Source organism: Nicotiana attenuata, unplaced genomic scaffold (assembly GCF_001879085.1).
Source record: "Nicotiana attenuata strain UT unplaced genomic scaffold, NIATTr2, whole genome shotgun sequence".
Classification (NCBI taxonomy): Eukaryota; Viridiplantae; Streptophyta; class Magnoliopsida; order Solanales; family Solanaceae; genus Nicotiana; species Nicotiana attenuata.
The window spans coordinates 175,760-247,848 of NW_017671712.1; the positions used below are offsets into that span (position 1 = coordinate 175,760).

At 36.6% G+C, this 72,089-nt stretch overlaps 4 protein-coding genes and 1 long non-coding RNA gene across 13 annotated transcripts; 3 read left to right on the forward strand and 2 right to left on the reverse strand.

The window, feature by feature from the left end:
• Nucleotides 1-10,820: 10,820 nt before the first annotated feature.
• Nucleotides 10,821-12,073, reverse strand: LOC109209806. Its single transcript, XM_019373143.1, has 3 exons — nt 12,048-12,073; nt 11,701-11,839; nt 10,821-11,444 (listed from the first exon to the last, which is right to left on the reverse strand). The coding sequence occupies exons 1-3, from the start codon at nt 12,071-12,073 to the stop codon at nt 10,821-10,823; spliced, it is 789 nt and encodes a 262-aa protein (XP_019228688.1).
• Nucleotides 12,074-12,252: 179 nt separating this feature from the next.
• Nucleotides 12,253-31,271, forward strand: LOC109209803 (putative CCA tRNA nucleotidyltransferase 2). 9 transcript variants are annotated; one of them, XR_002065430.1, is made up of 17 exons: nt 12,253-12,620; nt 15,107-15,237; nt 19,273-19,390; nt 20,475-20,527; nt 22,221-22,270; nt 22,374-22,472; nt 25,961-26,070; nt 26,222-26,349; nt 28,224-28,290; nt 28,686-28,769; nt 29,055-29,117; nt 29,242-29,386; nt 29,473-29,640; nt 29,974-30,071; nt 30,150-30,291; nt 30,563-30,635; nt 30,703-31,271. XR_002065430.1 is itself a non-coding variant. In XM_019373140.1 (16 exons), exons 1-15 carry the CDS (start codon nt 12,255-12,257, stop codon nt 30,252-30,254), a joined length of 1,785 nt encoding a protein of 594 aa, XP_019228685.1. In that variant the 5' UTR covers nt 12,253-12,254; the 3' UTR covers nt 30,255-30,291; nt 30,563-31,271. The 9 variants fall into 9 exon arrangements, 2 of the variants coding, with proteins under 2 accessions (XP_019228685.1, XP_019228684.1); XR_002065431.1 differs by having other exon boundaries at nt 30,563-30,598; XR_002065432.1 differs by having other exon boundaries at nt 30,563-30,598; nt 30,707-31,271.
• A 1,398-nt stretch (nt 31,272-32,669) lies between these two features.
• Nucleotides 32,670-33,843, reverse strand: LOC109209808. Its single transcript, XM_019373145.1, has 3 exons — nt 33,597-33,843; nt 33,330-33,478; nt 32,670-33,217 (listed from the first exon to the last, which is right to left on the reverse strand). Exons 1-3 carry the CDS (start codon nt 33,711-33,713, stop codon nt 33,172-33,174), a joined length of 312 nt encoding a protein of 103 aa, XP_019228690.1. The 5' UTR covers nt 33,714-33,843; the 3' UTR covers nt 32,670-33,171.
• A 5,943-nt stretch (nt 33,844-39,786) lies between these two features.
• Nucleotides 39,787-42,079, forward strand: LOC109209804. The gene is made up of 2 exons (XR_002065433.1): nt 39,787-41,481; nt 41,605-42,079. It is a non-coding gene; the product is annotated as an uncharacterized LOC109209804 (long non-coding RNA).
• A 17,345-nt stretch (nt 42,080-59,424) lies between these two features.
• Nucleotides 59,425-61,423, forward strand: LOC109209805 (pentatricopeptide repeat-containing protein At4g25270, chloroplastic). The gene has a single exon (XM_019373142.1). The coding sequence runs from the start codon at nt 59,586-59,588 to the stop codon at nt 61,221-61,223; it is 1,638 nt and encodes a 545-aa protein (XP_019228687.1). The 5' UTR covers nt 59,425-59,585; the 3' UTR covers nt 61,224-61,423.
• The last annotated feature ends 10,666 nt before the right edge of the window (nt 61,424-72,089 follow it).

Below are 72,089 nucleotides of genomic sequence, written 5' to 3' on the forward strand. Positions count from 1 at the left end.
TATATATTGGTTAACTAAACCCATTTGAAATAAATTGAAGCGATGGAGCAGTGGCAAGCGGGTTCACTGTAATGCTTGAGGTTGCAAGTTCGAAACTTGCTAAAGTGATGAACTAATTATGGCCGTTTTGCTAAACATATTATTTTGCTTATTGTTAGACCTTGTTTTTTCCTATTTTGTCTTTTTTTTCCTACTTCTCTTTGTGATTTTTTTCTTTATTTAAATCCAATAAAAGCTATTCTCATTAAACTCTTCCATTTCAATTCAAAGAAAGTTAATCCTTTCAACAAAGTGAATTTTGGTTCTTTTCTTCATAATTTTTGCTAAAAAATGAAAGTATCGAAATTACTTGTAATCTTTTAATTTAGTTTAGTTTAGTTTATATTGAAATTGTTAATTTGTGTTATTCTAATAACTTTTATAAATTAGTTTAGTTTATCACTCTTTTTTTCCGTGTTTTTTGTTTGTAACAACTTTATAATTAAATTTCTTAGAGTTATATTACGATTTTTAAGTTGGTTAAATACTTTTTTGTTAAAAATTGCTAAATTTGCTGCAAAATATTTGTTAATTTATTAGATAAATTTTTAAAAATTAAAGGACCAATTTTTTTTTGTCATTTTTAAAAAAAATTCCCCGACCATTTTTCTTAAATAAATGATTTCATTTTGAAGTCATCTGGACTTCTGATGAACAAAAAAAGAACAGTGTACAATTTTTATTTATCGATGTGCTTATACAATCGATTATTCCAATCTTTGACTGAACCCGCTTGTATAAAATTCTGGGTTTACTACTGAGCTCAGCCTGTGTGTTGGTAGTGTGTTGAATGGATCCCATATAGCCCAGCACCTAGTTTCTGCGTTACACTTATTAGTATGCATAGATTTGCACCTGACTAGCTAGAGATGGTAGTAGTCTAGGAAATAGAGGTGTTTGCAGCTGGTCTTGATGAACCGAGGTTGGGCCACACTGTTTATTTACTTGGTATACATTTTTTCAACAACAACAACAACGACCCAATATAGTCTCACAAATGGGGTCTGGGGAGGGTAGTGTGTATGCAGACCTTACCTTTACCCCGATGGTGTAGAGAGGCTGTTTCCAATAGACTCTCGGCTCAAGAAGGCGTAAAGACAAAAGGAGAAAATATATGAGTACCATCATGGAAATAATAACACAACATAAGAACCAGTGAATAGATGAAAAGCAGAAATAATGACCAGTAAATAATGCACGACACTATGCAAACGGAAGAGTAGTGTAAACACAGCCCTAACCACTAGCAGTCTAAGATTAAATCCTATCAGCCTAACCTCACACTGGAAGACTAAATATGCTCAAGTACCACCTAACCCACAACCTTAATGCTCGAACTCCATAGCTTCCTATCGAATGCCATGTCCTCGGAGAAAGGGAATTAAGAGAAGGCACGTTTTGTGTTTGAGTTACCGAAGGATCTAGCAGTGGATTTGGAACCTGAAAAGTAGGAATTTGAGGAGAAGAAAAATTTAAAGAATTAGTTTGACATCCATATTTTGTGAGAGGAGATATCTTTTGTTGTAATCTAGAAGAGAAAGAAGGTGGTAAAGGAGAAGTCCTAGGTGAAGTAGTAAACGTAATTGGTTGAGAAATAGATAAGGGAGAAGTTGAAAAATTCAAAAGAGATAGAGAAGTAGTTACTGGAGATGAAATACTATGAAATTAATCTAAATTTGAATTATGTCTAGCTGTAACAACATGATTATGTTGACGTAAAAGAGTCCAAAAATTATGTGAAGAAAGATTAGGAACTAGCCTAGAAGGTGTAGAAGCTCTAGAAGACTCGTTAGGAGGAGCCACACCTAAAAGAGAAGATTGAGTCCTAGATGGAGAAGAACTAAAAGCTGGCAGCAGTGATGTTACGTTAGGATAAGTACTTGGAGTTGGAGCTAGAGTAGGAGAAATATTTGGAGTTATAGTAGGACAAATATTTGGAGATATATCAGAAGACGTTAGAATGGGCAAAGATAAGGATGATGGGGATTTAAAGGAAGAGAAACAATTATTTGGAGATATATACTTGGAAATGAGGGAAGGATAAGGAAATGAGTCTTCTTGAAAAATGACATGACGAGATATATACACCTTATTTTCTGAAGGATTAATAATCGCGGGGCAGTTATGTACCTTATTGACGCAGTGGAAACTGTTGAACTCACCACCAAAGGAATTGGCCCAAAACTAATTCTGAATCTCCAGGAAACAGAGTTTTTGTTCACAAACTAGATGCCCAAGTTTACTGTGTTCTTCGTTTTCTTTTTCTTGCCCAGTGAGAATCTCTGAAGAGAAATATATATAGAGAAAAGGGATAGGGAGAACTGCCCATAACTTCTGTTTTCACGTTTCCACTTTTAACATGTGGCACTTCTCCTATTCTTATGGGAGTTAATTAACTCCCTGATAATATTAACTTCCATCAACCCTATCTCTAATAATTGGGCCGGGTCTATCCACATGGGCGACCCGTAAATTAAACCCAATAGCCTACATCTCCCACTTCGCACATGGTGGACTAGATCCAAGCTAGTACCTAATAACACACGTAATTCATACTAGCAAATAGTTCGTGCGACCTACGAGCATTAAGAGCTATAATATTCTTAAACCTTTTAAGGTTTCTTGACAGCTCCATGTAGAAATCCGATCACGTACGGAAAGGATTCACTACTAACATGAGGATCTTATTACTCGTTATACCCCAGACATTACCCACTACTCCAGTAGCAAGTTATCCGATCCCTCATCCTCGAAAGAGGTGAACTCGAGTTCATGTTTAACTTTGCATTCATAATTACATTTGATACCCTCATGGTAAGTGTAATGGTCGACATATGAATACAAGTTAAATTGCAAAAAAAATTATTTATTTGTCTTCCCTTTCTACTCGAATCTTTTCATTCCAAATCAACTGCTTTCCTAGACATGCACTACATTGCCGAATCACTCATGGCTATTAGTAACATGCTAAAGTAGCAACACTGATTGGCGCTTCAAGAAACAGTAAAAGGTCAAAGGATATTCCAATAAAAGTTAATGTAACTTCTTTGGGATCTCACACAATGAAGAAGCAGGGATTCATTCTTCCATTATCCCATTGGTCGATAGCACACGTGGTATGAAACACATATTACGGTGTTCTCACCTTATATTGGCGCGTGTGTCTTATTATTTTAATCATCCAACACCGTACAGATCTTGGTCTAGACACCTTCAAGTGTCTAACCCGAGTTTCTCACTTCAATAATCCTCAAACCATCTGCTTTGAGAAACTCGTATCTGGCTTACAAAACAAGTTATAATCGAATAGTGAAATTCGTAAGTTATCAAGAACGACCTCTACAAGTAAATACAATCCCGCATTATCCAAGGTTCTATAAGGTCTCATCTCTTCACGATTCTTAACGTAAGAAGCGATTGCTCGTGTGAGAGAGCCAATCTCGCGACTTGTTCGACACACTTTATCAACAAAATATTAATCACATGCATACGAGATATAAGCACAAATTCAAGAGTTAAATATTGATGAGCATAATATAATACTAAAGTCATATTACAATACTAAATATGTTCATATCCTTCGCAAACCTAGAGCCATAACATGTTTCTCAAACAGGTCTCTAGATATCGCCTTTGTAAAAGGATCAGCTATCATGCTTTGCGTAAGAATGTACTGTAAATTTATCTCTCCACTTGCTATCATGTCTCTTATAAAGTTATACTTGATGTCAATGTGTTTGGTCTTGCTGTGATACTTAGGATCTTTTGTATATGCAATAGCCGCTTGACTATCACAATATAGAGTCATGGGACCCTGAGAGTTCTTTGTAATATTCAAATGCTCAAAGAATCTCTTCAACCAAATAGCTTCTTGTACTGCAGACGCACAAGCCACGAACTCAGCTTCCATTGTTGAAAGGGTTGTGAAGGTTTGTTTCTTGCTTTTCCATGATATAGCACCACCATTAAGTAAGAAGGCATAACCGGATGTTGATTTTCTATCATTCCGATCACCAGCCCAATCAGCATCTGTACATCCTCTCAAGTATAAATCATTTCCACTATAACATAGTGAATAATCTGCAGTTCCCTTCAGGTATCTGAAAATTCTCTTCACATCTTTCCAATGATCTCTTCCATGATTGGATTGATACCTGCTAACCAGACCTACGGCATAACAAATGTGGGCGAGTACACATCATAGCGTACATCAGGCTCCCGACAGCACTTGAATATGGAACTCGAGACATGTCTTCCTTTTCATTTTCAGTCTTGGGACACATTTCAAGGCTTAAAGTTTCACCTCTCACTATAGGAGTATCCATGGATTTGCAACCATTCATGCGAAAACGCTCCAAGATTTTCTTTATATAAGTTTCTTGAGATAGACTCAATAACTTTTTGGAACGGTCTCTTTGGATCTTAACTCCAAGGATATAGTCTGCCTCGCACATATCTTTCATCTCAAAAGACTTTGAAAGCCATGACTTGACAGTTTTCAAATACTCCAAATTGTTTCCGGCCAATAAAATATCGTCCACATAAAGAGAAAGAATTACAAACATCCCATTGGACTTCTTTACATAAATGCAATGGTCTTCATCGATCATGGTGAAATCATATGAGATCACCTCTTTGTGAAATCTCAAATACCATTGCCTTGAAGATTGCTTCAGGCCATAAATAGATCTTTTCAATTTACAGATTGTTTCAGGCCATAAATAGATCTTTTCAATTTACAGACCTTCTTTTCTTGGCCTTTAACGATGAAGCCTACAGGTTGTTCCATGTAGATTTCTTCGTTTAGTTCTCCATTGAGAAAAGTTGTCTTCACGTCCATTTGATGTAATTCCAAATCCAAACGTGCAACAATGGCCAAAAGTAAGCGAATTGAGGTAAACTTCACAACTGGTGAAAATGTTTCCTCATAATCTATTCCGGCTTCTTGAGTAAAGCCTTTTGCCACCAATCGTGCCTTGTATCTTTCTATTGACCCATCCGCTTTGTGTTTAACTTTGAGAACCCATTTGTTCCCAATGGCTCTACGCCCAGGTGGAAGATCAATTATATCCCAGACTTTGTTGGTTTTCATGGACTCTAATTCTTCTTTCATTGCTTTCATCCACTCATCTTTTCCAGGGCTCGATAAAGCCTCAGTTACAGACTTTGGCTCATCCGTTTCTGTGGGAGATACCAGGAAAATATAATCTTCAATTTCATAAGTACGTTTGGGTATATTTTTTCTGGCACTCTTTCGTAGTTGAAATTCAGGTTCGTCAGAAGGATTTTGGGATTGGGAGTTCCCACTCCCACTCCCACTCGGATCAAGAATAATATCTTGATCAATTTGGATATCAACTGTGTCAGAAGACACTTGCTGACTATCTGAGTTCAACATTTCATAAAGAGGCTCACTATTCTTTACCTCGCCCTTTTTTGGAAAATCATTTTCCAGAAATGTGACATCTCGTGATTCAATCTCACTAACACTTCCATCCTCTAATTCACCAATGAACACATACCCTTTGGAGTGTTCTGAATATCTTATAAAGATACATTTCTTGCCTTTTGGACCTAATTTACCAAACTTGCTAAAAGAATCTTTTACATATGCAGCACAACCCCAAGGTCGTAAATCCTTTAAGTTTGGTTTATGGCCAGTCCATAGCTCATAAGGAGTGGAAGAAACTGATTTAGAAGGCACTTTGTTCAATATGTAAGTTGCAGTCAATAACGCATCTCCCCAAAAGGAGATAGGTAAATTTGCCTGCGCCATCATGGACCTTATCATGTCCAGTAGTGTTCTATTCCTCCTTTCTGCTACACCATTTTGTTGAGGTGTGTACGGAATAGTTAACTGTCTGGTGATTCTCTTTTCATTGCACAATTCTTCAAATTCTTTTGATAGATATTCACGCCCTCTATCGGTTCTTAGGGTCTTAATCCTTTTTCCTAATTGATTCTCAACTTCATTCAAATATTTCTTAAAGCATTCAAGTGCTTCAGATTTATGAGAAATCAAATAGACATAACCAAAGCGCGTGAAATCATCAATAAACGTAATGAAATATAAAGCACCAGACCTAGCCCTCACATTCATTGGACCACAGATGTCAGAATGAATTAATTGCAATGGAAAATCGGCTCTCTTAGCCTTTCCAAATGGTTTACGTGTAATCTTTTCGGCAAGACAATTTTCACAAGTTGGCATTTCAATTTTAGAGAAAGAATCCAAATGTCCTTCCTTAGCCAATCTATTCATTCGATCCTGCCCTATGTGACCTAATCTTGCATGCCATGTGATAACATCAACTTCATTGTTACTAGAATAACATGCCATAACACAACGGTCAACATAATAGTTATACGTAGAAGGATTACAATCTAACACAATAAAACCATCAAAACGATGTCCAAAACCATTAAAAAACATTGTCTTGAGTAATCCTAAGACCATTGCGACTAAAGTTCAAATTGAAATCTAAATCTAGAAGAACAGACACAGAGACTAAGTTTCGTCGAATCTCTGGAACATAAAGGACATCATGCAACATCAAAGATCGGCCACCACGCATGTCCATTCTGCAAGTGCCTATCCCTTTGACTTCAAGCTTTGCATTATTTCCCACAAATACATGCTTTGATCCAGGTAAAACTCGACGAAACTCTATGAATGCTTCTCTATCATGGCTCACATGGTCGGTGGCCCCTAAGTCTACAATCCACACAGGATAAGATTCAGTTAGTAAAACAGTGCTAGAAACATATATAGCACTAAGAGATGCATTTTTAAATGCTACCTTTTTCGGCTCAGTGCACTCACGAGCAAAATGCCCTAGGACTTGGCAATTGTAGCATTTCATCTTGTTCTTGTCTTTCTTCTTATAGAACCTTTTTCCTTTCTTGAAATGTGGCTTGTTTCTTTTCTTGGAGGATCCTTCTCCGGTCTCCTTACCCTTTCCATCATTTTTCCAGTTTCTCTTGCGCTTGAAGCTTGATCTCTTTGTACCACTTGATTCTGCCACAAAGGCATTAGGTACAGCTTTAGCACCACCAAGCCGCTCGTCTTCAAGCTCCACATGACGGGCAACATCAACAAAAGTTTTGATGCTATCATTGTGGGTCAAGTTAACCTTCAGATGCTCCCAATTATTGGGAAGAGACCGAATCACTGCCTGAACCTGCTGCTCGTCAGAAAGATGGCCAGCACCTTTGAGTTGAGCAATCATATCCGACATCACTCTTAGATGTTGTTTGACACTGTGGTCATTACGCTTTTTGTAAGTGTCAAATTTGATAGTCAGCTGTCTAAGGCGGGTTGCAGTAGTACCCCCATATGTTTCTCTCAAATGCGCCCACATGGCATTAGCAGTAGGGAATTGTTCACATTCATGAATGAAATCATCTACAACTGAGCTTACAATGATTCCACGAGCAGTGGCATCTTTCTTTTTCCAAGAATTGTAAGCCTCAAGATCTCTCCTATGTTGGGCAGTGTTACCCTCCTCTGGGCAAACCATGACATAGTTAATGGCTTCAAGAGCATCTTTCTCTTCCAGCACATACCATATCTTACGGCTCCAAATATCATAATTTTCACCGTTCAGTTTGTCACCCTTGTTTAAGTCAGCAATGATAGTTTTTGATGCCATAGTCTGTTAAATGAAACAATAATGCAAGTGTATTTATTACTCATCATTCTCGCATGTGATATACACACTTAGGCAAATCAATTAAATAAAATATTAATTTTACACTTAGTATAGAATCGAAAGGTTACTACGTTTCCATTCATCATCTACAACTAAATGTTCAACTAATATTTTATAAAATCATTTCTCATAGTGTGTATCTTGTCAAGATTTTCAATATCATGTCATACTTGTTTTAATTGCCACACATTAAAAACAAACAAATAAAATGACATGTAATCTTGCAAACAAATATCGAAGTTTCATTAATTAAACAAATTACAAGTAGTTGTAGAGACGGTTCTCCCACTCAGCTTCAAATTTAAGAACATAAACCCAAAAAGGTTTACTTGGCCAAACCTCGTGATAAACTTCAGTTAAAATACTACCTAAAGGTTCTCCAAGTGAATCTACTAAGCTAAGGCTTCCCAATCAGATAGTTCAATTTCGTCAATAGCATCAATTAGTGCATCTCGGGTAAACTGATAATTTCCAATATGTTCAGCTAGTGAAGCCCTAAGCTCTCTAAATTTCTTTTCCCTTTCCCTTCGTATAGCCCTTGCATCCCTTAGCACATTTTGCATCGCCCTGGAAACATCATTCCTTATGACTTCACGTCCTCGGGAATATGCCATACGGCGGCGTATTCTTCTACGTTGTCCTCTTGCTCGATTTTCAACACCACTCCTTCTTGGAGCAAGTCGAGCTTGTCCCTGTTCAGCCATGTCTGAAATAGGACGGCTACAACCACTCAATGTGACAACATATGTCACAATAACTCGTAGAAGTATATTAATGTAAGGGATATGGCTAAACAATTTTTCTTTTTTATTAAGGAGACAAGGAGATCTAATAAGGCCATAATTCCTTGTAATCAAAATCACAGAGAAATTGATAGCTTCAGTTTATATTTCTGCAAATAGTGTTCTTTAAATTGAAAGCTAAAGCACAAAATGTATTACCAACTATGTCTCATTGGGTCTTAATTGACCAAAGAATTTCAAGAAAACTTTATTATAGAATATTCATCTCTGCCTTTAGCTTTGTTTAACAACATTTCTTTTTATTAAACACATGAAGCCATAATACTATGCAGTGGAGCAAATCCCCTAAGTTTATAGTGGGATGATATAAAAAATATTACTATATATCTGCAAACATTAGCAGACATGAAAGTTAAAAACCAAAACATGACTAAATTAACGATCTTATTCACGGAACCAATTCCTTTGACGCAAACTGTCAACGAAATTTTGCGGCACCGTAAAAAAAACTATAATTCTTATTTAATTTATTCCATGAATAAAGAAACATGAAACAACAGTGGCTCCGATACCAATGAAGGATTAATAATCGCGGGGCGAGAACAACTAGTTATGTACCTTATTGACGCAATGGAAACCGTTGAACTCACCACCAAAGGAATTGCCCCAAATCTAATTCTGAATCTCCAGGAAAAAGAGTTTTTGTTCACAAACTAAATGCCCAAGTTTACTGTGTTCTTCGTTTTCTTTTTCTTGCCCAGTGAGAATCTCTGAAGAGAAATATATATATAGAGAAAAGGGATAGGGAGAACTGCCCATAACTTCTGTTTTCACGTTTCCACTTTTAACGTGTGGCACTTCTCCTATTCTTACGGGAGTTAATTAACTCCCTCATAATATTAACTTCCATCAGCCCTATCTCTAATAATTGGGCCGGGTCTATCCACATGGGCGACCCGTAAATTAAACCCAATAGCCTACATTTTCTAAAGGATCAAAGCACTTAAAACCTTTATAATTAGAAGGATAACCAAGAAAAATACAATGTCTAGACATAGGACTTAACTTATGTGGTGCATATTCACGAAGATTAGGAAAACAAGAACAACCAAATACATGTAAATGATTATACATATATGGCCTACCAAAAAGAAGTTCATACGGAGTTTTAAAGTTAAGCTTAGAAAAGGCAAAATATTTAAGAGATGGACTGCGGTATTCAGTGCTTCAACCCAAAATTGAGATGGAAGAGAAGATTGAAAAAGTGAAGATCGAACCATATTTAAAATAGTGCGGTGCATTCGTTCCACTTTGCCATTTTGTTGGTGAGTATGTGGACACGATACGCAAAGACAAACACCATTTGAATTTAAAAATTCACGAAAGAAAGTAAGTTTAACATATTCTGCAGCTCCATCACATTGGAGTGATTTAATTTTAACAGAAAATTGAGTTAAAACATAAGAATAAAAGTTTTTGAATGTAAGAAATGCTTCTGATTTGCGTCGAAGTGGAAACACCCATGAAAATTTAGTAAAATCTTCATGAAATAAAATATAGTAACGAAGACCTGTAAAAGAGGCAATTAGGGAGGTCCAAATATCAGTATGAATCAATTCAAATGAAGAGGTAGAAGAAGATGTAGAATCCTTAAATGGTAATTTGGTGTGCTTGCCAAGTTGGCAAGCATTATAAAGAAAATCCAATCGCTTTACAAAAGAACATTGTAAATTATAGCTTCTAACTAAATTAGAAAGAACAGCTAAACTAGGATGGCCTAGACGACGATGCCACAGAGTTGGAGAAGCATATGAGACAGCAAAGGCTTGATGAGCAGCAATTCCAGGAGTTGATGGAGAGAATGAATAAAGAGGACCCAAACTATAGCACTGAGAAGAATTCTCTTCGTCTTGTAGTCCTTAATAGAAAATCCAAAGGCATCAAAGTCAATCGAACAATTATTATCAGAAGTGAATTTACGAACACTTAATAAATTGCAAGAAAGAGTAGAAGCAACTAAAATATTTTTGAGAGAAAATGTGGAAGAATGCGTAGAGATATTACCATTACCGGTATAAGAGATTGGGAGCTGATTATCATTACCCACCATAACACTATCATTACCATTTTAAGGTTGAATGGAAGAGAGATTTGAAGTAGTAGATGTCATGTGTGAAGAGGCTCCAGTGTCAACATACCATTGAGGATTACTTGGAGGAGTATAGGAATGCGCAGAGGATGGAGATTGAAGATCGGAAAAAAGTGCTTTGGAACCAAGAGATGGACAATCTCGTGCAGTATGCATGGGTTGAAAACATAACTGACATTAAAAGGAAGAAGGAAATGGATAAGTAGGATAAACGGAAGAAATAGTAGAGTGTGGCGCTGGACCTAAAATGGAAGGAGCCCTTTGGCGTGGAGCAAACTGGGGAGGAGCAGTGGAATAACTTCTTTGGTAGCCATTGTTGTTGCGTCCTCTACCACGCCCACCATAGGCATATCTACCACCATTAGAATTTCTTCCACGTCCACGTCCTTGAGAAGAGGAATTTTGTTTAGCTACTAAAGCAGTGGAAGAATCTGATGCGGTAGAAGAAAAGCCAGTCAATTGAGTTTCATGAAGGAACATAAGAGATCTAGTCTCAAGAAAAGTAGAAAGTGGAACCCTAGTAGAGATTGAAGTGCTAATAGAGAGATATTCAGAAGGTAGGCCAGAAAGAATTTGGAGAATAAGATCAGAATCAGAAATAGGATTACCAATTGATGTCAAGGCATCCGAAATGGATTTGAGGCGATGCACATAATCAGCAATAGAAAGGGAACCTTTCTTAAGGTTATGAAATTGAACTTTAAGTTGGAGCGTTCGGGAACTAACATGATCATGGAAAAGACGTTCAATTTGTAGCCACGCCTCGCGAGCAGTAAGACTTTGGTTAGGACGGATAATTGCCTGAAGTATTTCTTGTGAAATAGTGGCTTGTATCCATGATAAAACAATAGAGTCAAGTTAGACCCATTGTTGAAAAGCTGGATTAGTAACAGAAGTTCCATTGTCCATGGTAAGAGTTGACTCCGGACATGGATAACTTCCATCAATGAAGCCATAGACACCATGTCCTTTAAACACTAGAAGAAATAATTCTCTCCAAAGCATATAGTTTTTATAATCAAGAGTGGTAGGATTCAAATTTTTTGATATTGGAAACAGAGACAGCAGAATGCGTAACGGAAGGTGTAACTGGAAGATTAGCCATGGAAGAAGAGGAAGGAGAAGAGGTTTGAGAACTGGATGTAGATGAAACCATGATGATACGGAGAAGAAGACTTGGAGAATATCCTGGATATCTGATACCATGAAACAGTAATTATCTTGAATGATTTACATTGACAATTACAAATGGTATTTATAACATGTAAAAATAATATAAAGACTAAATTATCCTTCTAGCTATACAAAATATATCTATCAATATCCCGCCTGATCACCTCTCTCCAATACTTCTTAGGCCGCCCTCTACCTCTTCTCGTATCCACCAACGCCAACCACTCGCACCTCTTTACCGGGGCATCCAACCGCATCTTGGTATACATTTTTTCATTGGTAATAATGTACTTTACTTACCAATTTTTTTTTAGAAATATTTTCTTTAGCTATTGGGCTGGTCACGTGACTAGCACAAGCAGATGCTTCATTGGGCTGACCCGCACCATTTAGCATGCTTAAAAGCGGGTCATCACTAGGCCGTTAGAAAGGAGAAAGATGAAGGCTTTGAGTATAGCCGTAGCCGTTTCAACATTTAACGCCACTCGCCCTCCTCGTCTCTTCACTTTCCGAAACCCTCCTACTTCTTCTCCCCTTCGTTCGTCCCTCCGCCTTCTTCCAGCCTTCAAACTCAAGAGATTCTCCATCTTCTCCGCTCAAAAACCGCCGCCGGCGCTAGGGTTTTACGCCGGAGTTACAACAATGGTGGAGAAGCCAGCATCTCCGCCGTCGTCAGTCCAAGTGAAGGACCATATTGATTTGACGGAACATGAGGAGAAGATATTCAACTGTCTTCTTCAAGTTGTCGAGCAATTTAATCTCAAAACACAGCTTCGTGTTGCTGGTGGTTGGGTTCGCGATAAGGTTTTGGTTCTAATCCTAGTCATTCTTTGTTTGTCTCCTGTTATCAACTGTCCTAATTTAACAGTCAAAATTATGAAATTTTACAATCAAATTATGTTAGTGCACTTAGTCTCAAGGAGCTATTACTTAAACTGTTTGATACTCCCAGCAATTGAGTCTATCTCAATTTATATGACACTCCCCGTTTTGGACGTCCCCACATGTTTGATGCCATTCTTTTTTGATATACGTTTGACCTATTTTCATACAACTTAAGTTCATAGTTATTAAACTATTCAGGTTATAACATGTTTTTTCCTTCTATCAATCTAACTTTTCAACCGGTTGCATTTTGAAATTCGAGCTAAGAACACTAGCTAAACTGAGGAAGAAAGCTACTACTGCTAAGCTAAGCTAAGGAAACTAGGGATAATCTCATTGATAGCCTTCCAAACGTTAACAACCGATGAATATAAGAAAAAGCCTAGCTAACTTACAAGGGTCTAAAAGAAACTGTTGCAATACTAATTTAGATGATATAATTTCTTTTGATAACCAAGGCTCGAACAGATGGGAAAAAATCACCTAGTATTTTTCGAGGTCTTCAAGTCATCAATAGATTGAAAACAGAATCAGGTTTGATTCATTTTGGTTTTTAAATTGCCGAGAACAGATATAAGTACAAATGCAGTGTTAATTGCTCAATACAAGGAGAAGTAATCAACATTTGATGCACCTTTATTTTCAAGATCATCTTTCCTGACTTTATTTTAATGGTGGAGGGATAATGTTGTTTATCCAGATGTGACAGTGTATACTCTTAACCAAATGAGCTTTTTATCAATTGAATTTTTTTAGTTTCAATTTAAACTATGGAATGCTGTGTATGTGAGCAAAAAATAGCTGGTATCAGGCCAGAATGAAGGAGGAAGCTTGCGGTAGGTTAACCACCATGGAAATAATTCTTGTGCACAAAAACTTGATTTCTGGACTGACGGTGTTCATTTTTTAAGAGAATCCCTATAAAACGTTAATTGAAGAGTATAGAAATGGTAACTAAATAGGGTAGACTAAACCTAGATATTGATTTATGCATATTTATTGTACACTTTGATAATGGAGTGTTTAGTTTAACATTAATAGTGTTTTCCCCCAAACTATTGACCCAAAGAAGAAAAACACATATATTCTCATCATTTTCTGATGGAATGCAATCTAAATATTTTAATTTTTTTCCCACAGTCCGCACAGGGACATATTCTATAGATGTAGGTATGCATATGTCTCACACGCTACAGCTAAAGACATCATCTTTTATTCTCTACCCAACTATATAAGCCTTGTATCCTTTTCTAATATCTTGAAGATTGATATACTCCCTCCGTTTCAATTTATATGTCTTACTTTCCTTTTTAGTCTATTTAAAAAATAATGCTTCCTTTTATATTTAGCAACTCTTTAACTCCAACAATCCACATGACATATTTAAGACCACAAGATTGAAGGACTTTTGGTACGTTATACACATGTCATTGGGTGTGTACAATCATCTCTAGATTCTTTTTCTCTTCTTTCTTGTTATCCGCAACATTCGAAACTATGTCACCTTTGCTTATCAACCTAAACTACTTCATTTTTTTGCTTCAATTAACTGCTAGTATCTTTCTTTCTTGTGGAATTTTTTTGGAATTGTTTTCTAGTTTCTACATGTAGGGGTGAGTATAGTTTGGGCAAACCCGAAATCCAAACCGAAATTCGAATTTTTTGAATTTTTGGTTTGGATTTTTGGATCGGATTGGATTTAATTTTTAAATTTTTTTGATTTCTGATTTGATATTGGATTTGGTACATCGGATTTTTTGATATCCGAAAATTCAAATTTTTTATACTTTATATTTAGTCTATTATCCATATGTCAATAATAATAAGTTCAATACCCTACTCATTATATATTATCTCATATATTCAATAAAAATTACTAAGTAACTGTCAGAATACTTTCTAGTTGGACATGGTTTTACTATTGTTACTTCTTATCAGCCGTATTAATGCCTCTGTAGCATTTCCTTGGTAATAATTTCATTACTTGAATACTTTATTTGGATGATTGCAGTGAGAATGAGGAACTTTTCAGGCAATTTAACATGAGTACTTCATTTGGATATTCATTTTTGTAAAAAGAAGACATCAAACATCTCAACTTATAAGCTCAAAACCGAAAATCCAAAATATCCAAACCGAACTTAAAAAATCTGATCCGATCCGAGCTTATTTGGATTGGATTTGGATTGTCATTTCTTCAATCCGAAAATCGAAAATCCAAACCAAAATTTTCATATCCAATCCGAACTGCCCGAACACCCACCTCTATCTACATGTATTTTTGTGATTATTAATGTGGCCAAAGTATTTATTAGTTGCAAAATTAGGTTTTGCTGTTTAATCTAAGTTATTTTTCTTTCTGTACCTGTTTATTCTTTGGCTAATACGGAGTTCTATTACTGTAGCTGCTAGGTGATGAATGCTATGATATTGATATTGCTCTAGACAACATGTATGGACGAGAATTCTGTGAGAAAGTGAATGAGTACTTATCAGCATCAGGTGAGGAAACCCAAGGAGTTGGTGTAATCCAGTGGTATGTTCCCGCATTCTTTGGTCAGGAGATGTTTTTTCCCAATTTTTTTTTGGCAGTTTTCCCCCTATTACATTAGAGAAGGGGAAGAGGAGGGGAAGGGGGACAATGAGAATTGAATCCACATCTATTGTGTGGAAAGCTCCCACCGTGTACCATTAAAGTCTTGATTTTGGCAGATGTTCTTTATTTATTGTTAAAGGTAGTATATTGATATCAGCATCAATTAGGTGCTTTGAAGTAATTACAAGTGGTAGCTCCATTACGTGTTATGTCATGAGCTCAAAAGTCAACCATGGCCTCACTGTCATTTGCAATAGCCATGTTACAACAAAAAAGGAGTAAAGAAATATATCTGTATTTAATGCTAGTTACATGTTCCAATTTGCTTCCAAAAACTCTTGCAATCCTTTCCTTCCAAATAGTGCACCAGATCACTGAAGGGATGGTTTTGGCAGATGTTACGCAACCAAAATAAGCGTAAAGTTGGTTTATTATTTTAATAGAGGATGGATAAATCTGGTGAATAGTAATTGGCACGGATGACAAAACCATGAACAAGCATATTAGTTAAATTTTGTCTCACTAAAATGGGGAGTCAAGTTATGTTGTCTCTCATTTAATGTAGGTAACATTTTTAATGCTATGCTCTTTAAGATCTATGAGCCAGAAAAAATAGTTATTGGCACAGATGACTAGGGGCGGATTTACCTTAGCCCAAGCGGTGTCGGATAATTTTTACTAAATACACATATAAATAATATGCAAATGCTGTTATATAAAATAAAATGCAAATACTGAACAAATAGAACGTCTTAGTTCATTGGCTGAGCGCTTCTTCTCCCTAGTTTGGGTGGGGAGTTCGAGTCCCAATTTCGACATGTAATTTAATATTTTTTCGGATTTCAGTTATTTTTTAAAAAGTAATGCTCGGAAGGGATCGAACCCCTGACCTATAGTAAGAACGAAACCACTGAGCATGTACTGCTTTTTGTGCCTTCCATCGACGGAAGTTACCTAAAAGTAGGCTATTTTAAATATATTTCAAAAAATGTAAATTTGTTGAGGCGAGTTGTAGTAATATATTTGGATTATGTTTTACTAATATGATCTGGATTATTTTTAAATATACAATATAATTAAAATAATTTGTTCACATGTTTACTATTTCAATATCAACACCGCTTACGTAAAATCTTGCGTACGTCCCTGCAGATGACAGGATCATGAACTATCATACTCCCTTTGTTTCAATTTATGTAAAACTATTTCCTGTTTAGTCCGTGCTAAAAAGAATGACCTCTTTACATATTTGGAAGCAATTTACCTTTATGCAATGGTTTATAGCAACACAAAATATGTGTGCCTTATTTTACATCACAGTTCAAAAGTCTTCTCTTTTTTCTTAAACTCCGTGCTCAGTGAAATAGGTTTACATAAATTGAAACAGAGGGAGTATTGGTTAAATATTTGTTTCTTTGAAATAGGGAGTGAAGTTGTGTTGTCCCTCATTTAATGTAGGCCTACTTATTTAATATGCACTATACGATTTTTAAGTTTGGAAGAATAGTATTATAGTGAGGGTTCAAACACTATTAGAGATACAAAACACTAGGCGATTTCTTCCCATATTGCCTAACCCTTGGTGGACAGAGTTATTCAATACCTGCACTGATGGAGATGTAGGTATCCGGTGGACTAGTCTGAGGTACACACAAAGTGGCCCGAGCACCACTGATATTAAAAAATAGTGTTGTAGTGAGGACATGCATTCTTCTTACCATTCTCCCAATAAAAAAGTGTTGGACATGCATTGTGTTATTGAGAATGGTTGCCAAGTTCTGTCCGGGAGGAAAAAGTGGTTGAACTTGATAAGGTATCAATTAATTAAACCTTGACTTGAAAATAAGTTGATAGATATGACTCTAGTGCAGCTGGTTGCTTTTTGTAGTCCTCCTTTATGTTCAGTGAAAGAGTCTTGTAATAAAGATCCAGCTAAAATTATCTGGGAGGCCAAATGCAATCAAGCATCTTGGATAATGCCGAAAATTTTGAAAGCACACAAATATGTCACACAGGCTGGAATGAGTATGGATGAGATGATTAGCATGGATCAATTCTCAATCAACAACATCTACTGCAAGCTGAGGGGTAATGTGCCAAAGGTGGCTTGGAGAAGATTGACTTGCAACAATCAGAGTGCCCCTAAATGGAACTTCATACTTCTGTATGGCTCATGGTAGATTATATACAAGGGACAGACTAAAGAGATGGGGAGTGATACACGATGCAACATGTCCTATGTGTGGAGCGGCTGAGGAAAGTATATCCCATTTGTTCTATGTATGTATACTATCTACTGAAGTGTGGCAAAAACTGTTATAGTGGCAAGGTATATATAGGCAAAAACTGCTATATTACAGCATAATGGAAAGAGTGCATCTGCTGAAATTTACAGGATGGCTATTGCTGGCAGTGTATATCGACTATGGCATGAAAGGAATCTCAGAGTATTTCAGCACAGACAAAGATCGGCGGGGAGATAGTTAGATTTATTATACAAGAGATAATCTATAGAGGAAGCATGAAGCCGCGACTGATGAAGAAGCTGCACAGTCTAAATTTCTACCCATGAGACTACATAGAATAGTTAGTACAAAAATGTATGGATCTTGGGTAGCTAGTTGGCAAGTCACTGAAGGTTGGAACTATGTCTAGCCCAGTCGACAAGTGGTATTTTGTTTTTCTTTCCTTGAGCTGTGCTACTCCCTCAGGGTAGGGGTAAGGTGTGCGTACACATTACCCTTTCCAGACCCCATTAGTGAGATTTTACTGGATCGTTGTTGTTGTTGTTGTTGTTTCCTTGAGCTGTACATATGCTTTTGGTAAATAAAGTTTATAGTTACCAAAAAAAAAAAGATACAGCTAAAAATTATAGGGGTGTGCATTCGATTTATCGATTCGATTTTGACATCGATAATTACTTATCGATTATCGATTTGTACATATGCTTATCGTTATCGTTTCAATAAGGTTTCGGTTTTTTCGATTTCGATTTATCGATTTTGGGGGCTTATCGATTCGGTTATCGATTACACCAATAAGAAAATTTGCGGGATTCCACGGAAAGTATATCGCTATAAACGCGCCTAACTGATATGGACAAAAAGAAGCTAAAATAAGACGAACACCATTTATAATATAAAATTGTGTCAACAAGCACATGCAACAAAACTAAAGTAAGGGATCAAATGTATGCCACCAACACTCCAACGGTATAAAAAAAACAAAACACATCATCACGGCTTTCTGTTTTCCATTAATTTGAACTTCATTCCCTTGATCTTTAAATATGATCATTCCTTAAATGTGGTAGAGGAAATAATAGGGTAAGGGACTTAGGGTAAAGGAAAGGGTATAAATTAGGGAAAATAATATTGTATAGCCGCTTTCAAAATAGTAGCGGAATATATCACATTCTGTATGTTATATTAATCTACACAAATAGGTAATTACTCATTTAACAAGTGTCTACAGTCTAGGGGTGTGCATTCGATTTATCGATTCGATTTTGACCCTTATCGATAATTACTTATCGATTATCGATTTGTACATATGCTTATCGTTATCGTTTCAATAAGGTTTCGATTTTTTCGATTTCGATAACAAATAATCGATTCGATTTATCGATAAACCGATTCAAATGCACACCCCTAAAATATTATCTGGGTAATGGATTAAAGTAAAGCTCTTTTTGTAGGTCTGCGCCCTCTGAGTGAAGTTTGGGAGGGGTAATAATTTTTGTTTTTCCTACATATTTTTAAAAAAGAAGCAAGTTTTTAGTTTATATGCCAAAAAGGAAGATAATTCTAATCTTCTGTTCTATAAGTGTTCTAGGATCTTTTATCCTACTAAGAGTAATCTAAGATTTGTTCTTACTACTATTAACTTATCTTGACGTGGCACGTCACTTTCTCAATGTTGTTGGCTTGTAGAGCAATTTTTCACTAATTAAATACTATTTTATAATCTTTATAGCAATCCCGAACAGTCAAAGCACTTGGAAACAGCAAGGATGCGCCTTTATGACGTATGGATTGATTTTGTCAACTTAAGAGCAGAAGACTACAGTGAGAACAGTCGTATTCCAACAATGGTATGTAATTGTTGGATTGGTAATAAAATGTATATCTTCTCTTTGTTGTTTAAATTTGTTTTCTTTTTTGTTTTATTGTAAATGCGAGGGATGAAAGGCTTAGTAGATTCTACCAAACCTAGCTATGAAAGATAACAAAAGGGAGTAAGTGAAGAGTAAGTCAAGCGAAGGCCTTTGCATGAGTGTACTTCATTGCATCCGGTATCAAGGGCCTCAGTTAAGAGAGTACAAGGCTTAGTGTCATCCTTTAAATTAATAATGACCTAGTCTTTAAAGAAAATGAGGTTGCTAAGCGGGATCAATGGGATGGTCATTTAGTGAATGAGAATACTGAATCAACATGTTACCAGTTCCAGTCCGCTCCTTGCTCAAGATTAATGAAAGTTTCCGATATGATATGTTAGAATAGTTCAGTTTAATATCTGAACTTATTTATGTTTCTTTTATCTTATTCTTTTGGTATGACCTTTTTATGAACCTAATCAACCATCGTTGCAATAATAGGAAACCTTCATTATATTTAACCATTGATGTCTGTTGTGATTATCTCCTTTCAATTATTTAATGCTGAAGTCCTAATAGTTACGCAGTGTTATCAAAGGCGCACTTAAAGCGCGCTTAAGCCCTAAAGCGAGGCTCAAAATATGTTGAGCGCTTTGCCTCACTTAGCGGGCACTTTAGTGTTGTCATCAAAGCTCTATGGCATACTTTTCCTTGCCAATGAGTGTAATCCTGAAGAGGCAACACCAAACAATTGATATTTCACTTTATCGTAAATTTTCTTTAATTTTTGTCTGTATATTTGGTATTTATGCTTACAGATATTAGTCTTGGACTATACATACATATATGTAGTTTTTCTCCATTTGCGTCTTTCTTCATTGAAGCCCATGCTTTATTTGCGCTTTGCGCTTAAAGCCCCAATAGACCTTAGAGTTTTTTTGCGTTTTTCGCCTTTGATAACATTGCAGTTACGTCAAATAATTAAATGTCAAAATTTTAGCTGTCATGTGCGTATGTTCGGGGTGCCACGGATGCTAGTTTCCTTGTTAAAAGATTGTCTTTCTCATCTGCTGTTTCTTAGAAATTTGGCACTGCAAAAGAGGATGCAGATCGCAGGGATTTGACCATTAATAGGTACTTTCTTATATCTTTACTTTTCATTAACCTCTTTAAAATAGTTGCCACACCTTTACACTTGTCGGCAGCAACTTGGTTTAGTTGATCTATTTTCCCTTCAACCCAGCCCAAACAACCCAAAAGAGTAAATGAGGAAAAAGAAAAGCATCTTGGGCATGTCAATGTAAGAGCACAAACTCCAGGGAAAGCTTCTCAGTTTCTTTTTCATCTTCTTCTAAGTTTGTATATTTATTTGGTTTCTTTGCATCTTTTTGATTTGTTTATTTTCTCTTGGGACAGGAGGATGTTTTCATATCATTTCATTTTGTTTTGGAGAATCTTGCCTTTGTATGCATTAATGTATTTGTCCAACTATGTTTTAAGTTAGCTTTTTGTTTCCACATGATAAAAACGAGTTGCCTTGTTTAATCAGCTAATTATTTGCTAAAAATTATGTTTTTTTTGAGAAGGTAACAAGTTTTATAAATTAAGTAGACTAAACCCTTAGTATAAAGATTATGCCAAGGGTAAAAGACTACAAGACCCCCCAAAAAGAGCAAAACGAAAACCCAGACATGTGGTAGTTACAAGGACCCAATAATACAACCACTATAGACTCTACATCCTCTACAAATCTTCTTTACACCAAAAGTTAAACAAAAATATACAATTCGTCTTGATCTTCTGTTCATTGTTAGCTCTATCTTCAAAGCACCTTGAATTTCTCTCCAACTATATTGACCACCAAATACATGCTGCTGGGATCAACCTCCACCATTGCTTCTGCCTCAGTAGAATACTTGGGTCATTCCAGCAAGCTAACATTTCTGCAGTTGTCCTAGGTTTTGCCCCCATTTCACACCTTTCATACTGATGAATAGTTACCACAGCCTGCTTGTTACTTTGCAATGTAAAAAGAGGTGACTGTGTCAATCTTTTTTCCACACAAGAAACAATTGGAAAACATAGGCATTCCTCTGCTCATTAAACAGTCATGAGTTAGGACAACCTCTTTGACGACAAGCCAACAAAAGCAAGCCACTTTTAAAGGGATTGTCACCTTCCAGATGTGCTTCCAGTGCCATGTCCCATTGTTCATGTGACCAGAGCTATTGAAGATTCCATATGCCGACTTTACTGTATATACTCCTCCGCTGTTTCTTTTCCATATAAGTCTGCCCTCTTCTTCTGTGATGCCCTTAAAACCATCCAACAATTTGTAGAATTCAATCACTCTGGTAACCTCTCAGTCATTGAGGAACCTTCTGAAAGTAACATTCCACCCCTGCATACTCCACACCTCAGCCACGGTAGCTTGGGGTTGCTGCACTAAAGTGAACAACAATAACAACAACAACATACCCATTATAATCCCACAAGTGGGGTCTGGGGAAATCTGGAAAACCCTCTTTAAGAGGTCCATTTCCAATCCAATCATCATTCCAGAAAGAAGTTTTATTGCCATTGCCGGCTTTGATACTGACATTGCTGATAAATCCTGGCCATAAATTTCTAATTGACTTCCATGCACTTACACCATAGGATCCAGAAGCTCCTGCTGTACACCACCTCCCATCTGCCCCATATTTTTCACTGATAACCTTCCTCCATAAAGCTTGATCCTCTAGAGAAAATCTCCATAGCCACTTCATAAGTAAACTCTTGTTATGTTGTCTCAAATTTCTGATTCTCGAAAATTATTTTTTTGCAGCTTGTTTTACAACATAAACACCAAGTCAGTCGAAGATTTTACAGAAAGAGGTATGCACGAGCTCTATTTCTCTTGACCAGATTCAGTTACATGTAGCTTTAAAGATAGGTCATTACATGTGTCTAACTAATTAATTAATTTCGTGTTTTTCAGGCATTGCTGATCTGAAGTCTGGAAAAATTGTCACCCCACTACCTCCAAAGCAGACCTTTTTGGATGATCCCCTAAGAGTCCTTCGAGCTGTTCGTTTTGGTAATGCATTAGATGTCGACTATTACTGTTGACATTATGATATTGGATGATTGGCAGCATGTGAATGTTTCTTCGAAGTCTTAAGCAAACTGAATATTTTTCAAATCTAAAGTAGGATTAGTTTTTTTCTAGGCAATTATATCCGTACCCTACAAGATTACTTATATAGAAGTAAAGCATAAGATATATAATTTCTCGGAGTGAGAAAATTGCATTGTGTTGAGGCAGGCTAGGACTATAGGGCAGGGGTATATTTACAATATGTTATACAAGTGTACAATAAGCAGAGAGCCTACACCAATATACCTTTTTCCGATAGAGAAATAAATTTTATTAAAAGAAGGGCAAAGACATGGCCATATACAAGAAGTATACCACAAGATAGAAAAACCTTAAAAAATATGATTGTCTATGAAAGACACCAAATTATCTATATATATAGGAACTGCGCGGCTTCAGGGATTAGATGCTATTCTTTAAGTATGAAAAATCTTTCTCTACTCCATCAAAGGCTCTCTTATTCCTCTCTCCATAAAGTCCACATAAGTGCTAGAGGAGCAATATCCCATGCCATGCGTCTTCGCTTCTGTCTTCTAAACGTTTAGCTAAACATTATTTCGTTATGTGTCTGACGTCACCTACTCAAGTCCAAACCATCCGATAGTGTAAAAGGAGGTGATTTAAATCTTCTCCTAAGCCTTTACACATGAAGTACCAACTGACACAAGCAATCTTCCCCTTCCTCAAGTTTTCTACAGTGAAGACCCCTTCTGCGCAGCTAGCAACAACAACAACAACAACCCAGTATAATCCCACCGGTGGGGTCTGGGGAGGGTAGTGTGTACGCAGACCTTACCCCTATCCTGGGATAGAGAGGCTGTTTCCGATAGGCCCCCGGCATCCCTCCCTCCAAAAACTCCCTCACCTTGCTCTTGGGGTGACTCGAACTCACAACCTCTTGGTTGACAGAGGAGGTTGCTCACACTCGAGTTCTTATTGAGATGTGGGGAAAAGCTGGCTCCTCCCTAATTAGGAGCTTCTCATGGTATGACTTGGCAGAAAAGTCGCTTGTTTCCCCTAACCTCCATCTTCATACATCTTGGCTATCATGTAAAATTCATTTTTTGTGGAGCAACTCAATCAAATTTGAAACTCTTCAACCTACGTGTCTTTCAAGTTCCTCAAATAACAAAGCACCTTTCCCCCTTGTAGACTTCACAACCGTTGGACTGGTATCTCATTTTGGCATGAAATTCTATATGTTTTTGGAAATGTGATTCTCAAAATGTTCCCTTACCTCCTATGTCCCCAAAAACTCACCCTGTTCCCATCACCTACCTCAATAAAGTATTCCCATTAAACTTTTAGTCTCTTACCATCCCTTTACCTTTTAAAAAAAGAACTCTTACCACTCTTTTATGAAATTCCTCCATAGTCGTACCCATATGTGGAAGTGAGATATTTTTAGTCCTCGATCCCCTTCCAGAACCTTATACTTCCCATCTGGCACAAATCTCCATAACCGTTTTCTCAGTAATGCCTTATTAAAAGCTCTTACATCTTTAATTTCAATTTTACCCCAACACTTTGGTGTGGTGAGCGTCCCCCATTTACTAAGTGAAACTTCCTCTCTCCACTTGATACATCCTATAGAAAATCCCTTAACGCTGGTTGGAGCGCTTAACAAGGACATGAGATAAGTGGGAATGCTTAATAGGATATTCTTAATTCACACTTCCTTTCCCCCTTTAGATAAATACCTCCAACTTGTGAACCTCTTTTCTATCCTCCCTATCATCGGGTTCCAAATTGCTGGGTTCTTATTAGGTGCTCCTATTGTTAAACCCATATAAGTGGTAGGAAGAGACCCAACCTTTCAATTCAACACTTGTGCTAGGACCTCAATATTCTTCACCTCACCAACTGGATGACCTGACACCACTTGGAACAAATGTTAACATTTGTCTCAAGTAAGACACAAGCTTTGTCAGCATCATAAAACAACAAAAGTGTCATTTGCCTGCCTGCTTTGTCTTTGACGTAGTCGATGCCCAAAGTTAAGACTGCCTTGCCATCACTCAAGGCACCTTGACAAGCTGACTTGCCTAAGTCTCATGCACTCACTTAGACACACTACCAGCTCGATACATTGCTTCCCGCATCCTCACAAACCCATGTCAAGGGGCAATATACCAACCCATGACATTGGTTCTATTCGGCATTTGTCATGTACCAACTATAGGGCCTAATAGACCACCCCCGCCAGTTGGTTCTCGCCGAGGCTGTCTTCAAGTAGTCCTCCACTTGTTTTTCATACTGCCACAAAGAAGAACCTTTCTACCATGTTGATCTGTCTCGGGGCTTCCCTTTCCATTGAATCAAGAAGCGTGTCCGCCTGTTTACTAATGTACCCCAAGAACCTGGTGATCAAAGATCTTCTTAATCTCGTCCTCAAACTGTGTGCACACCACACGAGGAGCTCTCTTAATTTTATGTTGACCCGGATCTTTGGCATCATTAATGTAAGGCTTCAAGAAGCTCATATGGAAAGTCAAATGGATTTTCATTATTTCCGGCAATTGTAGTTGGTAGGCGACCTCATCAACCTTCTCAACAACTTCGAAGGGACCATCATATTTTGAAACTAGTGTCCTATGTCTTACCCTGCTGTCAATTTTCTTCCATATCTGCGGAATAAGTTTCAACAGCACCGTGTCGCCCACTTTGAATTCCAATTGGCGTTCGTTTTGATCAACATACTTCATCCTCTTTTAGGCCTTCTTCAAGCTATCTTTTGCCTCTTGAATCATTGCTTGCCTGTCCATGGCATAATGGCATGCAGATGGGCATTTGCTCATTGTCTTCTATTATGCAATTTTAAGTGGTTGCGAAGGTTGTTCGCCTAAATTAGCTCGAATGGACTCATCTTCGTAGCCGAGGACTTGCACAAGTTGTAGGAAAAAAAATCTGCCCAATTGCGCTGATTTGCCTCACAAAATGCCTCAAATATTCTTAAAGCAGATGCTTGAAATAGATCTTACAGCACATCTACTTAATATTATATAATTTAACCCCCCAACCCCCGGGTGGGTGGGTGTTAAAACCTCTTTGAACCATGCCAGAACTTTGCTATCAAAACTGAAATCATGATCATATGTTAGAGCCATGTTGACATGGATAAGTTTGGTCAACGAAATGGAGGATTCCAATTCTTAGTGATTTTGGGGGGGGGGGGGGGGAGTTTCTCCGCTCTATTTGCTGCATATTCTACGGGTCTGCATGTCTTTTTAGCATGCGTAAGTCATATGTAATGTGAAATTCTTCCTCTTTCTTCCAGTATCTCCTTTTATCACTTTAGGTTTCAATAAAGCTGGTTGGACATCTATTTTCGCAATCCTCTCTCAAAGAGGCATTTTTCCTTGTTGATTGAACTTTGTTGTGCTGTTCGTCGGACGTCATCATGTCTCGATATGATTTGGTGATTTTAGGTGCAAGGTTTGGGTTTATGTTAGATGAAGAACTAAAGAAGGCAGCTGCCGATGAGGATGTGAGGGCTGCTATTGCTGATAAAATTAGCAGAGAACGGATAGGACATGAAGTATGTGTATCTTATTTCTGAGTGAAGGTTTACATGATTGGAATTAATTTTGACCCCTAGATGGTCCTCTATTAGAAGGAATTCTTTAATGCACATTGCAAAAGGTTGCTGTCGTTTTCTAATTTTCATTTCACTTTGTTTTATTTTGCAGATTGATCTTATGATATCTGGCAAACAACCAGTCAAAGCAATGACTTATATTGCTGACTTGAAATTATTTTGGGCTGTATTTAGTATTCCTACTGATTTTGAACCTTCAATTCGGGAGGAATATGATAGGTAGTGTTTACTGTCTTCCAATTCTTCTTTATTTTCGAGAATCCATAGGCTTTGTGCTTGTTAGATGCTCCTTATAGAAAAAATGTGTTTGGTAGATGCTATTGTATTCCAAAATTCTTGTGGACAAAACGCAGCTAGTGAAGAACATTGCTGTATACTTCATCCAGACCTATTTAAAGCATACTTACATAGGATAATGATTACCCAACAAGCTCAGAAAGTGATGTCAACAGCCTAATTCGTTCACTGCTCCCTATACTGGACGTATTGTCTAGGGAGAAGGTTGGTAACAGATGAAAGGGGATGATCTTGTTTGCTTTAGCGACGGAAATATAGAACTCGACTGTCTGGTACTAGGGATAGGGTAAATGAACATTCCCTAAACTGGGTGTTATTGTCTAGGGAGAAGGGTGATATTAGAAGTAAGACATGATCTTGTTTGCTTTTGGTGATGGAAATATGAATTTCGATTGCTTGGAACTAGATGTTTTGGGGAGAACCAACAGAATGATGTTCTGAACATTCCCCTACGTGATGGTTTCTCTGGTCTAAATCCAGTAGATGGTGAGCTAGATCATTTCCAATTTGCTTTTAGCAGTGTCATCTCTGTGGCATTTTCATTTTTGTTTTGTTGGAGACAACTTATTATTCATGTTCATGTAGAAGAACTGAATGACCGTTCTTGAACCAAGCCAGCTGTCACTTTGGTTGGATCTCTGGTTTTTCAGTGAAATCCATCTATTTGTTGTTTCATCTTCCAAACCTATATTGAAGTACCTTAGAAGTAAACAGCTTGATGATAAAGGTGGTCATGCTCAGAATTTAGGTAGGGGGATACTGTAAATGAATTCCATTGGCATATGATTAGCTCTTTTGGAGAATTAAATGAGTGTCATTGTCATCTTGTGGTCTTTTTTGTTATAAAACTTTGCTGATTTTACACTTGCTAACGAGTCAATCCTGTATATTATTGTTCTTTGGAATTAAAGTGTAGTCGACATTGTTGTCAGCCATATTCTTTTTCTAGATGTTTTTATCACCTTTTCAGTTCATTTTTCGTATGAACAGCCCGCTGCCCTTGTTGTCCATGACCTCTGATAGGATATTTTTCATTTCCTTGAGGATCTTTCTGTTTCCCGCTTATCTCTCCTCCATTAAAGATTTGAGTCAGACAGTATGCTGTTCCTGCATCTTTTTGTCTGTTGAATTTATTATCTTTATGCACTCTAACTTACTGTAGTTCTCCTCTTTTCTCCCTACTTGTTGCTCCTAGCAAGAAGCTGGCGGATCCCTTGACAATAGTTCCTAGTTAAACAGGCTATTCATCTTCTGTTACAACTGATACTGGTAACATCTTACTTTTTCTAAACAGACCTCGATCTTAGTCAGATTCCTTCATTTCCCCTGATAATAGCCTGAGTGCTATTTTCAACCGGTCATACATTTAGTGAATGCAAGAACTCCGATTCCGAAAATTTATCGAGGCATCGTGGTCAGAGAGGCTTTACCAAAATCCTAGAACTGAAGTTTTCTTCTCTTAATGGCTTCTTTTCTTATTTCTTTCCACTTTCTGCAATTTATGCATGTATGTCCCTGATGTGGTGTTCCTCCTATTCTCTTGCGCACATTATCAAGGGCTATGTTTTTTTCATGTTTTATTGGGCTCCCTGACACCCTCCGCAAAAGACCAACGAAAGAGAAAGGCCCAAGTGAAAACTAGCTTGCATATACCTTAGAGTTGGGTTGTTTAGGGGTTTCATTAGGTATATTTAGGTTCATTTTATTGTTTACTGGTTTTTGATAACGTAATTTTTCTAATTATTTGCTCTTTAAGGGTTTTTATCCCTAACATGTTAATCATTTATGACTTACAGGCTGTGTGTTGCTTGCTTGGATTTAGCTTGGGGGCTTTTAAACTTAATTGGATGGTCCTCATTTTCTGTGAGTGTTGTTTCATCATCATGATTTACCTGATCTTGTTCTCTGTATTTGAGATTTCAACAGAGGGATGGATATGAAAATCCTTTTGAGTTTATCCTATTCAAGGTTCTAATGCATAAAACAGGTGCTCAATGTTTTATACAGACTAGATGGAGTATAGGGGTCTTTCTTCAACTTCTCATCTCATGTTTTTGACAGTTATCGGTTCTTCTCATTTCTGATTTTACTATGATGATTGGCGATCACATATTATTGATAACAATCCTCATTGTGGTGTGATGATCCAAATTATCCAAAAAAAGAAGACTTGCCATAAACTTGCTGTGTTAGATGTCAAATGCTTCTGTGTATACGCTAATTTAAAACTAACTCTTTCATATCCATTTTTATCTTAGGATGATCAAAGGAGACTTTGCCTGTATGCTGCTTTATTTCTGCCATTCAGAGAGACCATTTATAGAGATAACAAAGCCAAAAAGGTAGAGCTCTGGACCATCAAAGAGTCCATGCAATCTGTTGTGTTTGTATTGGTCAATTCCATTCTACATCTCTTATGTGGATTGAACAGTTTTGCTTATGATTCCATGGATGTGTTTTGCTTATGATTGGAGTTGGTCGACATTTGGTTTCGAAGCAGAGAAAAGAACTCCCTAAAGATGCTTTTTTTTATGTAGTTCCTATGAAGTTTATATTATCTGCACATGAGCTCCGTGAGGATTTGGGTTTATTGTGTATAAATACTTACTTTGGCTGACACTTACCAGATTCCAGTTGTCAACTATATTTTTCGCAATTCTCTCAAGTTGAAGGCCAGTGATGCGGAAACAGTGAGTGATTCTTTATGTGACTACTATATGTTTCATGCATTTGTTATTGAGCCTTGAATCTTAAGCCTATTTTTCCTTATCACTATTTGCCACAAGAAATTTGATGTTTAATATGCATTTGCAGGTCATAAGCTTGCATACTGCGACCAAGAAGTTTGTCACCTTAATTCCATCACTTGTTTCTAAAGAAGATATCAAAGTTCTAGAAGTTGATTGGAAAAAAGATACCATTGAGGTTCCAATTGCTTCAAAACTTAGAATATTGGCTGGTAACAATATCTTTCTTCTGCAAGACAAGTTCTCTACTTCTTAGTGTCATCTTGCAAATTGATGGTTAACTTTTGTTCACAAACAGGACTGCTACTTCGAGAAATTAAAGAATTTTGGCGCGTTGCTCTTCTTCTATCTATGCAATTACATCCCGTTGACATTGTGTCCTCTACAAGCTTCTCAAATGAGAACTTTGAACTGGACAAGAGAAGTGGATTATTCAAGTCAGTAGAGAATGCAGTGGGAGCGCTAGGTATCATCATTTGTCCTCTGTGCTTTTATTTTGTGTTCCCCTTGCAATGTGAAACGGGACCAATCAATCATGTCACATAGATATTGAGCTTTAATTTAAGATATCTGAGGTTACAGTAGCCAAGGATGTCCTGCAAAATGATTGTCTCTTTTATATTTTAATTTATCACTATAATTGCTCCTGCCACTTTGCTCTGTTTAGCCCTGGAACCCGGCTGCTGCACAGCCACTAAAAATAAAAAATAACCCAAGTACCCAACCCTGCCAGTTGCAAATTCTTTTGTATTCAGATCCCATATATAATTGTAACCTATGATCTTACCTTAAATTCCAGGTCTGGAGAAGGTTTGGGAAATGAAACCTTTGGTTAATGGAAAGGAAATTATGAACATTTTGCAGATTAAAAGTGGCGGGCCAGTTGTTAGAGAATGGGTATGCCAATAATACTCTCTTCTTGGGCAGCAGTATATCAGTTTGAGTATTTACTCATCGTTTAATTTTCCTCTGCAGCAACAAAAATTGCTGGAGTGGCAGCTCGCACATCCTTCTGGTACTGCTGAAGAATGCCTTGATTGGATGAAGCAAACACAGTCAAAACGTGCAAGAACTGAGTAGTTCTATTTTCGCAGTGTGCATCCAGTAGTTGATAGCAGTTCAGAATCAAGATTTTCCTCACTCACCACATTATTGTCCAATGTTTCATTATTGACTTGCACCAGTTTACCCCTTTATATATCCTAGAATAGCTGAAGAGGATAAGGGAGAGGAAAAGTAGTTAGCACTTACCAGGCAGTGCCTGTACATTTGTATAGCTTCTAGTGATTGTATAGTGATGCTATGAGACTTGTCAGATAGGAGTCCTTTAAATAGTGCAGAACTGATTTGAAGTTGGTCATGTCTGAAAAGTTATTTATATTTATCAGGTGGAAGAAGAAACAAGATTTTACCAGGAGGAAGAGGTTGAGTTTCGCAGCATGACTAGGCTGTCATCTAGTGGTATTATCAAGATTTTCCTATTTTTATTACTTGTACTCCTTATTAATATATGATAGAACTTTTGAAGGTAGATATGGGCAAGGATGGGGGTGTGTTCCCTCCGCCTAGAGCGATGACTGTAAAATAGCTACAGTAGTGCAGTTTGGATCTTCTTCAAGCATATCAGAGCTAAAGCTTGCTGGAACTTTTGAAGGTAGATAGGGGCAAGGATGGGGGTGTGTTCCCTCCGCCTAGAGCGATGACTGTAAAATAGCTACAGTAGTGCAGTTTGGATCTTCTTCAAGCATATCAGAGCTAAAGCTTGCTGGAACTTTTGAAGGTAGATAGGGGCAAGGATGGGGCTGTGTTCCCTCCGCCTAGAGCGATGACTGTAAAATAGCTACAGTATTGCAGTTTGGATCTTCTTCAAGCATATCAGAGCAACTTACAGACTTTAGTGAACAACTAGTTTTACTAGGAGTCATAGCAGTGGTGATTTGTCGCCTCCGCTAAAGTGAAGCTTTACCAAACTGGCTTTTTTGTGACATGAAGTTATGTTTTTTTTGTAACCTGAAGTTGATTTTCCTTGGAAGCCTAAATTTTGCTGTATTATGGTGGCTTAGTTTTTTAGTCAATTCATTCATGATGTTTCCATCCTTAGCAATATCCACTTGCGCTACGTAGCTCAAGGCTTAATGGGAGTTACCTATCAATTGGCTTATAAGTTATTTTCAAAATATAGCCAAAAACGCATAGTCCTTATGCAGGCTCAATATTTGACAGGCGATAAGTGGCGAGCGAACCTAACACCATGGGGGTCGTTTGGTTGGTGTAGCGAGGAGGTTTAATCTCCGCATGAGTTCTGGCATTATTATTATGTAGTATTGGTTGCTACCAACTTGTTTCTAAACCAAATGACCCGTAAGGTTATGCACCATTTCTCATATGAAGATGTTAGGCAATCTTTTAAGCAGTTTTGCCATGTCAATAATCGCTTACGGAAAATTCTGCGTATATCACGTTTCTGACACAATATTGAATACCATGGGAAGAATAATTAGACTTGTATAACCCTATGTAAACAGGTGATAAGAAGATTGGTTTTCTCTTAAGACGCATATATAGGGTCCTCATCTCTCTGACTCCACGCTGCGAAAATGAGGACTGCTGCATTAGGTTCATCTCCACTCTACTCCCGACTAAGCTGCCTCATACTCGTGGAGAGGGCCATATCGACCCGATTGGCTCTCGTTCTGGTTTGGCGGAAAGGTGAAAAGCACTAAATCTTTGGTTGGTGTATCAGGGAGAGGCGAATACCAACCCCAGCTTGGATACGATTTCTCGATCAGAGATCCATTAATCACATTCGTTACCTACTCATGGCCTTTTGCCAGCGCCCTTCATTCTCACTGCACTCGTGGAGAGCTCTAGAACAGTAAATGTATGCACTTATAGCTTGATATTCCATATCATCCCTAAGATTGATTCGTATGTAAGCAGCTTTTAATAAAATTCTTGATAAGTATTGTAGGACTGGCAACTTCAGATGAAATTCTCATTTGTATTCATAACAAGCGCAAAGCCTAATAAAATGCCCACATTTTTATGTAAAAGTTTCTGATGTTCGAGACAATGAATATCATGAAGCACGTTTGCACCGTGGAAGCAATCCAGAAGGCCATTGCTCCCTGAGGCTTCTAAGTTACTGATCAGAATCTTAGAACGGTTTTAACGAAAGATAAAAATACCAATGACACTATATTTTTTGATTAGGAAAAGGTAAAATTTAAATATCAGTTACATTATATTCAACACAGTTGAAAGAAAATATTGTATCCAAGGGAATTATCATCAATCCTACACCCCAGTTTGGATCAATAAAAGCCATGCCTATGCGCAGCAGACAAATGAGAACAACTCTCTTTGCTTCTTTTTTTGCTCCATTCATGCGTGGTACTACTTCACTCGCTCAAGCAGAAGAAGATGTAGCCTTTCTACGGACTCAACTGAACTCATAACTTCTGACACAGTATAAATTTATATATAAAAATCTACTAAAATAGCAACATGTATTAGATTTGAACCTATAATTTTAATAGTACAATGAGTACAATGCTAAAAATCTCAATGAGTGCACTAAGCTCCCGCTATGCGCAGGGTCCGGGGAAGGGCCGGACCTCAAGTGTCTATTATACGCAGCCTTACCTTGCATTTGCAAGAAGTTGTTTCCACGGCTTGAACTCGTGATCTTCTGGTCACATGGCAGCAATTTAATCAGTTACGCCAAGACTCCCCTTCCTTAAAAGTTGAATCCACTAAATTTAAATCTTGCATCCGCGTCTGTGCTCAAGTTCAGGAATTAGCGGCAGAAATGTCCGGCTGCTGATTCCCCAGCTTCGTTGTATAGGCCGATGATGGCAAGGAAAAAAAAACTTTTTGTTAAAAGAATCCCACATGTTTAAAAGATAAAATTGCTTCTGCTTTTGGAAACAAATGTTGGCATGGTCTTTATATCGAACAGGTAGAGTGCATTTCAACGAACACCTTTTACTCTTAATTACACCACCCGTCCATCTCCCAAACAATTGAGACATCGTTGCACCCTACAAAATTTAACAAATTTTTTTAAAACTTTTGCAGTTCACATTCTCATTTGCGGATTTACTTGAATTAATTTATTTCTAACTATATGAAATTGAAATGGAAGCAACTCACTTGTGACCATCGCAAGTAGGGCAAACACATGGATTTATAAACACAGGATCATACAGCGGAGACCATCTTATTGTATCGTTTCCCTTGCACAGCTTACATATGTAAAATCCCTTTCCTCTACAACACCCACAAAACTTCCCGAACTTTTCCTGCATATATAATGCCACACAAAAATAATCAAAGAATGTGAAAATCATAGATTTTCTGAAAATGGGATTCTACAATACAGAAAATAAATTATCAAAAGAAAAAAAACCAATAATTTACCTTGTTAATTAAGGATTTACGGCGAAGGATTGAAGTGGTGAGTGCAGAGATAGATATGGATCCACCAATAAGGATAACGGAGCCTTTTGCTAACGTGCGCAGAAGTGGTGGAATCATTCGAATGCGCCCTTTGTTTCTCACTTCTTTGTAGGCTTTTAGTTTTGCTGTGCAGAACAAGGAGATAAGGCTATGAAGAAGAAAGTTCGTTTTCAATTATAGTAAAGTTGATCAATCTTTTTAATTTTACATAACTCACTTAGGTTAAGTGCATATTTATTGAGCTTGTTAATGAAATTTAAGAATTTAAAAACTGATAGAGTATTAGTTCTACTCCTCTTCCCATTTTATATGATATTTCACTTTTTAATCTGTCACAAAAAGAAGATAGTATTTTTTACTTAACATCTTCATTTTTCATGTAAAAATGATATAACTTGATGGAATCTAATTGATATAAAAGTTTCCCGCCGTTCCAATTGATGTGAACCTATTTGACGGGACATGAAATTTAAGAAAGATGTGAGCACTTTTAAAATTTATGGTCCAAAACAAATCATAAAATTTTTGTTGGTTATAATTTTTTTGAAACTTGTGGTATTAAATATGTCACGAGTATTTTTGTGGCTATAAAAGCTTCTCAGTGATGGTAAAATTGAAAGTTTAAGTTAAATTATTTTCTAATTTAAAAAGGGGCCATTCTTTTTTAAATGGACCGAAAATGAAAATAGATTCACATAAACTAGAACGAAGAGAGTAAATCTTTTATAAAAGAGAAAAAGGAAAAGACATATAGAAGTCTCACTGTCCCTTGTTTTAAAAATAATTTTGATATTTTATGTATGCTTAGCTTATATGTCAAAAATTTCTTTAATTTTTTAAATTTCATACTAAGTCAAACATTTCGTATACAATATAACTCAGACATACACATGCAGTTCCACAAACACATAGCTAGCAAGAAGGAACCATGTCTAAACTCCAAATTCAATAAAACATAGTCCCTCAGTTCCAGTTTATGTGAATTTATTTTATTTTTGGTCCATTCCAAAAAGAATGACCCCTTTCTAAATATGGAAACAATTTAGCTTAAACTTTCAATTCTACCCTTAATGAGAAGATTTTATAACCACACAAATACTCTGGACCCCATTCTGACACGTCTAGGACCACAAATTCCAAAAGTCTTCATTTTTTCTTAAACCTCGTGCCCAATCAAACAGGTTTACATAAATTGAAACTGAAGGAGTATATTACATGATTCGACATACACATGCATATAGCTAGCAAGAAGGAACCATGTCTAAAATCCAAATTTAATAAATCGTATACTATGTGACTCGAGATACACAAGTAGTACCACAAATACTAGCTAGCAAGAAGGAACCATGTCTAAACTCCAAATTCAATAAATCATATATTACATGACTCGACATACACGTACACGCTGTTACGCGGCGCCTTCCTGAGACGTAAGGCTAGGCAACTGATGTCAGTGCAGTTGCTGTCCGCCAACTGAGGTCCCCTCCGTACGCTAGACGAGATTGTCAGTGCCGTACGGGAAAACCAATGTCAAGAGCAATTGAGAGAACAGAAATGAGAATTCAGAATGAAAGAAAGCTTGATTGCATTAATGAAAGCTATTACAGAAAAGCAACGCGGTGTCGAGGGGGAGAGACACCAGTGCAGAGAATTGCTTGCTTGCTAGAAAGTTTTGATTGCTTGATCCCCCCTAATAGTACTTAAAAAAAAAAATCCAAAGTTACAAGACTAGACTTGACTAAGCTAGAGAAACATAATGGAAGTACATGAAATAAAACTACTCTATATTTACAATGAAAATGACTTAGTTTTCTATAAGGCAGCAGCAGGTCTGTTGTCAGCAGCAGTGTCTTTGGCATCACGGTCTGCGCGCGCGGCGCTGTTGGCTTCTGCCTGCGGCTTGGCGCTCGCGAGGGATATCGGTGGGGCGACAGAGGCACCTGCGCGCTTGTCACTTAGCGCGGCCAAGACCACGGGGCCGTCCGTGGCGCTAGGCATTGGGAGGTTTGCTAGGACGCCACGGGGCGCGCCCAAGGGGTCATGGGGCATGGCTGGAAAGCCGCCCATGGCATTCTCCCCCACCTGAGTTGGAGACTTGGGATTTTATTAATGATGATGAGCTGGACTAGTTATAAATAAGGGAAAAAGTCTTTTTTTTATAAACCTTTTCTTTTTATTTAATTACACGTGTCAAGTTTTTTTTTTAATACAAAATATTTGTGTCGTTCTGTAATTGGTTCATTTGACATGTCACCCGCAAGTGAGATTCACGCATATGATTTGCTGTATTCGGGTATTTACTTGATACACCTAAAAGCCACTTGAAGTGTTAAAATAATAAAGGGTTCAGTTGAGGTGTTTGCCTGACCGTTGAGGACAACTTAAAGGGGCTATTTATGTATTTCGCCATGAATAAATGAACATCCCCGCAACGTGCCCCCCTGCTATTTGAAAGATATTCTAGTTGCAGAATTCAAGGCCTTTCTAATAACGGAAAAGGGCTAAATATACCCCTTTACTTTCAAATATTGTTTATTTGTACCCTTCGTTATACTATTGAGCTATCCATACCCCCTACCGTCATACTTTGTAGCAATATTGCCCTTAATTTGGACGGAGTACCATGTGGCAGCTCCTGAATGAAACTTCGCATTTTATTTTATACCCGATCGCTACCCACTTAAACCCCTAATCCGACCCAATTAAAACCCAACCCACCTTAAAATCTATGAAGAAACACACGAAATACACCGCAAAACTTACCCTTCTCCCCTCGATAAAACAGATCCCCAAATCCAAAAACTAGGGGAATCAAATATGATATATTCATTTGAAATAACAGCTAGTTTATTGGTCGATTAGAACATGATCAGTTTCATTCTTGATCGGAAAGTTGAGCATTTTATAGATCTGGCCAAAAATACAAAAAAAATTCAAGAATCATTCAGCGAAACAACCAACTAATATTCAGAACTCAGAACTCTAGAGACCTCAAATCACAGCAACGGGTTCTCTGCCCCTGCGGCGATAGAGCAATAGAAGTTTTTCTGAGTACTCATGAGAACGTCAACTCTTTTTCCTTGGGGTAAATATCAAATGACTGCTCTGTTTCTGTGCTCACAAAAGCAAGGTAGTGCATCTTATTTAAGATTCAACATTTTAGCACCAGCCACTATGTTACGGTTGCTGAATTTCAGAGAAGAAGAAGCTAACTAGGGCTAAGCTAAAGCTAAGAATAAAAAAATTAAGACAAATAAAATAAAAGGGTTTTCATTCATAAGCCTCTGAAATGGGTAGAGCTCATACATATAGCTCAAAGACATGAGCAAGGGCCTAGGGACTAAAAAGAAATAAGGAAAACTTACAATGGGTCAATTAAATAATAAAGCAAACTAAGTGGATCAATTGCAAGAAGTAAACTTGTTAACTAATCAGCCTATCGCTAACTTTACGGTGCAACATTTCAAGCCTCTTGTACAAGTTCCACCTGTTGCTCCAAGCTCTTCTATTTTAATTCGTATCACACTAAAGCCTATATAACAATCAAATAAACATTTCACAACACCAAATTCGTAAAAATGGGTGGAATGTCATTATGGTTCTTAGTCAATGGCCATTAACGTCAAATCCATTTGAAAAAATAGACTACTCCTGCTATTATGATGTTTCTTCTGATTGTTGAAATGTTTCTTCTGATTGAAAGTTTCTTCTTGTTTCAATCGGCCTATTACGTTGAGATCTTAATAAAAAGTCAATATCAAATTCCAAACAATTTACAGATTTCTTTTTGGGAGCGGGGGTTGTCTAATTCCTGTTGGGTTTGAGTAACAACGCAGGAATAGGCACTAAAATCCTCATTATAAACATATTTTGACCTGCTTATGTTTTGATCGAAATCCAAAAACAGGGGAGAAGGGTAAGTTTTGAGGTGTATTTTGTGTGTTTCTTCGTAGATTTTAAGGTGGGTTGAGTTTTAATTGGGTCGGGTTAGGGTTTTAAGTGGGTAGCGGATCGGGTTTAAAATAAAATGGAAAGTTTTATTCAGGAGCTGCCACGTGGCACTCTGTCCAAATTAAGGGCAATATTGCTACAAAGTATGACGGTAGGGGTATGAATAACCCAATAGTATAACGAAGGGTACAAGTAAACGATATTTGAAAGTAGAGAGGTATATTTGGTCCTTTTCCGTTCTAATAAAAGTAACACATCCGGCGGAATACTAAATCAAAGTTGGAGTGGAAACCTAAATTGTTTAGAATTTTATATTTACTAGTTTATGTAATTCAGAAATGTGTGTGTATATATATATATATATATATATATATATATATATATATATATATTATTAATATTATTATATATTATATATCTATATTCATATTCTATATTCTATATTCTATATCTATATCTATATCTATATCTATATCTATATCTATATTTCTATTATATAGAAAAGGAAAAATGGTCGACCAAGGATATATATGTCATTTCAGAAAAACTCCTACATTATTTGTAATTGTTAAATGCAAAGTGTCATTGATACACGTGGACCCCACATTCCCTTAACCATAACACTCCTTTAAATTTTTCATGATTAGACTACTTTTGCAGGGAGTAGAGCATGCAAATACTCATTTGTAACGTTCCTTTTCCCATTTGGTAAAATTACTAATTTTGGTTTAGTCAATTAGAAGTTTACACAGAGAAAGTAAACTTAATTTTTAAATAATAGAGCAACAAAAAGAAATATCGGTAAATATTTACAAGATTTGGAGGAAACTCAGTACCAAATGCTTGGCAATCCTTGGTAGAGCTTATTTATGATTTCGTGCTGAACGATTTTCGTATTTAACCATACTGTTTAAAAGCAATTATAAATTAAAATTAAAAGGTTTTCATCTATCCACACTATTTGAAGGCGATTTCAATCTAGAAATTTCATATTCAAAAATAATTTTAAAAAGTATAGTTTATTAAATCTCAAAAGTTAATTTAAGTGATGAGATTTGTTCATACTTTATTAAGGGACTATCTCTTATATGCTTAATTTATGTGAAAATTTAATCTACATGATTTGAACTTATTCTTCCCTGCTAAGTTTTCAAGTATCAATGAGTTATACTAAACATTATTTGATATAATTTTTTTATAGTGTTTCGTTATGAAAATTAACAAATGATAAATCTATAAAAAAGATAAAAATATTTCTCTTATCTCCTTAATTAAGAAAAAATTAAAAACCCAACAATAATTTATATCGACTTCTATCGAATGTTTAATATCTTATCACCAATTAACATCATTTAAATGAGTTGTAATAAAATATAATTTGAACTACTATAATGAATAATTGAATCACTACCATTTATATCAGGTTAATATTTATTTAGTGCCTTTGGTTCTCTTTGTTTGAAGTAGTAAATTACGTCTTTAGGGATGCAAGTCCCCTTGGAAGTTCTCTTTATTTACAGTACTAAATATTTCTCTTGATTTTGTTATATACAAGACATGAAATAAAATCATGATAATTTTTTTTCATATTTTATCGCATTGTAAAGAATGATGTTGTTCATGTTAACTTTCATCAAGTAGCTGATTGTTTCCACTGTTAAAACTATTGCGGACTCAATTTAGATGTATTCAAGAATAGTTTACAGATATATTGGTTAAAAAAAAAAGCTTCTTATTCTAGAAATTTTGTTAATATAGATGACACTTGTAGGTTTAATATTTACTCTTGTAAAATATTCAAATACATCGGGAAAATAATACTATTGAAATTAAATTTTCAATTTGATTTTTTTATGTTTGATATGGATGTTAAAAATGAGTATTATAGCACGTAGTTATTTTATGTTAATTGGAGCAACTTAAACAGATTATAATTTATAGTTTAATTTTAAGTAAATTATTAAAATAAACAAATTATAAATTGTGATCACCAATATCATTATTGATCCGTGATTAAATGAATATAACAAGGATCGATTTATTTATCAAAAAATTAATTGACTAAGAGTACAATGTTGGGCCCGTATACGGGCCTTTCTTCATCTATATATATATATATATATATATATATATATATATATATATATATATATATATAAATATATATGAGAGAAGATGGTCGACAACTGCATAAGTGACATTTTGTTCTGCCATTTAATTTTTTATGTGTAAATCTGCGTGGCTTTATTTCCTTCACAAAATTCTGACACAAACTCTAGAATCTCAGTAGCTTTCCGGCTTGTGAAACATAGCGCACCTTTTCAAAATAGAAATCAGAGACAGAATAACCTCTATCCATCGTTGCCAACAACTTCAAATAGAACTCGAACCTGATCGCTAACATAGCACATCCTCTTCGATCATCAATGAACATAAAATGAATTACATAGTGATAATCTCACAACAAAAACCTCAGAACAGCCCAAACCTCAAAGCATGCTCTGAGTCAGGTTTTCAATTTCTCAATCAATGGACTGCAATTCAGAAACCCACATATACTGTTGTACATGGAGAAATTAGAAGCGCAATTGAAATCAAAACTCTCTTAATATATCCATTCATCTTCTCAGTAATTTCAGGTAAATTAACCTCCATTTTTTTATTTAATCTCCTTCTACTTCTTTCCAAAAAATTTGTTGATTTCATGCTGAAAATTATTGTTGCTGTTATTGTTCATTTTAACTTTTTCTTCTATGGAGAAGAGAATTAGTGAATGTATTATATCTTTGGGCAAAGTAGTTTCTAGGTCTTATGCAATTTATGGAATAGCAGACTGCTTTGCAAATTTCAGGTTACTATTAGGCAAGAGAATATCTGGTATTATGCAAGACTAAATTTTAGGAAAGCAAATGCTGCTATTGTTGGTATTAGACTAGCTTCTTTAGTTTCTTGGAGTTAGAACACTGATTTGAAATTGAAAAGAGATGGATGAAGTAGTTTGGATGGTGTTGGTTCCAGTTCTCTCCATCTTCGTAGTTGAGTGTTACAATTTCATATGTGATTTTTTTTCATTTTTGCGCATATTTCTTCCAAATCTCTCCACACTTCCAAATTTTGTGGCTAAAATTTAAATTGTCTTCAAAAGGGGTAGATAGAGAAGAAGAGAATCGGTTAAGTTCTTAGATCTTTTGGGCAAAAAACTAATTTCTAGATGACGCAAAACAAATCAAAATACTCTAAAAAATAAGTTAATTGGATATTAATGAACACCTCAATCACAATAAACAATTAAGAACTTTTGTTCTATCATGTTTTTTTGGTCTTTCTTTAGCTTAATTTCTTGATGTTCTTCAGTTATACAAGTGGAATAAAGGATGATTTTGGGGGGTTTCGATCTTTCAAATTGTACAGTAAAATCCATGCACATTTTTAATAGTGAGAATGTTAAAATGAACAATGCAATACATGTCACTTACTGGAGTAATTTTGGATATTTTCTAGCTTTTTCTGTAGTTGCCTATTATTGGTACTTTTCTATTTTTCTTTGTTTTATTTTGCTTATAGGTTTTGCTTCATTGTGGTAATTGTTTGTTCATGCGTTTTTGTAGCATTTCAGTGTGTGGTAAATATCGCTCTTCTACTGGCTTTCTTTTATTTTTTCCCTCTTGGCTTTTTTCATTCAACTAAAACATCTTCCAAAGAATTTTAAGGAAAATAGTGCAGGGGCATAGAATTTGGCAAAATGGACAGTTGACAGTTACAATGGTGACAATTATAAGGAATATATTTGTAAGTTCATGTGCAAAAGCATAGAGAAAGTCACAGTTATGGTGCTTTCCCTATGGATGAACATGATTCTCCCTTTGGGGTGAATTGCTGCAATTTACAGGAGAAGGTTAATACTTATTTATATGCAAGAACTATTTTTAGTAACTATTGTTATTTCACCTTCTCCAATAAAAGATCATTCAATTCTCTATTTGCTGACTTTTCTTTCTGACTCATTTTAAATTCTTAGGTGTGCAATGATGGAAACGTCTGCCTGGTCTATATGAACACAATCTCAGGTCGGTCAATGGAATTTCAAGATTTTTATTCTAAGATTAATATCAATACTTTTTGTATTTCAATTGATCATGCACATAGATGAAACAACTAACTTTTTGAGGTCAACTGATATATTGTGATCAATTGAAATACAAAAAGTAGAAGATAGAAGGAGACACCAAGGCCTGCGGAGTAAACACACAATTTTTCTATATGAGTAAACACATTGGTAGAGCTTTTTCTAAAATAGTAAATGTAAACTCTCCCCCTACAATAACAAGAACTTTTGGCTCACTTATCGTTTATTTTTTATATATATTATATTATCCTGTTGATAACTTTTGATTTAGGATGCAAGCTATAGTTTAATTGAGGAACTAAGCTCTTCCGCGAGAATTTAGAAGTTTTGGTTGTAAGGCTACGGGAATGAGAAACTTCAGATTTTAGATTTTCTTAAAGCATGAAATCTTCTGAGCGCTTGACTTTGTTTCTAAGTGGATTTTGGTAAATGAAATCTTCTGAGCGCTTGCTTAGTCCTAAATTGATTTACATCACATGTAATAAATAATTCAAAATTATGTAACGAACAAGCACGTGACATAAAAATAAAATTCAACATTCTTCTAACATGTTTAATCTATATATCACATGTATCACAAAAAAGTAATTCATGCCAGAATATCATTATTAATTAACATCTCATGAACTAACAACAATTAAAAATAACAATAGAATCATGTAACCTATTATAGATTCCCGTCGTATCTAATACAAAATTTTAAATTCAAGTTATGAACTATCTCAATAGTTATATGAATACATATTTTATCCACAATAAAATAATATCAGCATTCAAACGATTTGACTATTGCACAAGACACATGTATTATGGTTTGAACTCTTCAAATATAATATTAAAATATTTCGTAAAATAAATTTTAGATACAATAAACCATGGCTCTGATGCAACTGAAGGATTGCATATAGGTGTTCGTAACACAAAGCGGAAGACAATAACAATCCTATGCAGATCTTTTCATGTTTAAAATTTATTTACATGTCAAAGATCGGATCTAAGACGTACCTGGTGAAGAGAGTCTCGTTTCAAAATTTCTTCGATAGTGCAAAGACTCTATGCGTATTGTCACGACCCGGATTTTCCACCTTCGGGAGTCGTGATGGCGCCTACTAGTGAAAGCTAGGCAAGCCAACCATTTGTACTATTTACCTTTTTCCCATTTTAATCCTTTAACAATTAAGTACCAACATTAAATAGATAACAGAATTTAATAAGCGGAAGACTGAAATGCAATATTTTAATAATAATGCCAATACCAATCCATAGCAAAAACTACCCAGAACTGGTGTCACAATTTCACAGACTGTCTAGGAATACTACAAATAAGGGTCTGAAAGATTAATACAACACTATCTCTGGAATACATGAAAGAAACAGAATGAAAAGATAGAAGGAGACGCCAAGGCCTGCGGACGCTTGCAGGACTACCTCGGGTCGCCTCATGAACTAGAAGCAGCAACCTCACTTTGGTCCGAAAGCTACAGCACCGGGATCTGCACAAAAGAGTGCAGAGTGTAGTATCAGCACAACCGACCCCATGTGCTGGTAAGTGCCTAGCCTAACCTCGGCGAAGTAGTGACGAGGCTAGGACCAGACTACCAAATAAACCTGTACAGTTAAATCATATACAGCGGAAGAATAAAGGCAGAAATTTACAATTTAAAAGTAAGAAGGGGGGAGACATGCTGCAGGGAAATCAAGTAACAACAGAAACAAATAAATAACCGTAAAGAACACCATAACTCCAATATCAACAACAATTAGGAAATCAAGACAAGTGCACGGCATCACCCTTCGTGCTTTTACTCTCGTCCTCACCAAATATCAATGTAATCGGCACGGCATCACCCTTCGTGCTTTTACCTCACATAATCATGGCACGGAATAATCCTTCGTGCATTATCACTCATATAAAGGCACGGAATGGTACATCGTGCGCACGGCATCACCCTTCGTGCATTAACACTCTCTCACAAATATCATGCACGACATCAGCCTTCGTGCTTTAACACTCTCTCACCAATACAATGCACGGCATCACCCTTCGCGCTATAACACTCTTCCTCACCCAAACAACAATCACAAGCAATAAGGGCAAGGAAATAAATAAGATCACAATAAAATTCCGGCAAGGGAACAATAGTACAACAATCATATCCTGACAAGGGAAATAATATCAAAAGCAACAACATTCCAGCAAGGGATATAACATTAAAAGCAACAACATCCCGGCAAGGGAGACAATATCATAATCCTCTTCTCTTTTTCACATTTACTTCACAACTCAATTCACAACTTGAGCCAATGCTCTATAATGTTCAATTGCCAATAATAATTCCACAAATCATTTCACAACTTGAGCCAGCGCTCTTCAATGTTCAATTGCCAACAATAATTCCACAAATAATTTCACAACTTGAGCCAACGCTCTCCAATGTTTAATTACCAAAATTACTTCCGCAAGCCTTGTTCAACAATAGAAATACCACATAAGGCATGAACAATACAAAACGGAGTCATATTAATCATAGCATAAGACTCACGGGCATGCTTGACACCAACGTATAGATACTCGTCACCATGCCTATACGTCGTACTCAACAATTAACACGTAGCAAATAGGACACAACTCCTAATCCCTCAAGCTAAGGTTAGACCAAACATTTACCTCGACGCCACGAACACAATTCAAGCCTCAATTACCGCTTTACCTCTTGATTCCACCACCAATTCGCTTGTATCTAGCCACAAGTTACTTAACTATATCAATAAATGCTAAATGAATCAATTCTAATGCATGAAAATAGATTTTCTAAAGTTTTTCCAAAAAAGTCAAAAACCGACCCCGGGCCCGCTTGGTCCAAACCCGAAATTCGGATCAAAACCCGATTACCCATTTACCCCCGAGCCCGGATATATAATTGGTTTTGGAATCCGACCTCAATTTGAGGTCCAAATCCCCAAATTTCAATATTCTTAGGTTTTACCGAAAATTCCCAATTCCACCATGAAAACCCTAGATTCTAGGATGAAATCTTGTAAAAAGAAGTTAAGAAGTGAAAGAAATGAGTTTAAAATCACTTACTTGTGTTTTGGGGAAAGAAAGAGTGCTTGAAAAATCGCCCTTTATGTTTTAGGTTTCTGGAAATGGTAAAATAACTGAAAAGTCCCGTTTATATACCCCTCTCAGACCCTCACTGCGGACCACATAAAAGAGGATTGCGCCCGCGGAGCTCCACCTCGGTCCGCAAAATATCGAGCGCGGCCGCGGAGGCTTGGCCTTGCTCTTCCGCGGACCGCATAAATCCCACCGCGGTCGCGGAGGCCCCACCGCAATCGCGAGAAAGCACTGCGGACCGCAAAGCCAGGTTCAGAGACCTGCAACTTCTCTGAACCTGCAACAACTATTTTTCTAAGTCTAAATCCACTCCGTGGCCTATCCAAAACTCACTCGAACCCTCGGGGCTCCAAACCAAGCATGCACGCAAGTCCAAAAATATCATACGGACTTGCTCGTGCGATCAAATTATCAAAATAACATCAACCACTATGAATTAAGCCTCAAATTCATGAAATCACTTAAGAACATCAAAATTTCCAATTTTCTCAAATAAGGTCCGATTTATACTGTCACACCTCCTTTTTCAACTACACCCCGTAAAGGGTATAATAAAGGAGTTATTTCCAACTTGAAGTGACAATCGAAACGGGATTATTTTATCAAAAATTCAGAGTCGCCACTTGGGAGATTTATGGTGTCCTAAGTCACCCGTTTTAATCCCGAATCGAGGAAAAGAATGACTCTGTTATTCTAGTCTGCGAACCAGAAATCCGGGTAAGGAATTCTGTTAATCCGGGAGAAGGTGTTAGGCACTCCCGAGTTCCGTGGTTCTAGCACGGTAGCTTTGATAATACTTGGCTTACGAAAATTATTTAATTACTGATTTTAAACCTATGTGCCTTTGTTTCTTTCACCGCTTTTAATTAGAAAATTATCTTGAGACGGGTTACGCGTACGTATACCCGCCCGTTTAATGCGTCAAACATCATGTCGCGCGAACGTGTCACAATCAATGACGCTTAATTATTATTAAGAAAAGTTTGGGCCGAAGTTGCGCGAACGCATACTCCGGTTTTATTTTTAGAAATGTAGTTGTGTTACGCGGACGTATACGCAACCACACTTGGTATTTTCAAACGGCCTTAAAGAATATTCTACGAAATATTATTTTTATCTAGCCTACAAAATTACTAAAAGCCATATGTGATTTTGATGAACTTACATGAACTAAAAACCATATGTGATTTGATGAACTTGCATGAAGTTGCGCGAACACATACTCCGAATTAATTTAGGATCATGGTCATGTTACGCGAACGTATACGCAACCACAATCATGTTTTAAACGGCCCTAAAAGCTTTTCCATGAATATTAATCATTTTTATATCTTAGGTTATGAAATTAATACAAGGGCCATACATGAGAAGCTCGAGGGAAGCCTAACAACGACTAAAAGAGGGCCAATTTCGATTCTAACTAACTTCCCAAGGCAACACAGTAGAGAACATTCAGGCCCGGGCTTGAATGAGCCCAAGTCTAGTGAAGAAAGCAAGTCCGAAGACTCAGATTCACAAACGATTAATGAGCAGTAAGATTCTTCATATGGGCCGACCTGCCACCTAAATTTTCAGACCCAATTGGAAAACCCCCTAACCAATACAAATTCAAATCCCCATCAGACATTACATTACTAAACAAAAACCTTTATCCTTTTTAATTAAACCCCAAATCAGTTGCTGGGTGTCCGTAGAATTGGATACTATTTCTACATTGAAACGGCTTCATACACTTCCCAAGGAAAATTAACACCTGTATTTATCCTTCTAACGTGATTTACACAATCCAAATTCAGGAATGATTCAACTATTTAAATATTCTATAATAACACAAGAAACAAGATATACAACCCATTACTGAGCCAATCCCAAACCTTATCTTTCAAATTCCCTTAATCATTTAAGACCAAATAAAACAAAACTTAAAAAGCGATAAGTTACTCAAATACAGCAGTTAACAGAACACTACAGTCTCTATTAAACATGAGCCTACCATATTTAAACTAAACTATGAGCACAGCTACTAATCAAATAGAACGTGTCCACCAAAAATAGTTGATAACCAATTTAATTCTGTCCTGTTCAGCAGTAAATATATTTAATCACGATCCTTCTAGGCCCAGTAACACAGATTGAGCATGAAAATAAAAACGAAGGAAAGCAAAACTTCAGTAACGACAGTCATTGACTTGATCACATTTCATATTCAAACTCCAAAGTACATTTGGGTGATATCCATGGTGTTAAAAGATACCTGGAAGCAAAATAGGAATAATGAAAGGTCAGCAACCGCAAAACAATAAACAGCAGCAATGCAACAGTGTTAGCAAGCTGAACCCAGTCCAAGCTTCAAACCAATTTAAAACAAATTCGAGTCCAATTTATACACTCCAAAATCAAATTGAAACAGGACTCCGAACCCCAAATTCAACTCCAAATCAGTCTTTGAAAAACCAAATCAAACCATCTTTAACCCCATCTGAGTCAAGGATAACTTCAAGGAAAGAAAAACCTCAGAAATCAAATCAGAACCTAATGGAACAGTAAAAGTCTATGAAATTCTTAGCCGTATTAATTTTCTGTATTTTCCACTCTCCAGTCTCTCCCTTCTAAGGCAAGAAAGAGTGCCTTTATAGGCAAGCTAATAGGGCAACCTTTCAGATTTTAATTTACCCCTTAGGTCCCTGATTTTATGACTTTTTCCTCTTATTTTCTGACTTGTGTCACAAGTAACTACCCTAAGTTTACTAAAGTCTACACTATAGCCCATCCTAGAAGGTTCTATACTTATCACAATCCCTATCCTATCCTTACCCCTCTTCAAAATTACCAAATCTAATAAAACTACCCTTTTTCCATGCCCAAACTACCCTTAAAACCTCCTGAAATCACTGGCCATTGCTAAACCCGCCAGCTATAACCAAACCACTAATCTAGCCTAAACTAATTAAGATTAATTAATAAAACTTGAAGCTCAAACTGAAATTAAACCAATTAGACTAACAACCAGGTTCATTTAGTCAGACCAAAACTCCAATTTAGGCATGCATCAACAACTATTGAACAAATACGGATCCAAAACAGCAAATCAACCTATTAACCTACTGAGTCAGAATCAATTTTATTATCAGAAAAGCAAGCCTATCAACTTGAATCAACACTAATAAGAAGATCAACACTATCAATTGGTTGGCCTAAACGAACATTTGGATATATAAACTGGCAAAGGCAAGATGAAGTACAAACTAAGAATTAACCAAACTAACACTCAAACTAATCACAGAAAACAAATAAAAATTGACTAACAATTAACAGGAACCAAAAAACTCAGAGAAGAGAAACTTACTGGCTTTAGGAATTCTGGCCAACCAACGACGTTCGAATCTTTCAAGATTTTTGACACGCAACATCCCTAATCGTGTGTTTTCGCAAGAATACACCTGATTAAGGATGGTGCGGTCCAAAATCACGAAGATTTTGAATTAGGGTTCTGCCGGGATCGAAATTTTAGATTCGTGACATTCCGGACAGATTCGAGGGACGGGGCTTGGGGGGTTTGAAAGAGGAGGTGAAGGCGGTTAGGTGGTGTAATTTGGGGGTGGTTTGGGTGGGGTTTCGTCGTGGCCAGAAAACTTAGATTCAATATTTGAGACGTTTGGCCGGGATTCGAGACAAGTGGCTATGGGGGTTGGGTAGAGGAGGTCAAGGCGGTCCCATGGTGTTAATTTGCGGTTATTTGGAGCTTCGCCGCCGCCGGCGGCGAGCGGCGGGGATGTGGTGGAACAGTGGTGGGGACGCAGCGGCCGGTAGTTTCGGCGGGGTCACAGAGATGGTACGAGGAGGGAGAAGATGTTTTTTAGGGTTGAAGCTGTTTTTCAGACAGTTATATCTAAATTTCCATCTCAAACGATGGCCGTTGGATCACAAGAATTTGACGGCCATGATTAAAAGTCGCCTAAACGGCGTCGTTTCAAGAAGGGGATGGACCGGGTAATGGGGATGGGTATGGGATGGGCCGGCTTGGTTGGTTTTAATTTGTTCTGGACTAAGGTTTTAATTGAAGATTGGCCCAAATTCCCTTAATGGCCTTTCTTTCATTTATTCCTTTATTTTTTTTTTTTTTTGTTCTCTTTATTTTTGCTTTTGTATTTTTCTAATTTTTCAAAGATGCAAAATTAAACTAACAATTAAGCTAAAACTAATTAATGCCTAAAATTTATTTAATAAATATTTTGTGACAATTTCACGGTTAAAACAAATAAAAAAAAAGCATAAAGTGGACCATTTTTGTCATTTTCTTCATATCTTATTCTAAAACAAATTAATCCCTAATTAACACTAACCATGAAATTAAATCTAAATGCAAATGCGTATTTTTTGTATTTTATATGAATAAAAATGCACAACAAAATGCAGACAATTAGCACAAAATGACACCAAGATTCACCAAAATTGTAAAATAGTAATAATAAGCAAACAAAAAATCATTTGGTTTGAATTTTGGGAATAATTTGCTTAGGGCAAAAATCACGTGCTCACAGCTGCCCCTCTTTGCCCGGAAACACAAAGAATTTTCGTGCAAAGACAAGTGAGCGGAAATGAGCGATTTTTGCCCGTTCGCGTATTCCGTGTGAAGCATTTTTGAAACCGTCTGACCGCACCCTGCTTCAAAGGTTGCCTACATATCCTGGGCTAAACAGGAATCAGGTCAGTGTAGTTCGGGAAGGTTTGGTAGCTGGGACTACCAGGAGCTGTGATTTCACTGCTGTTGTTGCTGCTACTGCTCGCTGACCTCCTTATTATACCCTGTCAAGATAAAAAGAAGCTAGCCTAAGCTATGAGTTACAAAAAGGTCCTATTTATGTCTTCTAACTTGCTCTTTGTGTTGCCTTGAACTTGTATCCTTCCACTGGAATTCTTGCGTTGTTGCCTTGCATTGTGATTGTAGATGTTTCACCATTCCTCCGAGTGACGTTTGACTGCTGCAATTTGCAATACGTGCCTCTATTTTCCAGGCGGGCTCCTGATTGCTAAAACTTGAAAAGTATTCCCTTGTTCTCCAGGTGGGCGCCTGATTGCTAAAACTTGAAAAGTATTCCCTTGTTCTCCAGGTGGGCGCCTGATTGCTAAAACTTGAAAAGTATTCCCTTGTTCTCCAGGTGGGCGCCTGATTGCTGAAATTTGAAATGTATTCCCTTGTTCTCCAGGTGGGCGCCTGATTGCTGAAATTTGAGATGTATTCCCTTGTTCTCCAGGTGGGCGCCTGATTGCAACAAAATAAACAACAAAGAAAATTTCTGCCCCTGTTTCAATCAAAGAAAAATTTGTTAATGTAAAATGGTGATTAGCTGCCGGCATTCTTGTTGGCCATGCTCCCGCTTCCGACTTCACCCTGACTTGCTTCCTGGATTTGCTTCGACTTGCCATGATTCCCCAATTGACTTTCAACCTTCAATCTCGATGACCCACATGTTTTACTTCATATTACTGTTTGATGTTCCTGTTCCTTTCCTGTGAACCTTGCCTTGCGAGCATCTGATTATTCCACTGACTTTATTGATCCTTCATGTTTTAATCTCTTTTGACATGTCCCCAACTTGTTGTGCCACCCAGCTAGGAAGCTGGTAGTTAGCTTTGACATCCTTCTTTTGTTTTGAATAGAACTGACACTAAAATGTCTTATAGACAGATTTCAAGAAGATGAAATGCGATGACCTCGAAGGTTTTGAGGATAGAAAAACTCTGAAAATGAATGAGTGGAGATGAAGAAAAGAACAAGACTTATCTGAGCGGAAAGGCTGATTCCATTGATCGTGCCATGCATTTTGGATCCCAACCTAGTCTGTCCAACCAATCAATTGTTAATTACCACCTTTGTTGTCTCATACTTCCATGCCCGACTTTCACCAAAACCCAAGCTTTGCTTCTTTTGTCATGTTTCCAAACATCTTTCAACCACCGACTTCCTTCATTCGCACCTCTGAAGACTCACTTTCGCCTTATGGTGCCCGTGAGGGTTTTCACCCATAAGACTCTCTCATTTTTAATATCTCTCAAACTCACTTCGCCTTACGGTGCCCGTGAGGGTTTTCACCAATAAGACTCTCTCATTTCATTATTTTTCTTCTGGCACCAGAGTGTTGTTCCCAACAAGAATAACTCTACCTGCTTGTATTGACATTATTAAGATTGATCAGAAGGTCTTTCTTTGGACTGTAATGTGGCTTTTGGATGGGTTTTAGAAAGAAAGGTATAAAAGCTCAAAATAAATCAGACGTGGGTTCAATATTACAACTTTCGGAATCATATCTCTTGCAACAACCACGACTTCTGCCCCAGTTTCCTTCCCGGGGATTATTTGGATTTTTCTTTTGTTATGGCTGAACCTCAGTGAGGCTGCCTACGTACCCTTTCGGGATCAAGTCAAACGTAGTTCAGACTGAGAAATTACTTTGTTGTTGCAATCTTTCCTTTTCTTTCACTTTCTTTTCTTTCTTTTCATTTCTTTTTCTTTTCCTTTCTTTTCTTTTCTTTTCTTTTCTTTTGCTTTTCTCTCCTTTTTTGCTGTTTTTATTCTCTATTCTTTTCTTTGTTTTTTTTCTTTTTCCTTTTCTTTTCCTTTCTCTTCTTTCTTTTCTTTTCTTTTCTTTTCTTTTCTTTTTCCTTTTTCACTGTTTCTCTCTTGTTTCTCCATTTTCTTTCCCCGCTCGGGCTTACGAGTTTTATTATTGATTCCGAAAGAGGGGTATGCAAGAAAGTAAGTAAGGCTCAAAGGGGTAACAAAGGATAAAGTGTTTAGATAGCAGAACAAAATGCCTTCGTCATTTCAATCTCAAAACATGCCAAATACAATCAGGTACACAAAGATAAAGAAATCATACATAATATCTCTTGACTGCATCAGAATTGATAGCCATTTCTACACATTTTCCTTCTATGTCCGTTAGATATAAAGCGCGATTGGACAACACTCTGGTTACAACAAATGGCCCTTGCCAGTTTGGGGCGAATTTTCCTTTTTCCTCAGCCCAATGAGGTAGGATACGTCTCAGCACCAACTGCCCTACTTCGAACCTCCGCGGACGCACCTTCTTGTTATATGCTCTTGCCATTCTCTGTTGGTATAACTGACCGTGACACACTGCTGCCAATCTCTTCTCATCGATCAAACTTAATTGTTCCAAGCGGGCTTTAACCCATTCATCATCATCAATTTCCGCCTCAGCAATGATTCGGAGGGACGGGATCTCCACCTCTGCGGGTATTACGGCTTCAATTCCATATACCAATGAGTAAGGGGTCGCTCCTATTGAGGTGCGGACAGTAGTGCGATAACCTAACAAAGCAAAAGGTAGCCTTTCATGCCATTGCCCGGATCCCTCCACCATCTTCCGAAGTATTTTCTTGATGTTCTTGTTAGCTGCTTCGACTGCTCCATTTGCCTTAGGACGATATGGAGTGGAGTTGCGGTGCATGATCTTAAACCGCTGACATGTCTCGGCCATCAGATGACTATTGAGATTGGCACCATTATCTGTGATGATTACCTTCGGGATCCCAAACCGGCATATGACATTTGAATGCACGAAATCGACAACCGCCTTCTTAGTCACAGATTTGAAGGTTTTTGCCTCCACCCATTTAGTGAAATAATCAATAGCTACCAAGATGAATCTATGTCCATTTGATGCTGCTGGCTCAATCGGTCCAATAACGTCCATTCCCCAGGCAACGAAGGGCCATGGTGTCGACATTGTATGCAATTCAGAGGGCAGAGAATGAATCAAATCTCCATGTATCTGACATTGATGACATTTGCGCACGAAACTGATGCAATCCCGTTCCATAGTAAGCCAATAATACCCTGCTCGGAGGATCTTCTTTGCCAATATATATCCACTCATATGAGGCCCACAAACTCCCGCATGTACCTCAGCCATNATACTCAAAACTAGTAGAAATCACTTACCTCATGCTTGGTGATGAAAATGGCACTCCAAAGTTGCTCCAAAATCGGCTCCCATGGAAGAAATGAAGTGAAAATGAGCCAAACTTTGATTTTTAAAGAAATCTCTCTGCCTCCAGCAGTTTCCGCATCTGCGGAAAATTTCCGCATCTGCGATTATGACAGCAACCAGCACTTTTCTCGACACGGAAATGAGCATAACTCCCTCATACGACGTCCAAATTTGACGATTCTTTTTGTTGTGGATCCGTAATTTCGATACGGATCTAATGGTATAATAAAAACTTAATTTGGAGCTCATTTGCTTAATATGGTACCCTTTTATGTCCAAAGAAACGATGTTGAAACATCAAATAAGAGCGCGATACAACCCGAAACACAACCGAGGCCCCCGGGACCCCGACCAATCACACCAACCAGTCCCAAAACACATTACGGACTTGCTCGAGGCCTCAAATCACATCAAATAACGCTAAAATCATGAATCAACCCCCAATCCAAGCTTTATGAACTTTAGAACTTCCAACTTCTACTTTCGATGCTTAAACCTATCAAATCACGTCTGATTGACCTCAAATTTTGCACACAATTCATATTCGACATTACGGACCTAGTCCAACTTTCGGAATCGGATTCCGACCCCGATATCAAAAAGTCCACTTCCGATCAAACTTCTCAAAAACCTTCAAATTTCTATCTTTAGCCAAATGGCTCCAAGATGACCTACGGACCTCCGAATTCACTTCCGATCGCGCTCCCAACTCCAGAATCACCATACGGATTTATTCACAGTCTCGGAATCCCAAACGGACATTGATAACACTGAAATGCACTTCAAGCCAAACTTATGAAATTCCTTCTAAAATGCTAACTTCCACAATAGGCGCCAAAACGCTCCCGGGTTATCCAAAACCCATACGCCCAAGTCCGAAATCATCATACGAACCTGCTGGAACCTTCGGATCCCGATTCCGAGGTCGTTTGCTCAAAATTCTCATCCTAGTTCATTCTTTCAACTTTAGGCTCCTGAAATAGGAATTCTCTTCCCAAATCAACTCAACTCTGGATTTCCCGAAACTCAATTCCGACCGCGCGTGCAAGTCATAATGCCTGAAATGAAGCTGCTCATGGCCTCAAACCGCTGAACGATGCGCTAGGACTCAAAACGACCGATCGGGTCGTTACAAAAACAATAGAAAAGTAATTTAAAAAAAAACAGAATAAAGCATTTTCCAAAAGCATGTTTGTTCAGTAAACATCAAATTGAAAAACTAAGTTTATTAATGGTAAGAGGGACAAGGAAGAAGAGAGACATGAGCATAAAACATAAGCCATTTGACTATGACAGTATCCATGTTACACTAAGATGGGTAAGATATGGTTAACTCAATCGAGAATCAAATCATGTGGGGGTTCTTGTCCCTTTTTTTTGTTCCATGCCGTTGGTCAAAAAATCACTGCTCCTCGCAAATGGCCGTGCATGTCTTGTAATTGCCATGTGATATTGCCGGTGTTCCGCGCACGCTGGACGGCTGTTGACATACTATGCCACAATGCATTGGGACACATGCCGTCATGTGTTTGTTTTTTGCCTATTCCTCCTTCCCTCCCTCCATAGTGCGTGGCCTTCTATACATAGATTGCATACATTTATACACACATTACACATAAATTATGCATATATAATATATCCGTCGTTTATTTTTAGTTTAAGAGATTAGGTTGGCGCTATTTGAGTTAATTCTTTAGTATTATTTTTTTGCATATCTGAAACGATCGAATCCAAAACCTCTAGTTAAAAGTGAAGAAATCTTATTCATCCCACCACAACCCTTGAGGGTGTGACCTTATCTATCATTTATCATGTCAAAAGGAAATGTCGTTTTGCTTTCTGATTGTTCGAACAAAATCAATCATACTTAAAACTTAAAACATAGCCACAAAATTAAGCAGGATTTTGTGCATCTTTTCTGGAAAACCTTAAATAGACTATCTCTAAGAAATTGTTGCAACTTGCCTATATACTCTGTTTCTTTGATTTTTCTTCCACAAAATAAATATTTGTAAGGAAGTTTGTACTTTTCTTCCCTTAAGTATTAGCAAATTTTACTTTTGATCATTATGATATTTGGTTTATTAGCATAACATTCAATTAATTGACATATAAACTTTTGATCCCTCAACTCATGAATCTTCACAAATTGTATTAATTCATTTTTAATGCATCAAAGTAGGGATGATGATTCATAGAAGGAGACGACTTAGCTGTGTTTCTAAGATTATGGGCGACTAATACTATATTTGCAGCGAAAAGGACAACCTTGGAGTTTTTCAAAAGAAAATTTGTCTGTTGTGAGTGTTTGAATAAACAGTTGTTAATTAGCACTTTCATTTCACACTTGGCATTTAGGGTACGTCGATCTGTGCTGCAACGTGTTTGATTCATGAAAGTGCGAGTTTCTACTCAAAATGAAAAGCCTAAGTTTGCTCGTTAACTTCTTTAGTGTAAAAATAATTTAATTTTATATATTGATTATATATAAAGAATTGTAAACTATCTGATTTTAAAAGATAGTTACATATAATGGCAACCCCTCTCGAAATTTTGTACTTGGTGAATGTTTAACCAAAAATTAGATTTTAAGTCAAAGCTTGAATTTAGAAGAACTCGGGTTACTGATAATCGGAAAAGTATATAAGAAAGAGATTTTGAATAATATAATCAGAAAGCAAATAGAACAAAGTATATTCCAGTAATGTTTTTCGTCCCCCCACAGTTGTTTGTGACTTTCCCTTTTATAGCTGTTTTGGGAAAACAGATTTTTCTTGTCATAATAAGACAATTATGGGTAATTAATGACCTTAAATGTTACGTTACGCAATCATATACATTTAATACATATTCTCTAACGTTTCTAATTTTTAATACTCATTAAATGTTGTATTAAATTCTTACGTGCAAAATTCCATTTCTCAGGGAAGGGAACATTTTGTTCACCCACTAAACCAACTGTGGGAGCAGCAACAAATCGGGCATACCAGCCACGATCCTTATCATCTTATGGGCTTACCAAAACTCTCTTACTCCTAGCCACTAAGGTAAAGACGCCATTACGAAAAAGTCTAAGGGAGTGTAGATGAATTAGGTGGGAGAAGGTGAAATCAACGTTTGCTAAATTGGCCAAATGCCTTAAACAAGCAACAGCCCTCCATACAAGCGGGCCAACCTGTGCTAAACAAACTTTGAAGAAACGACAGAAATCGAGAATTACTGGGTCGATAGCTGGTTTAAACCCAAGAGTAAAAGGGTATGTGTAAACGAAAGAGAATCCAGTCATATATGATGTAATCCTCTGATTTGGATTGGGGATTACAATGGAAAAATCATTACTCCAGTGACAATATTTGCGAACTATGAGAGCTAAAATCTCTGTAATCATAGTGGGGTAAGCATCAACACGATCCAAACCAGAAATTTGGGTCTGAAATGATTGTCTATCATGCTGAAAAGATAAATCGTTAGGGACTATTTCTTCTACCAAGGGTTCCTGTAATGGTTCAGAGGCCTCCTTGCTCTTAGAAGATGATTTTTGAGTAAAAGAACCTCTAGTTCTAGAGGAAGAACCAGGGCTAGGAGAAGGCATGGCAGAACCACCACCACGAGAGGATCTTAAGCTACGAAATCTCCCACCTCTTCTATGTCTAACAGGGGCATTGGGAAAATTTCTAAAATAGGAACTCTCTTAGGGTTAGGATTCGAAGAAGACATGATGAAGAAGAAAAAGAAGTAAACAGAGATTCGCACAATTCAAGTGTTCAAGGAAAAAGTTTTATGTGGTAAAAGGTGAAAGGAAAAATTGAATTTATACTGATGGGCGACCGTCAAAAGTAAAAACGCAGTAATGGAAGGATCACTATAATGGTAACTGATACTTCATGAACAGTGGAGCCGAAAAGACAGCCTGAAAAAGTGTTGAAAATTGTGGAACCAATAAGAAGATGACACGCGTCTAAAGCATTAAATGGAAGTGATAATTAAAGCGTCAACTCTGTCAGAACATTAATGGTGACAAAAATTCTCCTTTAATGAATTCCACTTCCCAAATATTCAAACTGATGAATAAATGGAAAGTGGGGGGACTATCTGTATTGGGAAAAATTGTATTTATATATATGGTGATGTGTCATGGCACGTAGACTGATCAAGCAGTCAAAGAATTAAGGTTGGTTAACAGATACGAGCAAGATAAATGAAGAAGGCACGAGCAGTCATACAAATAATTCAACGCTCGTACCTATTCAAGACATTCAAAGGTCAAAGATCGAGAAGAGACAAAGGAATGAATCTGACAGCAAAAAAGAGCCCAGATACAACATTTGACGAGTATTAAAAACTAGAAACGTTAGAGAATATGTATTAAATGTATATGATTGCATAACGTAACATTTAAGGTCATTAATTACCCATAATTGTCTTATTATGACAAAGAGAAAATCTGTATTCCCAAAACAGCTATAAAAGGGAAAGTCACAAACAACTGTGGGGGGACGAAAAACATTACTGAAATATACTTTGTTCTATTTGCTTTCTGATTATATTATTCAAAATCTCTTTCTTATATACTTTTCCGATTATCAGTAACTCGAGTTCTTCTAAATTCAAGTTTTGACCTAAAATTTAATTTTTGGTTAAACAGTGAACATCAACTGATCACATGCCAATCTCAAAATTTTGTACTTGCTTAACATGACAGTTGATCATATGACATGCTTTTGGCATAGCCTCTGTATAGTGGCAATATGATACTCATTATTCTTGTCCTTGATGTTGATGGTCACGAGGACCTTTCTTATGCTTTTGTAATTGATGAACGTGTAGAGACTTTGCAAAAATTAGGGGTACAAAACGAACTGGAAAACCGCACCAAATCGAAAAGCTAAATCAAATTGATTAAAAAATCCGATTAGGTTTGGTTTGATTTGGTTTGGTATTGAGTAAAAAAACCCGAACCAAACCGACATATAAATATATAATTTTTATATATACTTTTAAGATTTTATATAGAAGTTTCTTTAAAAAATATCTAGAAATATTTGAGATTATCTTGCGGATATAATATTTAATAGTATATGAAGTGCTCCGTATTTATTAACCTTAAATAACGGGTTGTATGATCACTTTCTCATTAAGTATTATTGAAATGCGTCAAATCTCTTTGTTCTTCCATATTCATATCATATGTTAAGATCTATTAAATTATTATATCTTTTTTGAATGTGAAATGATTATTATTATTTAGGTACCGTATTGATTTTTATGTTTAATTATTAAATTCGGTTAACCTTGAAAGTGTATATCAACGAAACATTATTGTCAGACGACTAAAAAGAATAACTATTATGGGTTACTAAGAAAATTCTCTCATAAGAATATTTTGATAGATAATATGCTTGTCAATTTTTTATATTTTTACTAAACATATATTTACTTATAAAAAGTTTAATAAAGTAAGATTGAAATAATATTTAAGTAACAAAAAACTCGAAAAAACACGAAAAATCCGACAAAACCGAACCAATCCAAACCGATATAGTTGGTTTGGTATGGTTTTGATAAAAGCCAAACCAACCCGATCTATGTACACCCCTAGCAAAAATAATAGAAAATGTTGTTCGTACTTTACTCCTCGTTAATTTGTTAGGCTAGATACTCGATTTAATGTACGTCTCGCGACCTTTCTGTATAGCTCATGTATTCTTCACATACAATTTAATTTATCTTTCGACGGTTCTTTTGATTAGCTTCCTAGAAGAAAGACTAATTTATTTTAAATCATTAGAGAAAACAAGTGTCTAATAGATGCCACAACCACATTTACTAATCTAATTTGGGAAGACATTCTCCCAAAAGACATGTTACGCGGCGCCTTTCTGAGATTCCTTGGAAGGGCGACATAAGGCTAGGCAACTGATGTCAGTGCAATTGCTGTCCGCCAACTGAGGTCCCCTCTGTACGCTAGACGAGATTGTCAGTGCCGTACGGGAAAACCAATGTCAAGAGCAATTGAGAGAACAGAAATGAGAATTCAAAATGAAAGAAAGCTTGATTGCATTAATGAAAGCTATTACAGAAAAGCAACGCGGTGTCGAGGGGGAGAGACACCAGTACAGAGAATTGCTTACTTGCTAGAAAGTTTTGATTGCTTGATCCCCCTTAATAGTACTTAAAAAAAATAATCCAAAGTTACAAGACTAGACTTGACTAAGCTAGAGAAACATAATGGAAGTACATGAAATAAAACTACTCTATATTTACAATGAAAATGACTTAGTTTTCTATAAGGCAGCAGCAGGTCCGTTGTCAGCAGCAGTGTCTTTGGCATCACGGTCTGCGCGCGCGGCACTGTTGGCTTCTGCCTGCGGCTTGGCGCTCGCGAGTGATATCGGTGGGGCGACAGAGGCACCTGCGCGCTTGTCACTTGGCGCGGCCAAGACCACGGGGCCGTCCGTGGCGCTAGGCATTGGGAGGTTTGCTAGGACGCCACGGGGCGCGCCCAAGGGGTCATGGGGCATGGCTGGAAAGCCGCCCATGACACACACGCATGGACAAACTAGCATGCATAATAACCATGTGCAAAACTAGGATCCTATCACTCATATCCAGGGCATAGGACTCTTTTACAATGGGCTTTTTACTTGGCCTGAAAATGGTTTTAGATGGTTGTTTACAAGCAACTATATAGAGGTGAAGATTCTTCATTACTACACTTGAACAAACAGACATTGTAGATGGAGATAATGGCTCTGCCATTGCAGCAAAACATTTCCATTACCATTAATTTCAGATCGCCCTATCTTTGTGCAAAATCCACATACCCAACTTTCTCTTTAACAAACGAAAACACAAAAATTAGGAAACTGCAAAATCCGAAACAGACTCGGGGAAACCCAAAAACCCACATCAGTCTGTTAAAATCACGCCAAACCCAGCTGATTTTCAATCCAAAAAGTCCTCCCAAAAGCAAACTTGAAGCTCTTGAAACTGTCATCACTAAATTAGAGTCTACAGTAAGCAATGGCACTGAGGTTAATGACCCACAAATCTTCGCTTCCCTTTTAGAAACATGCTTTAATTTACAGGCTATTGATCATGGTATCCGTGTTCATCGGCTCATCCCCGAGAAACTTTTACGTAAAAACGTTGGCATTTCATCGAAGCTGATTAGACTATATGCGTGTAATGGACAAACCCAGAAGGCACACGAACTGTTTGATAAAATGCCTAAAAGAAATGCCTCAGCATTTCCTTGGAATTCGATTATATCTGGCTATGCTGAGAATGGTTTGTTTGAAGATGCGCTGGCAATTTATTTTCAGATGGTGGAGGAGGGTGTGGAGCCCGATTGTTACACTTTTCCACGTGCGTTGAAGGCATGTGGAGGAGTTGGGTTGATTCATGTAGGAGAGGAAGTTCATCGGCATGTAATTCGTCGTGGGTTGGAAAGTAATGGGTTTATTTTAAACGCGCTTGTTGATATGTACGCCAAATGTGGTGATATCGTTAAGGCTCGGAAACTATTTGATCGAATTGGGACAAAGGATTTGGTTTCTTGGAATTCAATGCTCATCGGATACATTAGGCATGAGCTCATTAGTGAGGCGTTCAACTTGTTTCGTCTTATGATACGTGAAGGAATAGTACCTGACTCTGTCTCTATGTCAGCATTACTTGTGGCCAGATTACCTTTATCAATTGGTAAACAAATTTATGGATGGGTTCTTCGTCGAGGGACTAATCAAGAATTGTCCGTTGTTAACTCTTTGGTTGACTTCTATGCGGACCAAAAAAAGTTGAAGCAAGTGAGATGGTTGTTTGAACATATGCACGAACGAGATGTGATATCATGGAATTCGGTCATTTCAGCGCACTCTAAGCACCCTGAAGCTCTATCGTACTTTGAGAAGATGGTGAAATTTGGTGCCACACCAGATGGTGTTACATTTGTGTCATTGCTATCGACATGCGCTCATTTAGGAAAACTAGAAGATGGGGAGAGGTTGTTTAGAATTATGAAAGAGAGGTATGATATTAGTCCAAGGATGGAACATTATGGCTGTATGGTGAATCTATATGGAAGGATAGGATTGATAGACAAAGCTTTTGATTTCGTAATGAAGAGAATGGAATTTGAAGCTGGACCAACCATTTGGGGTGCATTGTTATATGCTTGCTACAGACATGGCAATGTTGAAATAGGAGAGATAGCTGCGCAACATCTGTTCGAGCTGGAGCCGGATAATGAGCATAATTTTGAGCTTTTGATGAAGATTTATAAGAATGCTGGTCTACTAGAAGATGTAGAGAGAATAAAGCTAATGATGGTAGAACGAGGATTAGATCGTTCGATACCATACAAAAGATGTTAAAGTTTCTTGAAATGACATTTTGCCAATGATTTTTCAGTAAGGAAAGTGGGAATGAAAATTTAAGTGCACTAAACACAAAGGGAATGAAGATTCAGGAAACACTATTGAGACAGTTTTTGTACAACTATTTATCAATTTACAGAATTCTAATTTTCAACTCAGCATCATCAGGTATTTTGAATGATCAATTTGATATGGAACTGTCAAAGTGTTTGTTTCAATGAATGTTAGTTGATTCATATGAGACCTGTTTAACCATAAGAACTCGTCTTCTTCGACCAATCAACGTAGAATTCCATAGAGGATCACTTGAAACTACACTGTACCCTGCATTTGTATACAATTGTCGAGCACCAAAATCACCCTCATATGCCCTTAGGACGAGATAATCGAAACCCCAAAATCTTGCAAGCACATCACAGGCTTTAAGCAAAGCAGTTGCAACTTTCTGCCTCCTGCAATTGATGCAACATTTTAATGTCTCAAATCAACTACCATTCTTATGTGACAAAATAATGTTGTATGAAAGACTTTCATTTAGTAATTGGAGGAGAAAGTATTGAATCTTGGACCTGAATTGGTTCAATACAGCTATCCCAGAAATGTAGAGATATTCCTCAGCTTCAGGAAAGTAGTGAAGAACATCTTTATCTCTTAAAACTGTAGCGTTAACGACTCCTACAATATCTTGTTCCACCTCAGGATTATCACTTGAGGGCTCCGCAACTAAACATGCATACCTGTTTAGTCAAGAATTTCTTAATGAATATTTTCAGTTTAGTACAAACAAGAATCACATTGGTATAGTTGTAACTAGGGGTGGCAAACGGTCGGGTCGGGTCGGGTCGGGTCGGATATGCGCGGGTCAAAACGGGTAATTTAAAAAAACAGATAAATTATCCGACCCGGCACATATTGGAGACGGATAAAAACGGGTTTATCCGGCGGATAATATGGATATCCATATTATCCATGGCTTCTTAAATATGATCACTTATGAGAGAATTCCTAGTCTTCCAAACTTGAGGAACTCCAATTTGAGGCTTTACAAATGTAAAAGTTAAATGCATTAGTTATCCATTTGGTTAACTATTTTCTAAGTGGATAATATGGTTCTTTATCCATATTCGACCCGTTTTTAAATGGTTCGTTATCCAACCCATTTTTTTATGGATGGATAACTGTTTTCTTTTAACCATTTTGCCACCTCTAGTTGTAACTCATCAGAAATGAAGGAACTCAGGCGCAATAATTTCATTTCTTTCAACACAAAGGAGGTTCCATCTTCTCCTGTTAAGATCTAAACAACTGGTACATATTCATTCTCGAGTTCTTGAATTGGAAGGTAAAGAACCTAATGATTTTTTTCTGTAGTTTTAAATAATACATGTAAAGTCTCAATATCCATGTGAGCACAATGGCGTACACAGCATATTTTATAAATGGTGTCACAATTTGAAGAAGTGGACTAATGAACAAATCACTATAATAATAAGCAGTGTCATTTTTTATATTTATCCTCAATATTTTTATTTTTCCTATACATATCTAGTAAAAAATTTCGATGAAGCGGTGTTTCGTGACACCGCATGCAACAAGGTACGTACGCCCCTGGTTGAGCATATAAGAATAGAGACATCAAGACGAATGAAGAATTCATGTAACATGAACAGCATATTACCTTGGTGGAGAATGAGGTCATTTTTCTCTAAAAATACAAACAATCATAGTAATACATTTGGATTTTCGTAACAATAAGGCAAAAAAAAAAAAAAAAAAAAGAAAAAAGGAAAATTAAAACAGAAAAGAAAAAGTTGATGTTTACCTGTCTGGTGGTGAATTCCTTAGTCTGTTAACAAGTCCTGAAAGTAGTTTAGCCTGCGTAATAATCATAATTCTCATTTTATTATGTGGATATAAAATGTATGTCACTGATGCATAAACCATAATATTTGTAAAATTTCAACAAATAATATTCATTTTAAAACCATAATTTCAAAAATCCAATCTATTCTGAGTTTCATACTAAGAATGAAAACATGATATACATCTATGAAGCTCAAAACCCTAGATATAGAATATGTTGCAAATAGCAAACGCAGATTACGAAAACTACCAATAACATACTGTTTAACGATTTCAAAGAAGGAAGCTGGCCGGTGCACAAGGCATTCCACGTTCATGCACAGTAGCGGAGCCACATGCACCCAAGGAGTGTCGGTTGACACCCCTTCATCGGAAAATTATACTGTGTGGCTGGGTAATTTTAAAAAAATATGTATATATATATACTGTATATTGACAGCCCTTGACTTCTTGGTGAGTTTATTTCTTTATATTTTGATTTCCCTTAATGAAAATCCTGGCTCCGCCAATGTTCATGCAGGGTCCGTGGAAGGGCTGTAAATAACCTGCCCTAATGCAAGCATTAATGGCTACTTCCACGACTCAACCCCGTGACCTATAGGTTATAAGCCACACGGAGACAAACTTTACCGTTGCTCCAAGGCTCCCCCTACATTCTACTATCTAACGATTATCTTTCCTTTTTTTTCTAGGTCTGATTGTTTCTCTTGAAACCAACCAAACAGTGGATTATAATGCAGTATTCTAACATTTCTTTCGTGTTATGCAACCATATTCATTTCCAGAGAAGTAACACAAAACAGAGAATCAAGAAAGAGTATTATAATGGGGTTTTGAAAAGAACCTTAAAGAAATCAAAGGAAGTAGGTTTATGAAAAGCTTCAGCTTGAATTGCAGCAACTTTCCTCATTTCTTCTTTAGTCTCATTCATTCTTCTAACTTTCCAACCATTCTCATTCACAAAACAGTCAACCTCATAATCTCCTCTTTGTTTTCCAACATTTCCAACCTCAACCTTCAATCCCACTTCTTCTTCCCTTGTTGTTAATGACACTGGAAATGATGATGAACTACTACTGCAACAACAATTTACGATCAATCTGCCTATTTTCTTGTTGCTTCTGTTAATGTAAAGTACATTAGATGGTTGTAGGATTCTGCATTTCAAAGAAAAATCTTTCTTGAAAATACTGTGAAATTTTGGTTGGCACTGAATTTGCGCCATTTTTTTTCTTCTTTTTCCTCAGTTGAATTTTCAGTAGAGATTTTCGTATGCTTTTATAAATTGTGCTCGACTGATTCTCCTCTGCTGTCTAGACTTTTACATACTTCAAATTCTGGGGGGTAAAGACGGTTACTTAATAACAACCAACAACTTAAAAAACAATTTTTTGAAAGAAAGAACTCATGATAAACAGGGAACAAGTTGGCGTGACAAAACGGATTTTAAAAAATTTAAATATTCATCCATGTTATCCACTAAAAAAAATAGGTTGGACAATTAACTTTTTTAAAATAGATCAAATATGGACAATATTATATTACAATGACACTATACAACCGCTCTCAAAATAAATATATATTTTGTGTGTATATATATGTTTCTACATATTATATAAAAAAATATACAAATTTTAAATAATTTAGGCGTGATCTAAAAGTGATTTTTGCCCTTAAAAATTGAATACTTGATGAATAACTAATAAGTTTTACTTTTATATTTGTAAGGAATCTACCGTTCCTTTTATAAAATCTTGAAAAGATTTATTATGTAGGGTCAATCTTGTAGGGGTTGAGGGTCCGAAAATATATATCGGTTTTACTGGGATGAAGCTATAACGGAATTGGAAGTTGGATGTTAGGTTATCTAAAAATCAAACCAAATCAAGCGACTTTACTTCATTCGTTGTCGAAGATGGTGGGAATACATCTGAGGGGAATTATTAATTTTTTTTTTTAAATCAAAAGTCCATCACCACGATGGAGGAGTTAGGCAGACTCCGACCTGTGCATTTCAAAAATAACAATTACACGGAGGAGGACGTAAACCTTAGCCTCAATTACATAGTGTAGATTAGCAACAGCCAAACTAGTGTACAATTGCTCAAAGGTACTAGACCAGAGAATGGAAAAAAGATGCACCAGATACAATCGTGTTCCAGTTACCCAACCTATTAAAATATATTGGCATCATTGACTGAAAATTGGTTTCTTCTTGGTCTGAATCTGAAATTAGGGAGGCCATGTTGATCTAACTTCAATGCAGCTCTAACCTGACATGGAAGAGAAAGAGCCTCATTGAAGATAGCATGATTGTATTTGCTAAGTAGTCTGCTATCTTATTTCCCCCTCTAAATACATGCACAAACTTGAAATTTCCGATCTTGGTGATATCCCAAATATGCTCCAAAACAAGCTTCATTTGCCATGATGGTTTTATCCTCATGTTAATCATATTAACAATCAACAAAGAGTCTGATTTCACAATCACATTCAAATGTCCTAAATTGATACCAACAACCCCGCATAACTGCCTTAGCTTCAGCCATGTTATTACTACAATGTCCATAAGATTCCGCAAAAGATATCACCATATCACCATAGTGATTTCTAATGATGCCTCCACCCCCACCAGATCCCGGATTACCTCCTTTGCTCAATCCATTAACGTTTAGTTTAACCCAACCGATGTCCGGTTTTTGCCACTTGACTGGCTGGGAATAAATAACTTGTTGTAGTCTCTCCACTGATCTAGACTTATCAATCCATACTTGAGGAACTAAGAGATTAGGAAACTGACAGTTAGGGATCAAAGTTAGACAATTGGTTACTTGCTGAATAATATGCCATCTGGACATGTGCCTATTGTCAAACTTAGTTGTACACATGTTCTTCCAAATTTCCCAACAAATTACTGATGGCAAACACTGAAGTAGCGCGGAATGAACATTGTTTCTCCCTTTAGTTAACCACCAACTCATTAGAGTCTACCTTAAATCATCTGAGGGGAATTATTAGTCAAAACAATGTGCAAAAAGTGTGTTCGCGTTAATGATTGTATTTCTAATTTATAAGTCGTGTTTTTTATTTTCAATTTGTAACTCGCATTTCATTTGCTATATGTAATAATTTATAAGTTGCAATATTTGCTTTTTATAAGTTATTTTTGATATTTGCTATTTATAAGTCGCATTTAGGGTATCAATGATTCGGCTCGGTCGATAAAATTTATATCATACCTATTTATATCATAACCAAAATTAAACTTTTCGGAACAGTCCCAATCATCTTGGTTTCTCTTCGGTATAGGTAAGATTCAGTTAATTTTTTAGTATTTTTTTTAAAACATCTTGTAACAGTCGCAAGTTGAAGTTAGATAGGATTTTGGCAAAAGTCTCTAGATGCTTAAAGAAGTGATGAATCAAGACGTCCATAATAATTCATCCCACTATTCTATGGTAGCATAAATAAATTAAGCAAAATTAAGAGAAAAATAAGTGACACGAGTGGAAAGATAAGAATAGAGTTTATTAGATGATTAGCATCCAACAAGAGAAATCAAAATCAAATGAGAGGAAAAATATCTAATACCTTGTGGCTTGCTACTCAAGATATTAGAACTAATTTAATTTCAATAAGAGTAGCAGAATAGATTTAAAAGTTGAGACTTTTGGGCATTAATTACTTGTTCATTTGTAGCCATTTCCATAATTTCAAGACCCAAAGGGAAAAAAATTAATGCTTTGTTAGTTTTAAACTTGACATATAAAATATCTGTTTCATATATAAATTTATTCGGTACGGGTCGATATTTTTTTGAATTATTTTTATAAACACTAAAACCGACCCTGTTATTCGGTACAGTTATAAATTTATATAAAAACCTGCGAATTTATTGAAAGAAACCTAATAATTGGTTCGGCACGCTTTGGTCGGTTTCTAAAGATCCAGTATTGGAAAAATTGGTTTTGGAGAATAAGAATTAGCTTGAGGCATGTCAAGGACACTGTTCTTGAGGATATTTCGCTCACACAGAGATAAATAAAATTAGGCGTATCCCCCAGGATTCAACAAGCTCTTCCAGTTATTAAACTGGGAACATAACTAACAGAAAATTTTACAAAGAAACCCAGCGTATAGGAGGAAGAAGAAGATTTAGAAGGTTGTGTTAGAAAGTGTGTCTTTAGCTTTCCAAAGACCATGTTTATATAGGTGTTGCTCCAACGGCTAGTTAACAGCTAGTTTGACTTTATTAAATGTAAATAATTTACTAAAGAATAAGTAAATAAAAATATAATATTTCATAGAAGAAAAGTTTTCCCAAATCAAAATATTGGACATTTTCTTTTGAGATACCATTAATTTTTTAATAATCCCCCACAAATCTCAAAAGGGATAAAAATAAATAGTAAATAAAGAAAGAAAGAGAGATAGTTCGCTGGGTTTCGGGTATAATGAAATTCATTTGGTGTCTTAAAGATTATGAATCAGATATAGATAAAATAAGATTTAACTTACAGAATAATTGGTGAAGTTGATAACTTCTATGAACCAAAAGTTCTTGTCGTAAGGTAGATATCTTATTCATCATATTACACCCCACAATTTCTGTTGTTATCGCAGTTTTGCGCTAATAGGCCATGCACACGCCTGTTTCAAGAGCGCTCTAGAAATTTTTTGCCATAAATTTCATAGCAGCGGTCCCACTCCACACTTATATAGGTCAATCCATCAAGTGTGTGTTGCAGCACAATACACCACCTATAAAAGGCTATGGATTATTGGATTAAGAGTTAATAATTCAGCCTCCCATTCCTCGCAGTCTTGCACTATATACACGCACAATAGGAAGAGACATAATTTAATAGTGCATATTTGATCAATTAATGACTTGTTATTACCCACACGAACCTACTTCATGGGATCTCCAATCATATTGGTTGGGTTACCATCATTGCGGATACATCTCAAATTGGCAAAAGTCTCAACCCCTCGATGTTTCACTTATAAGTCAAAGGATCAGCCAAATTCGTTTTTGACTACACATAATATGTATAAAAATTCTTATCTCTAAGCAATTGTTTTATCATATTATGTCTCAAGAGAATGTGTTTACTCTTCCCATTGAAAGATCTATTTTCTTACAATGTCTATTGCGCCTCGGCAATCACAATTCATCGACACAAATATTATCGGTTTAATTCCTAGTAGAATATTCACTAAGAGGTTGATTAATCAACCTTATTGTCAGGCAATTTTAATACCATAACACTCCAACAAAGGATGATCACACGACCACTGGTGATCTTTTTATCCTCTGAATCAAAGATTCAATATCATCATTTCATCCTTCTAATACAATGAAAATTTCACATACAAAATACTAATTCATAGTAGTTCTCTAGTAAGGCATGAAATTATTTCAAATGAAATAAAACTTGACTTCTGTACAAGTGCCTTTTGAAACATCTTTCAACACATAAGAATTTATTTTCTTTATGTATCTTCCATAGTTAAGCACCAAAGTACAATTTTCTAAAATACAGAAGCAACTTTAATTTATACAGAAATATCTCAAATCAATAGGAAACGGATCATAATTCAACGGTTTCTCCATTACCCAAATGACTGAGATCCGAAATGAAATAACTTTTCAGAGCAAAAATTACAACATATTTCTTTTATCTATTAATATTATTTTTTCACAACAAATCTCAATTTTGTAAGGCTTAATTACAATAATTTTAATAAATATTTTTCATCGTTATTCCCCTTATGATCAGGCTACATAACCGTCATCAATACATTCTCAACCCCCACACTTTCAAATATTTCAGACCATTAAGGAGATAATCTTTTTACAACTCGTAAGGAGTTTTATTCTATAAATAACAAGCTAATAATATAGCTTCAGCCAAAATATTTTCTCCAAATTAGAAAATATGTATGTCTAGAGCTATCAAATTCATGACAAAAGGTCACCAACCTTTTAAATAGTTTATAAATGTAAATACAATTTATTCTCGTGCTCAAGCAACACAAGCAAATTTTCCTTTTTGACATGTCAGGAAATTCCACAACTACCTAAATAACTAATATCATATTGCCTCTTCAAGATGTTAGAAGAGAATATTTAAAACACTCTAGATCAAGAAACTACAAAATCAGTGCATTATTTTTCACTATGCAAAATGCACATACAGAATTATAAATACAAATTCACATCAACAAATAATGTACAACTATAAACACATCTAAAATTGAAATGACATTATATGTATCATTGTGATGTCAAAGTTTATCTGCCTATTATGTTATCATGAGAATAAACATGAAAGAATAAATATTGAAGAGGTATATATTATTTCAGTTATGCATACCTGACACTTAGATATAATGTTACGCAAAAACATATCAAATGGAAGAACCGTATGTTTTTAAAGTTCATCAGAATTTCATAAGTGGTATTCTCCATAAGATCATTCTGCAAACTTGAAGTGTAGGCCCTATTTTTCAAATTTGAACAACAACTTGGACAATATCAAATTTGATTCTCCATAATTAAAAAAAATATGGAAATATCCTTAAGATTATTGAAAAATTGGTTATGGAGAATAAGAATTAGCTTGAGGCGTGTCAAGGACACTGTCCTTGAGAATATTTCACCCATACAGAGATAAATAAAATTAGGCGTATCCGATCCCCCAAGATTCAACAAGCTCTTCCCGTTATTAAACTGGGAACAGAACTAGCAAAAAATTCTACAAAAAAAACCTTGCGTATAGGAGGAAGAAGAAGATTTGGAAGGTTGTGTTAAAAAGAGTCTTTAGCTCTCCAAAGACCATGTTTATATAGGTGTTACTCCAACGGCTAGTTAACGGCTAGATAACGGCTAGTTTGACTCTATTAAATGTAAATAATTTACTAAATAATAAGTAAATAGAAATACAATATTTCATAGGAAGAAAAGTTTTTCCAAATCAAAATATTGGACATTCCCTTTTGCGACACCATTAATTTTTCCAACAAATGACACCCTATTAGCATTGATATTAGCTATTTCTAAGTTGCATTTACTATTCGCAATTTATTAGTCGCTTTTGATAACTATTAATATAGAAGAAGAGGATTCTAATAACCTTTATAGTTTCTCTATTTCTACTTATATGTCGTATTTGTACTTGCGATTGATAAGTCGAATTTTTCAATTACGATTTATAAGCATTTGAAATTTGCGATTTATAAACTAGGAATTGACAATTGGGATTTATAAGTTGTATTCATCAAATGCGATTTGTAAGTCTCATTTACGCCTTTTAAGTTGCATTTGATATTTGCGATTTCCACGGCATTTTCCGTTCTCGCATATGTGATTTATGTATCCCCCTTAATCTTTCCGGTTATCTTTTATGCTTAATTGATTCTTGTTGGATATTAGGTTTGGGTCGTGGGTCGCCCATGTGGACTGACCCGACCCATTTTAAAGGAGATTAAACTTAAGGAGGTTAGTCACGGAGGTTTTATTATTCCTAAAAACTACCGTACGTTATTTGAGAGACGTGAGAGCGTGGAGTGGTGGTTTTCATCGGTAGTTTTTCCTCTATTCCTTTTCTATATATCTGTCCTATAGAAGAACTCTCAAGTGGTGAAAAACTTTCTCTTCTTCTCCCAACAAAACACACGTACAAAGAAGGAAGGCTTTAGTTTGTGAAGATTAACTTTGCTTCCTAGTGATTCAAAGTTCGATTTGGGGTAATTATTTCGGTGGTGAGTTCAATAATTCTTCCGCCGCGCTGACAGGTACGCTAATGTTGTTCTTGCCCCGTGATTATTAAACTAACAATGGCATGAGAGGCAGGTTTACTGTTTCTGGTTTACATCTTCTCAGTCGATGCTATATTAATTTTAAGACTGCTACTGCAATTTTCTTTGGCACTGTCGCAGTAAAAGAAAGAAAACGTCATAACTGTTTGATAACAATTCTAGAATTGTAAAATCCTTACTGGAAAGGGAACAAAGTTTGTTTTGTAGTATAACTAATTAGCAATTAGTTTGTTGACATCAAATAATTGGTTTTTGGCTAATGTCCAATCTATTCATACCAGAATTTTTCTTCATACTTCTCTTGTGACGACCCGGCCGGTCGTCTCATGAGTTACTGCTCTGTTTTCCCCATTTTTGCTTCTTATTGCTTTATTTATCGGTTATATATGTGATCGGGTTGGTTGGCTCGGGTTCGAAAAGGTTTTGAGAAGGTTTGAGACACTTAGTCTCTTTTAAGAAAGCTTAAGTTGGAAAAGCCAACCGGATATTGACTTATGTGTTAGAGGGCTCGGATTTGAGTTCCGATGGTTCGGATAGCTTCAGGAGATGATTTGGGACTTAGGAGTGTTGATCGGAATGTGTTTTGGAGGTCCGGAGTAGATTTAGGCTTGAATTGGCGAAATTGAGTTTTTGGCGTTTTCCGGTTGATAGGTGAGATTTTGATATAGGAGTCGGAATGGAATTCCGGAAGTTGCACTAGCTTCGTCATGTCATTTGGGATGTGTGCAAAATTTCAGGTCATTCAGACGTGGTTTAGTATACTTTTTGATCAAAAGCGGAATGCGGAAGATTTTAGAACCTTAGGCTTGAATTCGATGTGTTTTGGTGGTTTTGATGTTGTTTGAGGTGTTTTGAAGGTTGGTATAAGTTTGAATGGTAGTATCAGACTTGTTGGTGCTTTTGGTTGAGGTACCGGGGGCCTCGGGGTGATTTCGGATGGTTGACGGAAGGTTTGAAATTAAGTTGTGAGCTGAAGCCTTTTTGGTTGCTGTCGTAACCGCATCTGCGGTTGAAGGATCGCAGGTGCGACCTCGCTGATGCGGGTGACAAGCCGCAGAAGCGGAAGAGGCCTAGGAAGGCTGTGACCGCAGAAGCGGTTCATTGACCGCATCTGCGATGGTGCAGGTGCGGAGTGAGCATCGCAGATGCGATTTTGGCCGTTTAAGTGCAAATCGC

Bases quoted from the DNA above. Each gene is read 5' to 3' on its own strand.
- LOC109209803 (XM_019373139.1), top strand. From the start codon at position 12,255: ATGAAGGCTTTGAGTATAGCCGTAGCCGTTTCAACATTTAACGCCACT. The intron at 12,621-15,106 runs GTTTTGGTTCTA...CTATTACTGTAG, and splicing joins GTGGTTGGGTTCGCGATAAG to CTGCTAGGTGATGAATGCTA. The intron at 28,291-28,685 runs GTGAGTGTTGTT...TTTTTATCTTAG, and splicing joins TTGGATGGTCCTCATTTTCT to GATGATCAAAGGAGACTTTG.
- LOC109209808 (XM_019373145.1), bottom strand. From the start codon at position 33,713: ATGATTCCACCACTTCTGCGCACGTTAGCAAAAGGCTCCGTTATCCTT. The intron at 33,479-33,596 runs GTAAATTATTGG...TTATATATGCAG, and splicing joins GTAAATCCTTAATTAACAAG to GAAAAGTTCGGGAAGTTTTG. The intron at 33,218-33,329 runs GTGAGTTGCTTC...TAAATTTTGTAG, and splicing joins CCTACTTGCGATGGTCACAA to GGTGCAACGATGTCTCAATT.
- LOC109209806 (XM_019373143.1), bottom strand. From the start codon at position 12,073: ATGCGGTTGGATGCCCCGGTAAAGAG. The intron at 11,840-12,047 runs GTGCGAGTGGTT...TCATGGTATCAG, and splicing joins TTGGATGCCCCGGTAAAGAG to ATATCCAGGATATTCTCCAA. The intron at 11,445-11,700 runs GTTTCCAATATC...GAAATACTTCAG, and splicing joins TTACGCATTCTGCTGTCTCT to GCAATTATCCGTCCTAACCA.
- LOC109209805 (XM_019373142.1), top strand. From the start codon at position 59,586: ATGGAGATAATGGCTCTGCCATTGCAGCAAAACATTTCCATTACCATT.